The 72,089-nt window shown below is 48.2% G+C and overlaps 1 protein-coding gene and 1 long non-coding RNA gene across 2 annotated transcripts; one reads left to right on the top strand and one right to left on the bottom strand.

The window, feature by feature from the left end:
• Positions 1-43,080: 43,080 nt before the first annotated feature.
• On the bottom strand, positions 43,081-46,356 carry FZD10 (frizzled class receptor 10). Its single transcript, XM_003817850.4, has one exon. The coding sequence runs from the start codon at positions 45,875-45,877 to the stop codon at positions 44,132-44,134; it is 1,746 nt and encodes a 581-aa protein (XP_003817898.2). The 5' UTR covers positions 45,878-46,356; the 3' UTR covers positions 43,081-44,131.
• Positions 46,357-46,496: 140 nt separating this feature from the next.
• On the top strand, positions 46,497-65,978 carry LOC129393560 (uncharacterized). The gene is made up of 4 exons (XR_008620552.2): positions 46,497-46,849; positions 53,189-53,619; positions 54,302-58,106; positions 60,106-65,978. It is a non-coding gene; the product is annotated as an uncharacterized LOC129393560 (long non-coding RNA).
• The last annotated feature ends 6,111 nt before the right edge of the window (positions 65,979-72,089 follow it).

Genomic DNA, 72,089 nt, shown 5'->3' with positions numbered 1-72,089 from the left:
GATATATAACAGTAACTAGTAAACATTAGATAAACTGGTGAAACATGAAAGGCAGTGCTATCTGCTGGTACCAGGGTCTTTCAACATTGTTCTGGGCTTGCTAGTTAATTCAATCAGGTAAGGAAGAAAGTAATAGTTAAAAACAGTGAAAAGAAGAAATAAAATTCTTACCCATGTATTTGATCTCTCTCTGAATGAAATTATAAGACTATACTGAAAAAGATAAAAGAAAACTCAATAGCGTGAAGTTGTAAATTAATAAATTTAGGGTATATCCAATCAATATTTTAATGAAGCATTTATTAACATGTCATATTTATTAAAGGTTACTTGAAGAGAAAAATGCAAGAGAATAACTAAAAATATGTTCAAATAGGAAGTATTATGAGGAAGACATATTTTAGCAGATATCAAAGACACCCAAACAATAAATATATTGAGAGACACCCACACAGGTCACTCAACAGCACAAGAGAGAGTCTGCAATCAGGACAATAAACTTCTGTCTAGACCTCTTACTTTTGGAAGTGATTCTGTACCTAACCCCAGATTTACAGCTTTCTATGCCTAAGGATGTATGGGCAGAGTAGTTTGTAATAACAAAAATCAAAACAACCTTGGTGTTCACTGAATGAAATTGAAATATGGATCTATTAAAAAGAATGTAGTCGATTTGGCATATTCTGCCCTGGAAAAACAGTCACAGTATATTGTTAACTTTTCTTTTAAAGCAAGTTGCAGAAAAATATGCATATTATGTTGCCTTTTATTTAAATAAACAAAGGAAAAATTCTGCAGGGATATAAAGAAATGTGTTAGTGTGGGAAGAAATCTTTCACTTTCTACCCCATATAAATTTGTCCAAAAATGTGTAAACCTTGTTTTATTTCTCTGAACTCTGAAAATTGTTTCAAGGTAAGTTTCAGACATGAATTTTGTTTGGTTTTTTATATAGAACCTGGTTCCCTTACTGACTTGGGGGCTGTATTAGGCTGGTCTCACACTGCTCATAAAGACATACTCGAGACTGGGTAATTTATAAAGAAAAAACGTTTAATGGACTCACAGTTCCACATGGCTGGGGAGGCCTCACAATCATGGCAGAAGACGAATGAGGAGCAAAGTCACATCTTACATGGCAGCAGGGAAGACAGCTTGTGCAGGGGAACTCCCATAGAACTGTCAGATCTGAGACTTACTCACTACCACGAGAACAGTATGGGGGAAACCACCCCCATGATTCACTTATCTCCACCTGGTCCCGCCCTTGACACATGGGGATTTTTACAATTCAAAGTGAGATTTGGGTGGGGACACAGCCAAACCATATCAGGGGCCCTCTGTGATTTCTTCCTTAGTTTTCTTTTTTGAGAACAAGGAATCCCAAGGTGTCCCTTCTCCTAGCACAGGAGGTGAGAGCAAAATCAAGACAAAGATTTTGTCTCACAAGGAAGGCCCATGCAAATATTTGAACAGATGTGCTTCTTGCAAGAGACCTTTAATAGTTCCTGATGAAATGTATCAGATATGTGGGCTCCCCTCCCTGGGCCTCAGTTCCCTCTTCTGTTCAATAGAGGGGGCACTAAAAGACTTCCAAAGTAACTTCTGTATCCATCCAGCTCTTTTTGTTGCAAGTGAAAGAAGAAAGAAAGCACAACTCAAGTTGGTGTAAGGCGGCATGGGTAAGTTATCGATTACCAATGCACATAATCAATCAATCACACACTCACATGCACACCTTCTCTCTCCCTGCCTTCCTGTTTCTATTATGCCCTCCTCTCATGGTGACCAGATGGCTTCCAGAAGTTCCTAACTTGCTCTTAGCCTCAGAGGTAGGTAGGTAAATCTTTCTCCCCAGTCATTCTAAGAAAAGTTCTGGACTGAACCTCACTGGGACAAACTGGGTCCTTGCCCATCTCCATACCACTCACAGTGCATAGGGGACAGAATATGCTGATCAGCTTGGGCCTGGGACTTGGGTCTTTTTCTCTGCTACAGGTTGGGAGGACGCAATGATTTTCTGTCTTGCAGTACCATGTGTGATAACGTGAGTAACAGCATCATCCAAAACAAAACAAGGACTTCGTAAAAATGAAAACCTTTTATGCATCATCAAAGGTGCTTGCCAATACAGTGAAAAGACAACTCACAGAATGGGAGAAAATATTTGAAAGTCATATGTCTGATAAAGGATTAATATCCAGAATATATAAAGAGCTCTTACAATTAAACAACAGCAACAAACATTCCACGATCCAGGGACAGATCCATAAGGGAATATAGAGACCCACCCAACTCAACCCTACTAGGGATAGCTCTAGCTCCAGAATGCTCTGTGGGGTGGGTTGTGGCTGTCCTGGGTCCCGTGGGTGAGGCTGACTTCTCCCTCTGCCTGCTCCCTGGCCCACCTCTCCTCTCTGCAGAGGTTCACCACAGGGATTCTCCTCACAGAAGTCAGGCCACACTCTACCACCATCTCACCGTCTGCCTCCAGGGACGCCACTAGGCAGCACTTTAAGCTTTCAGATGTTTTAAGACTTTTCAGAGGCCAGATGGGGTCCTTTGAGCTTTAAAAACAAGAACTTCTTGAATCTGGCTTTACGGATGGGACTCCTCTGGGGAACACATTCAAGAGGACATCACAGAAATGTCCCTGCCCACTTTGTGTTGCTGCTGATCTCCTGGCCCACGATGCACCCTAGCCTGGCCTGACAGCACACACCTTTGCAAACAGCTTCCTGGCCTTACCCTGACTCTACAGCTGATGGCAGGCTGGGCGTGGGTGGGTCAGCTTGGGAGGAAGCATGGAGGTGACTGACAGACAGACCAATTTGTCCTTCACGCCAGCCATGTGTGGGCCTGGGTGTGGGATATCAGGAGAACCACAGCCTCTTCAAGCTCAGCAAGATCAAAGGGATCTCAGAATGTTTTCATCAGCAGCTCCTTCTGGTTTCAAGCTCATCTCCTATGGCTGTAACCCAAAGATGAGGTTTGGCCCCTGTTGTCAGGGACCTGTCCCCTTCTCAGGATGTGGCCGTTGGACTAGACATGGCTCCATGAGTGTTCTCCTGGTCACAGTAATTGATCTAGGGATGGTTGTGGGACTAGATTAGAACCAGTCAGCTGCCATGAGGCTTTTTCTGGGATGTCTGGGAAAAGGGTCCTGTCTTTCCTGCTGGGCTGGAGGCTTCAGGCTGTCAGGGCCGGAGCTTTGGGTAACTTGAGTCTTCCTGGAGCCCAAGAGAGCATCAGCGCTGGGAGCAGAGCTGGGAAATGGGGAGACCCTCATTGCGGCAGCCTTCCCAGAGTGCTGGCCCCCAGGATAGCTCTGATGCTGCCCTGCGTGCTCATGCAAACGCATCACTTCCCTCCCGCCCTCCATAAACTTAGGTGATAAAATGGCCATGGCCACTGGAAGAGGCCCTGAGGAATGCACTCCCCTCCTCGCTATTTCATGGGAGCTGAGCTGGCTGCTTCTGGTAATGGGGAGGTTTCCACACTGGGCTTTGATCTGTCCGGAATTGATTTCTTCCTCGTAAGCATCTGAATTTGTCAGTAACCCCGGTCACCACAGCCTTCACAGATGAACACCTTGCCATGGCAGGAACCCTTGTGCGTTCTCTATCACACACGCCTGTCCCATCCTCACCCTCAGTAGAAGTTCAGACGAGGTCAGTTGATGAACTTTCTCCACCTTTCATTCCACAGACAAGGAAATCCGCTCCTACCGGGTTGCCGAGCTTATTGGAGGTCAGGAATAGTTACGAAATAAATGTTGCAGCATTTCACCAGCGGCCTCTGGCTGGGTATCAGCGTCACCGGAGGCCTCACCGCCCAGAGACCCTGATTTAATTGGTCTGGGGTGGGGCTCAAGCATTACTATTGCATCAGTTTCCTACCCAGCCTGTAACAAGTCACCACAAATTTAGTCACTTAAAACAACACTGGGCTGGGCCCGGTGGCTCACGCCTGTAATCCCAGCCCTTGGGGAGGCCAAGGCGGGTGGATCACCTGAGGTCGGGAGCTGGAGACCAGCCTGGCCAACATGGTGAAACCCCATCTCTACTAAAAATACAAAAATTTGCTGGGTGTGGTGGCGTACACCTGTGATCCCAGCTACTCAGGAGGCTGAGGTAGAAGAATCGCTTGAACCCGGGAGGTGGAGGTTGCAGTGAGCTGAGATTGCGCTATTGCACTCCAGGCTGGGTGACAAGATTGAAACTCCATCTCAAAAAAAAAACAAAAAAAAACACACACACAAAAACGAAAACAACAACAAAACTCCACAGATTCATGATCTCGCAGTTCTGAGGGTTGTAAGCCCAAAACAGGTCTTGCTGGGCTAAACTCAAAGTTTCAGCAGTCTGCATTCCTTTCTGGAGGAAAATCTGTTTCTGCAGCTTGTTCAGCTTCTAGAGACTTCCATAATTCCTTGGGTTGGGGCTCCTTCCTCTGTCTCAAGCCAGCAAAGGCTGGTGGGCCCTCATGTCACATCCTTCTGACATTTCTTCCCTAACCACCCTCCACCTTGCCTTCTTTTCCACTTAAAGATCCCGTGATGACATCGGGTCCACCTGGATAATCCCAGATCCTCTTCCTACTTCAGGTCAGCCGACCTGCCGCCGTTGCCTGCGATCTAACATAGTCTTCGGTTCTGTGGATCAGGACCTGGATGCCTGCGGGGGTCATTATTTCATTATTCCCCCCACTACGTGTGTATCTTAAAGCTCTCAAGTTGTGCCAGCATGCAACAGAATAGAAGCTGCATCACAGATGAATGTTAATGTGTCTGTAATAAACTGGTTGCTTTCTCTTTCTGGTAGAATTCATTAAGCTGTTACGGTTTGCAGAAGAATTATAGATTTGGGAACTATTTCAACGATAAGGTGAGGAGTAAAAGCCATAATGCGAAAGAACACTTTTTGTAAAAGAGAAACAAGGAATCAGAAATGGCTGTGGAATGCTCCCTTGCCTGCCCGTTTTTAAACTTGGAGAGTTTGGGACATGAAGGTGCCCTCATGGTCGGTCCCCTAAGCCAGGCTCTTGGATTCATGGACGGAGAACTGTGGCCTCAGGAGATGAGGTCATTCCCCCGGCTTCCACACGGGGCCATTTGTCCCGACTCCCAGGCCAGTGACAACAGGAGTGAGCCTTTCCCTTGGCCTCCACTGCCAATTCCGGACCAGCGCTCTTCCGCCCTCGTGTGAAATTTCATACTCCTTTGATGTTTGATTTTATCTTGGGGCGGAAAGTGTGCCTGGGGCTCTGCCAAAGGGATGCTGAGCTGGAGCTGTTTCTACGTGATGATGGCCCAGGAATCAGGGAAGGTCAGAAACACCACATCCATTGGAGTGGGCAGTGGGCAAGGACTGGAGTGGACGCCAGGGCACCCAAGAGCTCCCAGGCTCTGGAGACCTAGAGGTTACTGAGGGGATGGGACAAAAGTGTTGGGAGGGTGTTGGTTGGACATTGAGGGCCAAAACCATCAAGAGGGAGACCCTGTGAGGTTGCCCCACCCTCCTGCCCTGCGGCCCACAGGGTTTGCTCCAGCCCCATCCTCCTCTCATCTTCCTGGCTGCAAACAGCCAGGAAGCTGTTTGTAAAGGTGTGTGCTGTCAGGCCAGGCTAGGGTGCATCTTGGGCCAGGAGATCAGCAGCAACACAAAGTGGGCAGGGACATTTCTGTGATGTCCTCTTGAATGTGTTCCCCAGAGAGAAGTCCCTCCTCTCCTCACCCCTGCCATTGACCAGCCTCTTGTCCACCCCTCCCTATCCATGCGTAACTCAGGGAGCTGGCTCAATCTTCTTCTCTGTACTGGGTTAAATAGTGTGCCCCCAAACTATGTCCTCCTGTAACCTCAGAATGTGATCTTATTTGGAAACAATCTTTGCAAACATGTTAAAGCAAGCTGACCTCATGCTGGATTAGGGTCTGCCCTAAATCCAAATGACTGGTGTCTTTATACGAGGCAAGGACACACAGAGACACACAGAGGAGAAGTCCACGTGGCAACGAAGGCAGAGCCTGGAGTGATGCCTGTGCGAGCCACAGAACCTCGAGGATTGCCAGGGACCCCAGAAGCCAGGCCCACTGGGAGGAGCCAACCCTGCCACAATGGTTTCAGACTTCCAGCTTCCAGAATGCTGTGAGAACAAATTCCTGTTGTTCTAAGCCACCCAGTTTGTGGTGTTTTGTTATAGCAGCCCCGGGGCACTGGTGAAGCCTCCATCCCATCTCCTGCCATAGTCCCAGGAGGTTTAAACATCCATACAGACTCCCTGCCAACAGCCACAGCTCAGAACTTGACCCTCTTTCACTCCACTGGTTGACATCTTACCTCACTCCAGTCACCCACACCTGGGACACATGCTGGGTCTTGGCACCACCTGGAATAATTCCACCTGGGAAACTTGTCAGCCCAACTCCTTCCCCTGTCCTTTGGGCCTTTCATAATGTTATTCTGGGTATAAATTATCTCCAACCTCAAGGTGAAAGATTAGAATGATGGCCCAAATTCTCTCCTATGTCATTGGTTCCAAAACAGAGCTTTTAAATACATCTTAACATTTCTGATATCAGGATGTGCCTGGCAACAGATCACATCCAGCAGCAATAGTGACATATTGGCCTTCCCTAAGACGTTGACAGAGATAAAGTATGCAGCAGCTTCAACAATGCAGAAGGGCCATCGAGACGATGGTGGGGGACTCTTCCAGAGAAGGCAGCCTTCCCTGTCGCTCATGAGCACATGTAGTTCCCAGGTAGATGGAAAACCTGAACATGGGTGATTCTAGTCTCAAAGTATTTCAGAGGAGTCAAACTCTGAATGTGAAGACGTTTGCAAAATCTGAACCAATTAATTTTGTGCCTTTCTTTTCTGCATGCACGGAGAGATGCAGGGTATGAATCTCTATGTCTAAGTGTGATAGGGCACCTTTAATATGCATGTAATATGCATAAAGGGCAAACTCTAAGTGACACAACAGTAACCCACCATAATGTAAGTCTTAACATAATTTCTTTCTTAGAAGGATACAAAATAATGACCGAATTTACAAGTGACGTCTTGGATGAAGTGAAATATGGTATTCTCCCAGCAGCATCCCTGAGCCCTTGCATAGCTTCTGCCAGCCAAACCTGCCCACAAAACGCCAAACTCTGGATGAGCGGATGCTGCAGAAGGAGGCTTCCTAGCTTCTTCATGTGCACCCATCCCTGTCTGGTCTCATCCACCCCACACCCTTCCTTGGGGTCTCCAGGGGCTGGCAGCTCCCCGCACACACTCCATGGTTACTTTGCTTTGCAACTGTTGCTTGGTCTGCCTAGAATGAATTCTCATTTTCTCACCTCCTGCTCTGACCCCCTTCACAATGAGAGGGGAGATGGCCACTCCTGCCTCAGGCTGGCTTGGCCAAAAACCCTGGAGTCATTCCTGACATCGCTCTTGCCTCAAATTCCACTTCCTATTGGCCGTTCAATCTTATCAGCTTTGTCTTCAAAATACGGTCCCCATCCAATTACTTCCCACTCACACCATTGCTTGCGCCTCAGTTTCATCCACCATGTTCCGTACCTGGTTGGGGCAGCCACCTCCTGGCTGGTGTCTCTCCTGCCACCACTTCTCCCCTTCAGTTTCATTCCCCATCATACCCAGAGAGAGGCTATGAAAACATTAGTCAAGTCACACCCGTCTTCTGCTCATAAAACCTCGGTAGTTCCCATCTCACTCAAAGGAAACTCAGAGAGCCTTCAGTGGCCAAGAAGCCTCAGCATGGCGTGTTCCCTGTCCTCATCAGGACCTCATCTCCGTCCTCTCCCTCACATTCATTCTGCTGTGGCCACACTGTGGTTGCTCACATTGAGCTTCCCAGGGAGCCCCTGCCCCAGGACCTTTGCACGTCTGGTCTTTGTCTGGAAAACCATTCCCTGATGTGCCGTGACTCATGTCATCACATCCTTTAGAGTTTTACTCCAATCCCACTTTCTCCATGATGCCTTCTCTTGCAATCCTATGTAAAATTGCAATAGCCCAACCATAGTTTTGCTATTCTCTTTCTTTATAGTTTTCACACTTATCACGAACATATCCTATGTGTTAAAAGCTCAAACTGTGCTTTTCCTGTAAGTCAGAAGCTGCCTGCTTGTCCCTGGGGCAATCTGAAATGCAGGCACATCACCTGAGAGCAGCAGCTCCCAGAGTGTGGCTCACGGACCTGCGGCACCAACATCATCTGGGCTCTTGTGACAGGTGCACATTTCTGGGTCCCTCTCAGACCTCGCGACTCGGGTGCTCGGGGCTGGGGCTGGCATCCTGTGTTCCAGCCAGCACTCCCAGGATGTTCTGATGCTCAAGCTTGGGGACAACTCTCTCAAAGCAAACCCATGTTACATCCCACCCTGTTTATTGCTACCACCTCCTCCCCCAAGAACACAAGCTCATGACAGCAGGTTGTGTTCAGTCGTTTATCCCCGGGGCTAGGCCTGTGCCTGGCAGGGAGGGACACTCAACAGCTTTCGGGATGCATGTCAGTGGGATGAATTTCCTCTTAGGCCTGCAAACTCCTTTCCGTCCTCCGCCTCTTCACTCCAGCACCGTCTCCACTCAGCAGCCCATCCCACCCTCCCCGGCCTGGGCTAGGAATTCCTCTTTGATGTCTTCATAAGACCTCATTCATATTTCCAGCGGTCACAAACCTTGTTCTTTTGTAATGATCTGCTTCCACGACGGAACATAAGGAAACCGCTCCCAGTGCAGCCTGGCCACAGCAGCCCTCGCTAGGAGGAGGTTCTTATCATTGTGACCGAGTGCCCGCCTCTCCGCTTCCCACACGGGAAGCCCCTGGGCAGCCGTGCTCAGCAGAGGGCCCTGCACACAGAGGGTCCTCTACATCCCTATGACACGATGGAAAAGTTGGTTATCTGATGTTCCTGACTCCAATCACTGACCGAGCCCCATGCACCTCGGAAGGTTTCTCTCCCACTGTGTCTGTGCTTCGTAGAGAGTTAACACACAGCAAACACCTGCTAATCTGAATTCAGTGCCCACAAGTTTTCCGGGTCTGTGGCTACTGGCGCCGTCTTCCCGAAAGTCTGTTTAATACCATTGAACAGGCGCCCTCCTAGAAGTTTTTCCCCACACCTGAGCTGGCCACAAGTTCTCCATCCTCTTGGTGGCTTTGAAAATCCCTTCAGGATTCTGAGTGAATACTTCAAGAGTGTGTTATAAATTCAGACACGTCTATGGGGCTTTAAAGTGCCGCAGCGGGAACCTCTTACTGAGGCAACCTGGGGGTAAAAGGCTTTTCACCTTCCCAGAGGGGCTCCACCCACAGCATTTTCCTAGCCTGAAGTTAAAGAGGAAGAGGAGGAGGAGGAAGAGAAACTACCTGGCTGAGCCTCTTACCACCCCTTCGCCTCTCACGAGGCAGCTGTTTGATTGCTACACTGTCACGTAAGTTAACACAGTCACCTGCCTGTGTCCTCCGTGGGATCAGCCTCAGGTCTCACTGTGACCACGACTTTGCCCAAAACACAGTGAACTACAGACTTAATTAAATGCATATAGACAGAGAGTGGAACGATGGCTTCAGGGGCGGGATGGGAGGTGGGGACGAGGGGTTGGCGCATACTGGGCACAGAGCTTTAGCCGTGCACGCAGAAAGCGTGCGGGGGCAGCACGGCGTGTTGGTTGCACAGCCACGTGCGTGCGCTGAACATGACTGAGCCGTAGACTCACAAGGGGTAAGGTGGTAAAATTTGTGTTACTGCATTTTGGGTATTTTGCCACAATTTTTTAAAAACCTTAATTTTGTAGATGTGTTGCATACAAGCAAGAGATACAAAACCCAAACTGTGATTTTCCTGAAAGCCAGAAGCTGCCTGCCTGTCCCTGGGGTGATCTGAAATCCAGGCACATCTCACGAGGCCAGCAGCTCCCAGAGTGTGGCTCACGGACCTGCGGCCCCAACATCGCCTGGGCTCTTGTGACAGGTGCACATTTCCGGGTCCCTCCCAGACCTCCTGACTGGGGCACTCCAGGCTGGGGCTGGCATCCTGTGTTCTAGCCAGCACCCCCGGGATGTTCGGATGCTCAAGCTTGGGAACCACTCTCTCAAAGCAAGCCCAAGGCACTCCCACGGCATCCCAGCAGCTCCTGCATCTCATGCTCTGCCGGGAGGAGGGGTGCAGAGAGCAGGGAACACACTTGGAAGCAAAAGAATCTGAATGGTGCATGAGACCCCCCAGCATCTTCCTCCCTGCACTGGGCCCAGGGCCCAGCTTACCTGCGTCAAGCTGTGCTGTGATTCCCCTGGCATCTGCTCGAGTTCCAGGTCTCTCCTGAAAACGAACACGCCTTTCTCCTTCCAGGCCTTTCTGCATCTGAGGTTTACCCAGCACAGGCCTAGGTGCCTCAGGTCTGAAATTACATAAGGGGTGACAGAAGTGTTTCAATGTTGGGACTGTGCTCCCTGTCGATGTATATTAAATATATATATACATATATATATGTATATATATACATATATACATATATATGTGTTTATTTAGACTTGCATCTGATTAGGTGGTGCAAACATGAGTAGCTCAAATATGGTAGGGGCCTCCATGGAAGGAAGAGTCACTTTCTGTTGAAAGAGGATATTTAAACAAGCAAAGAATGCCTTCTAAGAGACTTGAGATACGAACAATCCAACCTCAAGGTTATCTTGCGTGACTCTCCCTCGGCCTCTTGTAATGAGATCAATGGGTTCTGTTTCAAGCTCTGGACAGCCCTGAGCCCTCTGCGGCTGGGATCTCCTGCCAGGGGCGGCTGGGGAAGACCCCTCGCAGGGGCTCTTTCACATCAGAAATCACACAGATCACCTCAGGCCCAACTGCCTTCAGATATGTTAGTCTTCACCACAGACACACACACACACTCTCACATTCACATACACAAACATGCTCACACACACTTTTACACACATCCACACTCACATACACAAACCCACGCACCGTTCACAAAAACACATGCCCACACACTCTCACACTCACACACCCACACACACTCACATAGACGCAGGCATACATATTTATACTCACATACATGAAAACATGCACACATTCATATACACACACACCTGCATACACACTCATATACACACACACACACACCCACTTCCCACTCTCTCACACTCACATACACAGATGCACACACATTCATACTGGTATACAAAACACACACACACTCTCATACACACAAACACAGGCAAACACATTCATACTCATATACACACACATTCATATATGCAAATACTTACCCATACACACTCTCACTCTCACACACACAGAGGCCCATAAACACATCCACAAACAGGCACACATGTTCATATCACACAGCGGACGCAGGTGCACACATTCGTATCACACACAAACACACACACTCACACAGCTGCATTAGTTGTCAACGTTTAAACACTAGGAGGCAGAGCCGTGCAGGGAGAGGTGAGCAGGAATCCCAGGCGCCATGCGTGAGGAAGGGCGCAGTGGGATCTGCAGATGGGGGCGACCCTCACTCCCGGTTCCTCCCCACATTCTGCATCCCAGGCGCCCTCCATCTCCCCCACTCTCACCCAGTGTCTGGATGTCAAGTTAGAGAACTCGGAAGCTGCAGCCACACCTGGCTGGCCCTCCCACACGACCACGGGCTCTTCCTACTCCCCCCATAAAGAAACTATAGATCTTTGTTATTTTGTCATCTTAAAAAGTTACCTATTAAATCATTGCAAAATTAATTTTTATATATGCATAGAGTTTTTGAAAGCATAATCCTATCATTTTACTTATACATACATTAGTGTGTATTTATGACCTAAGAAGACTTTTTGAAACACACCACACTACCGTTGTCATGTTCAGAAAAGCATCAGTAATTCAGCAATGTCCTATAAGACCCAGAATGCGTTCAGTTTTCCTCAGCTGCCTCAGAAGGTTTTTTTTTTGGTAAAATATGATATCCGCTTTCCCCTCATTTATAAGCTGTTTATTTCTGTATTACAAAAGTCATAGATAAAAGAAAATACAGAGATTAAGATGCAAAGCCACGTCCGTCAGTCCCATGTCGATTGATCTTCACTGTCTGTCCTGGAAAATAACCATTCACGAGACTTCTAGGTGTGGCCTTTCATTTTGGAAAATACTCAGAATATTCTGAGTATTTGTACAAGTGAATGAGCACATGGTTTTTCTGCAGAAACACAATCGTGTTTATTTACATTCTGCTCCTTGCTCTTTGCCCCTTACTGTGTGTCCTGGAGACCTTTCCACCAGCATGCACACAGCCCCTCGCTATTCCTTTTAATGGCTTTACCCTAATACAAAACAGTGTGCAAACCACTTGTGAAAATCTGTTTTATTTCCGATTCTTTGCTATTACAAAAACCAATGCAGTCAGCCTCAGCCTGTTTATCCTCTCATCTCGGTGCAGATACGCAACCGCGTGTGCAGGACAGGACGCAGGGACCCCTGCTGTGTGGACTGTGGCTCTGAGGAAGAACTCCCGGTGTGACAAGGAGGGTGTCTGCCACAGAGCACAGGGTGACGGTCCTTCCCATGATGTGCAAATCCACCCTGGCCGTCTTCTTACCACAGCAGCACATCTGCCAAGGTCACGTTTTCAAGAGTTTCCACACCTCCAGTGCTGGCCGGAATTAATCATTTATGATATTTAATAAAACACACATCAAAAGCATCAGCCTTCTCATTGATGATGATTTTTTAATCATAACACGAGGTGGGGAGGATTCCTTAGATGTCTAAAGTAGCTCATTGATTGAAAAAGTTTGAGGCCGGGTGCAGTGGCTCATATCTGTAATCCCGACACTTTGGGAGGCCAAGGCGGGAGGATCGCTGGACTCCAGGAGTTTTAGACTGGTCAGGGCAATGTGGCAAAATCCCATCTCTACAGAAAATATAAAAATTAGCCAGGCATGCCTGTAGTCCCAGCTCCTCAGGAGGCTGAGGTGGGAGGATTGGTTGAGCCCGGGAAGTTGAAGCTGCAGTGGGCCGTGGTCATGCCACTGCATTCCAGCCTGGGCAACAGAGCAAAACCCTGTCTCAAAAAACAGAGAGAAAAAGTTTGAGAAATAACTAATAGGAAGGATCTGGATGCCTAATAACCATCTTACAGCTGGTCAAATAACATATTAGGGAAGGTCCCTTGTTACCACTGATCATGAAAATTGAAACAAGGTAATATACATTTGGAAAAACTTATCAATAACGTGGGCTCAAAACCCTGGAGCACATTGACCAAGATTAGCTATGGAGTTCTGTCTTTTGAGTATTTCTTGAAAGTGGCAGCATTTAGATGTTGGATACAGTTTTGTTCAGAGACAGCAGCACGAACTATACAACATCCTCGGGCTCCTCCTGTTTTCCGGGGTTTATACTTTCTATGGATTCCTGAACAATCAGATTTCTATCAGAATGTTAGCTTTTCCTGCATGCATAGGATTCATGCTGTATATCCACTAAGATTGGCTGTTTAGAGAAGACAGCACCACACTATTTCTTACCCACTCTTTCTTGTCTTCCTCTCCTTTTATTTTTCTTGAGATGGAGTCTCGCTTTGTCTCCCAGGCTGGAGTGCAGTGGAGTGATCTCAACTCACTGCAACTTCTACCTCCTGGGTTCAAGTGATTCTCCTGCCTCAGCCTCCCAAGTAGCTGGGATTACAGGTACCTGCCACCACGCCTGGCTCATTTGTATTTTTAGTAGAGATGGGGTTTCACCATGTGGGTCAGACTGGTCTCGAACTCCTGACCTCAAGTGATCCACCTGTCTCGGCCTCCCAAAGTGCTGGGATTACAGGCGTGAGCCACCATGCCCGGCCCTCTCCTCTTTCTTAACACCTGAACTCCTTGTCCACAGTTATTCTGTGTCTTGCTAACTGAAATGAATATTGCATTGAAGGAGTTAAGCTGACGATAACGACGTAGATGGGGAAACATGATTTGGAGGTGACAGGAGTGTGAGCCTGCAGAAGCCGACAGATGGACACGGCATTCAGGTGTGGAGAATATCTGCAACATGTCCCGAAATGCAAATGCAAAAATCCATGCAGCCTCTCCCCCCAGACAGTCGCGGGGAAGTGGGGAAGCAAGCTGGATGCTAATAGAAAATCCTTCCCAACGCTCTCTTCAGGCTGTGAGCACACTTGCGAGAAGGAAGTGGGTCAGGACAAAGCTGCTGCCTCCCGCGGATTCATTGTGACAAAAATAGCCCTAAGGATCCCGTTGCATTGTGTGCACCTCACTATTCTTCCCACAGGACCCCGGGAGCCACAGCCCCCAGAAAGCTCCTACATGTGAGATGCTGGTCAGTCCACACAATACATCAAAATGGGAGTCACCTCAGCCCCCAAGGATTTCAAATGGGACTCTCTAGGGTTTGGAGGGGGTATTTTTTGTCTTGTATTGTTCGGGGTTTTGCTTGGCTTGGCTTTCAAAATGGCATGCTGTGTTGGTTGACTGCACCAGAATCCACATTTTACCTACATCAGGTCAAAGGTCCCAGAGACCAAATAAGGAGACCAAAACGAATCCAAACAAAGCAGACCAAATAGGAATCCTTTGTCCATTGAGGAAACTTCTAGAAGATGCTTATTGAACAGCCAGATTTATCTAGCTACTCCTGATAAAGTCATCTAAAGAGGAAGACTGCCAAGGAAATTAGTTGTCTCTCCAAAGACAGAGCGCCCATATCCTGTCACCCTTGCCTGCTCCAGGGCTAGTTGCCATGGACTCAGGGTAGAAAGGATGAAGATGGGCCAGGCGCGGTGGCTCACACCTGTAATCCCAGTGCTTTGGGAGGCCGAGGTGGGTGGATCGCCTGAGGTCAGGAGCTCGAGACCAGCCTGGCCAACATGGTGAAACCCCGCCTCTACTAAAAATACAAAAATTAGCCAGGTGTGGTGGCAGGTGCCTGTAACCCCAGCTACTCGCGAGGCTGAGGCAGGAGACTCGCTTGAACCCAGGAGGCGGAGGCTGCAGTGAGCCGAAATTGCACCACTGCACTCCAGCCTGGGTGACAAAGTGAGACTTGGTCTCAAAAAAAAAAAAAAAAAAAAAAAAAAAAAAAAAACAAAAAAAAAAACAAAGCTCATGGAATAACTAAGATGCAGAGAGTCCCAAGATGAGCCAGAGACTTTCCCAGAATTGGTCATTCCCTTCTTTATGGAAACAGAGCCTCCTGGGTGTAAGAGGAACACCTGGCTAGTGCCTGCAGCCACAATCTCGCTTGCAGCCTGGTGCGGGGACACACAGGGAGGCGAGCAGCTCCCTGGAATCCTCCTTTAAGGAGGAGCTGGTCCGCCCTGCACCCTCTATTTCCCTTCCCCCTTCCTGCTGGTGTAATGCCCATGGGTGCTGGTGAACAGCTACCACAGGAGGGCGAGAGCGGCACACTAGGGAATGGAGGGGCAACAACACGGCGGGAACCTGGTTCCCTGGACAGCCTCGTAGAGCAGAAGCACCTGCCAGCCCGGGCCGATGCACCTCTGTATGTTACAGGCGGGGAAAACAATAAAGTCGGATGTTTCTGTGCTTGTCCTGTGGTGTCTCCTTCAGCAGCTTTGCCTGTATCCTCACTGAAATACAGGAAAATGCAAGAACCGCCCTGGATCCCGCTGCTCACTCCCAGGAGAGTGGAAAGAGTTGTGGGCCTGTCTGTGCTGGCTGGCTGCATGTGACTCGGGGTCTCCGCCAGATCTCGCTTCATTTCTGAGCCATCAGCATGCGTGTGACTCCCCCACCCAGGCCCAGCTGCATGTCCGCGATGCCTCAGCCCCTCATGTCTATGAAAATCTGTCAGATTGTTGGCTGCTCCTACGGCGACACCCATATTATGTCAAAATAATTCTGAAAAGAATTTAAATATAAAAAATAAAAGAGGTTCTCAAAGGGTGAGCTGGGGACCCCTGGAGGTCCCCAAGACCATTTTGTGGGATGTTAGACGTTTTTTTCACTCTCCTTCTTCCAGGAGTGCAGCAGAGTTTTCTAGAGCCCACGTGACCTGAGATAACACCACAGACACAGAGATGAAATCCAGTTGTCTTTGATGATGCCAGACATGAAGGAGGCATGCACACATCAGAAACAACGCCACTCTTCTAATACTTTTGCTTTGGAAAGTATAATTAGTTTTCATGAGAAAGATGTTATTTGTGATAACATGCAAAGGTATCATTATCGTTATTTTTAAACAAATATTTTTAAAACTGTCAGCGTTAAATTCTAACAAGGTAGGTGATATGTTCTCCATGAACTAAAGCTCTTTGGGATCTCCAATAATTTCTACAACTGTAAAAGGGTCCTAGGACCCAAAGTTTGAGAAGTGCCAGGCTACATACACCTAGGGATCCAGAAACCCTTTGATTCGATGTACTCTGCTTATAATACCACCACTACCAACCTCCATACACACATATGCACATAAACACACGCATACACACACACACGCCATATACATGCACACAAACACACACACATATACATACACACCATATACACACATGAACACAAATATAAATGCATACACATTCACACATTCACACCATATACATGCACACAAACACACATGCATATACATACACACCATATACACACATGAACACAAATATAAATGCATACACATTCACACCATATACATGCACACAAACACACATGCATATACATACACACCATATACACACATGAACACAAATATAAATGCATACACATTCACACACATATTCACACCATATACATGCACACACACACATGCATACACGTACGCACCATATACACACATGAACACATACACACATAAATATAAACGCATACACACACATTCACACACATATTTACACCTTATACATACAGACACATGCATGTATATACATATGTACCATAAACACATAAATACATATAAACACACACATACACACACATTCACACCTTATACATGTGCACATACACATATGCATGCATTACACATGCACCATATACATATACATAAACACACATATAAATACATGCAAACACATACATACACATATATACACATACATATACACAGCACTAGCACAGCACATACACCCATGCGTGTATACATCACACACATACATGTACATACACACCACCCACATAAACACACACATACACCCATGCATACATACACATATACACATACATACGCATGCACATATGTCTACACACACACACACACACACAATCGGTCATTTCTGACTCTCCTTTATCACAGGTGCAGATCTTGGTCCAGAGGATCCCCATGAGATGCCCCAGGGACAGGCACTGTCAGCCTCATCACATGGTCATCCCCTGGAAGGACAGCATGGCATGGGTGCAGGTATTTAAATGGTGGTAGCTGCTCTGATGAGAATGGTAGGTGACTATTCTAGTGCTTTCATTCATACTCCCTTGCTCCTGCCTCCCCATTTTCTCATTAAGGCACTGACGGGATGCATAGACCCATGCCATGGGCAAAGCCATTTCTGCTTCCTTCTGCTAAGCCTTTTGTTCAGAACGGTATCTGGCACAGCCCCCAGGGACTTTTCCAGACTTCCCTGTGGAGCACTAGGAGACAGGGGAAAGGAGAAAACACCCAGTGCTTAAAACTCGGCCTGACCACAGCCCATTGTCATAGCTTTGTACCCTCCAGCAAATAGATCCTTTATTAAGCCACCTGGGGACCAACTACAAAAACGATAGATTAGACACAAAGACAACCCTAATACCTTTCTTTTTTTATTATTATTATACTTTAAGTTCTAGGGTACATATGCACAACGTGCAGGTTTATTACACATGTATACATGTGCCATGTTGGTGTGCTGCACCCATTAACTCATCATTTACATTAGGTATATCTCCTAAAGCTATCCCTCCCCTCTGCCCCCGCCCCACGACAGTCCCTGGTGTGTGACGTTCCACACCCTGTGTCCAAGTGTTCTCAATGTTCAATTCTCACCTATGAGTGAGAACATGGGATGTTTGGTTTTTTGTCCTTGCCATAGTTTGCTGAGAATGCTGGTTTCCAGTTTCATCCATGTCCCTACGAAGGACATGAACTCATCCTTTTTATGGCTGCATAGTATTCCATGTTGTATATGTGCCACATTTTCTTAATCCCGTCTATCACTGATGAACATTTGGGTTGATTCCAAGTCTTTGCTATTGTGAATAGTGCCGCAATAAACATACGTCTGCATGTGTCTTTATAGCAGCATGATTTATAATCCTTTGGGTGTATACCCAGTAATGGGATGGCTGGGTCAAATGGTATTTCTAGTTCTAGATCCCTGAGGAATCACCACACTGTCTTCCACAATGGTTGTAAACTACTTAAACCCTAATACCTTTCAATAGGCTTCCGGCCGGGTCCTTGCTTTCTGACCACGGCAGAAGCACACTATGAAAGTTTAAATGAGAAACTCAGTTTTCTAACATTAAAAACTCACCTTCTAAAAGATCTCCTAAGTAAACAGGAAATAGACATTTCAATTGCGGATGTAAGAAAAACAATTACAGAATACTAAAACTTATAGGATATGCTGTTGCTCATAAACATTTGTATCACCCTAAATGAGTTCAATATTTAAAAAAAGCTCAGAGAAAAATGAAAGACATATTTAAGTCAAGAATTGACTTAATATACCAAAATCATATCATATACCAAAATCGTATACACACCTACATATCTCTAAGGAATATACTACTATAAAATGAGGTATACATGCAAATAAGAAAAATAATTGAAGTAAAAAGGAGAAAGACATTGAAATAAACAAATCAATGAGTAAAGAAACCAAAAGAATTTATAAATATATTTAAGAAATACACGATGTTCAACTTTCAAATAATGTATTAAAGCAGGAAGAGAACCAAACGCTTCTCTGCAGCACACGTGAAGCCCCCAGTAGGTTTCCACGTTCTTTAGGAAGACTGAATAAGGTTCTCAGTATTATCCAAATGAATAGAGAGAACACATTTTAGTATTCAAAAGTCCCATGAGATTATCTGACAAAAGAAGTTTTAAGTTTCACCTTAAAAATACATGCACGAGGGTAATAAAAATATGTAAGAGAAGAGTAATGAGGAGGGGTCACTTCCCTTCATTTTCCCCTAGGGTCTCGTATAGAGCTTAGCACATTGTAGGTGCCAAATAAAGGTCGTTGAATGAATAAAAGAGGGACTCGAATTACCAAAATAAGTAGCTATTATAAAATTAAAGCAATGTATTATTGATGTAGTGGTAAAAAAATATTGGAATTGAGTCAAAAATTCAGAAACTAAGTATGGAAATATATTTACATGTGTCACCATTTGAAATTGAGATAATACTTTTGAAATAATAGAACAACAATTTGGGAAAAATTCAAATTATATTTCCTATAACTACAACAACATTACACCAAAATTTTTTTTAGTATTTTAAACATAAAGAATAAAACTGTTAAAACATTAGAAAAAGATATAGTTACTAGAAGACTTTATATTCAGGACACTAGAGGCAGAAGTATTATGGGGAAAAAATGGATTGATTTAACTCCATGCAAAATAAAATATATTCTGTAACAAAAAGACCTTAAACAAAATAAAGTGACAAAGAAAACTGAGAAAATTACTTATGATGCATAGTAGCTTTGTTAAATCAGTGAGAAAAAATAAACGCTTCAGTAGAAAAATGGGCAAGAGTCAACCAAATGATTCAAAAGTAGAAAAGCCAATAATTTATAAACAAATGAAAAGACGTTCATCCTCTTTACTGAGCAAAGCCTTGCAAATTAAAAGATGCCATAAGCACTGGGAAAAATGGAAAAAATACAGTTAAGAACCAATGTTAAGAGGCTGTGAGGCAGGTGGAGTTCACATACACACGGCCAGTGAGGGTTCAGATTGATTCATCCTTCTCGAGGGCATCTGACAATTCGAACATGAAGCTTTAGTAATGCTCTAACTCTTTGACCCCAGCAATTCTGCTCGGGAATAATCCCACAAGCTCATAACAACTGCATGTACAGTAATACCCTTTATATTTAGAGAAGAAAAAAGAAAGAAAGCAACCTGAACACCTACTAGTGAGAGATTCATTTATAAACTACAGAAACTGTATTATGGAATACATTAAAGCCATCTAAAATAATGGCATATAGTTGTCTGTTAATTGGCATGGAATAAGGTTTATAATATATAATATCAAGTGGAAATATTATAAAAGAGAATGGTGACATGAACCCATGTTGGTAAAAATGATAAATCTATGTAGACATGCACAATAGAAATCTAGAAATGTTATCAGATGACAGCTGTATTCTCTATGCTGCAATTTTCCATGCAAATACATATTACCTTAGGAATGAGAAAAAAAATCACCAAAATAAACACCTTTACTTTTCATTCTTTGTCTTTTGGACATGAAGTTTGGAAGATGGCGGTTATATCTACGGGGGACTGTGACTGAAATTCTGATGGGCACGTGGTTTCCAGGCCATATATCTGAGGAAACCAGGTGCCGGGGCACACTTCCCGCATGCAGGGGAACCCAAAGAGGACGGGGAAGGACAGGTGCTGGGGAGGAAAGGGCTACACATGGTCCAGGGTGCACTGGCCCAGTTCAGGCTGCTGGGGCCTGTCCTGTGTCTGGAGATTACAAGGACAGCAGAAGGAACGTGCCTTCGGAAGAACATATTCTAAGGACCATGGGAAGATTCTTAGATAACTACGACAGTACTGAGGTGGCCTAATGAGAATTTTCATTAAAATATTTACAAGCTAGGCCAGGCGTGGTGGTTCACACCTATAATCTAGCACTTTGGTATGCCGAGGCAGGAGGATCACCTGAGGTCAGGAGTTTGAGACCAGCCTGGCCAACATGGCAAAACCCCATTGCTTCTAAAATACAAAAATTAGCCAGGCATGGTGGCAGGTGCCTGTAATCCCAGCTACTCTGGAGGCTGAGGCAGAAGAATCACTTGAACCCGGGAGGTGGAGGCTGCAGTGAGCTGAGATCGCACCAGTGCACTCCAGTCTGGGCGACATAGTGAGACTCTGTCTCAAAAACAAAAACAAAATATTTACAAGCACCAAGACTTTCATATTCTCTGCAAAAATCTCCTCTGCTATTAGTGGAAAGCGTAAAAGTAGCTCATCCATTCTGGAGGGCGTCAGGTGAGACTGTTTCTATACCAAGCATCGCCTTTATAGAAAAAACAGTCCACAGCCTTGAACCTAGGAATTCTACTTAGAGGAACTGGTCCCAAGGAAATCCACCAAGATGAGAGCACAGATTTCACTCAAAAGGATAAAAAATACATTGTCATTTTAAAAAATTATGTGCAAAGTAAACAGAAACACAGCAATGTTAATGTTATCTCTGGGTGAAGGAATTTTGAATGATTTTTACTTTCTTCTTTTGTCTTATTTATATTTAAAGTTTTTTAAATTTTATAAAGTAGTCGCTTTCTACAGAAAAACAAACCCTGTAGTGTAAGTAATTTAAAATCTTCTGTCAAATAATTCCACCTTTTAACGTGGTTTAGTTGGTTTTCCTTTCTATTATCTTTATTTCCCATTGGTTCTTTTCTCTTTTTTTTCTCCTCCAGGTAGAAAAGCAAGAGCAGGAAGTGGGTGAGAAGAGTCGCCTGGCTTTAGATTTACAGAGCGTATCCATCAATGACTAAGGCGAGGGCTTGGCTGACTCACCCTTTTCCTGCCTCGCCTGCTGGGGGGTCCACTCAGCTCCCGGGAATCCGTGGATGGTGCACCTGCGAAGGAGGCACGTCCTCCGTGGGGGACACGTCTGTCTCATCTCTTGCTTTTTTTCTAATCAAATCCATTGGTTCTCAAACTGTAACGTGCCTTGGAACCCTCCGGGAGTTTGTTAAAGCAGATCTTGGGGGCCTGCCTCCAGGGCTTCTGACTCAGCAGGTCTGAGGTGGGGCTGAGTCCGTGTTCCTAACCAGGTCCCAGGTGGCGGTGATGTGGCCAATCACACACCCCCATCCACTTTGAGTGGATCTGAAGCTCTCGCACTTTGAGAGCACAGGTGTAAATCAGTGGAAGGTATTGGCTGCAGAGAAACCAGTCATTGTTGGAAGCTCACCCAAATGAATTTTAACCTTTCAGGCCAACAACAAAAACAGTAAGGATAATTTTAAAACTTTTGCCTCAATGAGGAGAGCAAAACAGAAAAACATTGCTACAGCAGCAAGTGTGCCAGTATCAGGTCTCACTGGCATTTATCTTGGCGAGGCAGGTTGGATAGAGACTTTCAAAGAGATTTGACACAGAAAAACATACACTAGCTCCCGTCCCCGCAAATAATTCAAAACCAAAGCAATTCTAACATGTGGGGTAAGCCTAAGGAAGTCCGGCAAACCGCCAGCACCTGCCATGTTGACTTCTCTTCAATGCTCCTTTTGAAATACCAACTTCATAAAAATAAATTCTTGGCATCCCTGCTTTTCCGTCATGCATCCCAGGCGTGTTACTAGGTGGCCTATTGGGTAACACAGCCCCGGTCAGAGAGGAAATCTCCGCTGTGACTTACACAGCTCCGGAGAGAAATGCGCAAAGTGTGTTCGCCTGGCCTGAAGTCAGAGTCAGGTTTCTGGTGTCTCGCGTCCCGGAGTTGTGAAGGCTGCCTCAAGGTCAAAGCCCTCAACTTAATCTCTTGCTCAGTTGCAATCTAGGCTGGCACAGATAGCGGCCCCTCCTTGCCCCACAGCCCTCCACACAGCGAGAGGCTGCCTTCCTGAGGGGACTGGCTTGCCTGTTGTCTGGTATAAAGCCGGACAGTGTTCATGTCCCATGGAGAATCTCCTACCAGATTTGGCCAGCAGAACTCGCTCCCCACCCAAGCTCCAGCCAGCTGCCGGTTCCGGCTGCTTGAACTTGGGCTGCCCTCTGTAGAGAGCCATGAAGGCAGCCCAGGCAGGGAGGCGTGATGTCAGGGAGAGGTGCCTACAAGATGCATGGGCCATACAAAGCCTTCTGCAGGGAGGCATGGAGCCGGGGAGAGTGCCTACAAGATGCATGGACCATACAGAGGCTTCTGCAGGGAAACCTGGGATCACAAAGAGGAGGGAAACAGCACCCCGGCCGGTAGTGTGGCCAGTGTGTACTGACTTCACACCCTGCAGGGCGTTCCCGGGACCTTCAGTGTTATCATTGCATTGCCGACGCCAGCCATTTTGCAGGGAAGGAGGCTACGCATCATCTAGACCTCTCTTCCCAAGAAAGTCCGACTTTAGGGAAGACTCATACTTTTGGGAATCCATCCTCACGATTACCTTGGGAAGGAGACCCTACTTCCCGCTACAGAAGTCCGAAAGCTTCTCTCCTTTCCCACCCAGCTTAACCGAGGAATGGCAGCCGGTTTGGGCCTAGTCAGTGGGACAGTCTCAACTAGAGTTCTTGGGGATCAGGGTAGGAAACTGAGGACAGCTGGGAATTATTATGTTAACTAGCCACACAGAGCACGGGGCAAGACTATCTGCCCTACAGTTCCTGGTTCCAAATTCTGGACTTCTGGCCTGCTGTTCATGTCCGTTCCCCTCCAACCCCACACCCCCACCCCTTAGCTGAAAATGGCTGAAGAGGGAGTTTCTGTGGCTTTTGCTACCAAGAAACCTGTCTGATACAGCGGGTAAGGCAGTGTGCTCAGAGGGAAACGTGAGGAATCGAGAAGATGGAGCAATTTATACACCCATGGATGAAGAGGACTTTTAGAAACCTCTTGACAATGATTGTGCTCCCCTGGCTTTGGGATGGTCAAATGTTCACCTCGACTTTGCTCTGTGGCCAGCGTGTCAGGCATTGGCAATAAAGAGGCTGGACTGAGGGCTGAGGGGACTTTGGAGTCAGGCTGCCAAGTTCCAGAAAACAGCTGCTGAGCCTTTTGAAGTTAGTATTTCATTACAGACCCAGGTGCAGTTGTCTCTGTCTGTTTGCCCCTAAATGTCTGAGTCAGCTCAAGGGATGGGCAGGGTGGGGAGGGAGCGGAAGGGGCCGCGTTTCGTCCTGGTCCTCCACCACGAAGTTCACCTCCCAGATGGCTGCATTGGAGAAATGGCTCTGCCTTCAGGATGCTGGTGCGCATTCTCCTTGCTATCCTCATGCTCTTTAGCCTATGAGCAGCAGGTCACCTGTGCTGAGACAACAGGGCAGGGCCGAGCAGCTGGAGCCAGCTCCTCAACCACCCTTCAGCAGCCTGTGTCTCTCCTGCCTCCGACGACTGCAGACAGCTAAGATGGGAGAGTGGATGGGGAGGGTGGGGCCCCATCTCTGGAAGATGCCAATGTGTGACTGATCTGAGACAAATATAGGCCATCACATGGCAGGACATGCCCTGCGTTTCATAGCCTAAATCCCAAAGCCAAAAGGATTCTGTGCATGGTTTTGTTTTGATATCATGGGACGAGACTCTCTCCTCAGCCCCCCAGAGGACCTGCCGTGCGGGAGGCACAGGGCGAGCTGAGCGTGGCAGTTCTGGGAGTGTGTCCTCTACACCCTAATACGTCCTGCCTCTGTGCAGCCTTTATTGTGTCTCTGAAGGAAGCTACACCCGGTGGACACAGCAGAAGCCGCTTGGCCTAGAGTGACTTGCTGTCTCGGGGGGTTGAGGAAAAAACAGGGAAAGGTGACCCAGGACCATCCCAGATGCCACGGGGCACTGCAGGGAGGCTTGGGAGGCCTGTGGCTGCCCCTGATGTGTCTCTGGGCCTTGGTTTGAACGAGGCCCCAGGACCTCGCCTACCAATTCCTGAGGCTGGGGGAGGCAGCGTTCTTCATTCTTTCCCTGCCCCATGCTACTCCCCAGCTAGATCATTGTGCCCATAGATTGAACACCTCTTAAACCAGTAGAAATGTGGTCCCACCCACCAGGGGAGCACAGACCCTATGAATGTGTGAACTCCACAGCGTGTGTCAGGGCTCCGGGCAGAAGACCTGCAGACAAGCAGACCCGTTGGAGACCAGAGGCCATGGCTCGGGATCCAGATGGTGGTTGGTGGGGGGTCTCAAAATCAGCCAGAGCCCGGGAGCAGTGTGGGATAGGGAGCCGGCGAGCGTGCCATTGCAGACCACATGGGACCCCTATTCCCTGGAGACAGGAGCGAAGGAGAAGTAGGCTTACAGATGGCACCAAGGGTCTGCGCTGAGATGATGAACAGACGAGAAAATCATGGCTGGAGGAGGCAGGGGTGGAATCCCAGCTGCAGGTGGGGCTGCAGCCGTGTGCAGCAGGGGCTGCTCTGACAGTCACTTTTATGGACCTACTTGGTCCTCTCGGCCCCATGACCAAGACGCCATAGTGTCCTTCTCTTACCAATGAGCCACTCAAATGTTACATCCTTGCCCAAGGTTACACGGCTAGCAGGTGGCAGGAGGCGGGATTTAGACTCAGTCTGTCCAGCTTGAGAATCTGTGTTCTAACAGCCCCTCTCTAAGCACACTTTTGGAGACGTGTGTGAGTTTCCTGCCATAACAAACCACCACAAACTAGGTGGTTTCAAACAGCAGAAATTTATTCTTAAGCAGATCTGGAGACCAGAAGTCTGAAACCGTGGTGTCCACAGGGTCATGCCCTCTCCAAATGATCTAGGGGAGGGTCCTTGCTGCCTCTTTCAGGTTCTGGTGGCTCCAGGTGGCCCCAGCTCATGGCTGCATCACTCCAATCCCTGCCTCCATCTTCACACAGTCTTCTCCCTGCATCTCCGTGTCTCAAATCTCCTTCTCCTTTCTCCAGTTATGGATTTAGTGCCCACCCTAAACCCAGAATGATCACATCCCAAGATCCTTAACGTACTTACATCCACAAAGGCCCTATTTCCAAATAAGGAAGGTCACATTCACAGAACCAAGGATTAAGGACTTGGATGTACCTATTGGGTGGCACGATTCATTCAACTGCTTACAGGGGGTTTATTTATTAAGTTTTTTTGGGGAAAGAAAACGAGCTGTGGTAAACAGAGGAGGGACTGGGATTGAGAGAATAGGTCCAAGGGTTCGCACAGGAGATATGGGGCCACAGGTGGAAGTGAAAGGATGGTGAGAATAAGCATTAACTTGGAGCCATATGGAGTGGAGAAGGACCATCAGGTGACCCTCCAGGTCTTCAGGGAAGAATGAGGGGGGCTGGGTGGAGCTTGGCCTGGGGGAGGAGGACCCACTGGGAAATGGGATTGTCAATCAGATGGGACTGGAATGACCCACAGAAGCAGAAAATGCTCAGCTGAGGTAGAAAAGCATGATTTTCTACTATGGCCAATCTGTTCCAAAGGAAAAAAAAATCTTTCCCACTGGTCCATGACATTTTGGAAATTCTCCACACAGAACTGTCTATTCTCTACATCAAACGAACCTACTATCCAACGGAATGAAAACATCAATCTTAAAAGAGAGGAAAACACATGTCCCACACAGAAGAAGTACACAAATGCTCATAGCAGCATTATTCACAATGGCCCAAAAATTGAAATAATCCAAGTGTCCATCAGAGGATGAATGGGTAAACAAAACACGGTCAATCCCCACAATGAAATATTATGCAGCCATGAAAAGGAAAGTATGGATTTATCTGCTGCATGAATGAATGCTGACACATTCTCTTAAGTGAAAGAAGTCAGTGATGAAGGACCCCACACTGTATGATTTACATGAGATGATGTCCAGAATAGAAAAATCCATAGACAGAAATTTGATTTGTGTTTGTCTAGGACTGAGGAGGGGAGTGTGGGGGCCGACTGTGAAAGCCATGGTTTTCTTTCTAGGGTGCTATGAATGATCTAAGATTGATGGTGGTGATGATTGCATAATTCTGTAAACATACCAAAAGCCATGAAATTGCACACCTTCTATGGATGAATGTATGGTATGTGAATTATAGCTCAGGAAAGCTATTAAAAACATCAACCTAAACCTTTGTACATGGCTGGTAGGAATGTAAAAATGGTTCTGTTGCTGTGGAAAACAGTTTGGTGGTTCTTCAAAAAGTTAAAAATAGAATTATTATATAAACCAGCAATTTTATTCATAGGTATATACCCTGAAAATTGAAAACAGATGTTCAAACCAATACGTGTACACATGCCACAGTAGAACAGTTCACAACAGCTGGAAGGTGAAGACAGCCCAAATGTCCATCCACGGATGCATAAAACACAAAGTATGATCTGTCCATATGAAGGAATATTATTTGGTCATGAAAAGGAATGAAGCTCTGACTGACTCTGCAACATGGATGAACCTCAAGAAACATCATGCTGAGTGAAAGATGCCAACACAAAAGGCCACACACTGTGTGATTCCATTTCTACGGGCTGTCCAGAAGAGGCAAACCCGGAGAGACAGAAAGCAGAGTGATCGCCAGGGGCCAGGGGAGGGAAGAATGGCAAGTGACTCATTATTGGGTGGAGGGTTTACCTTGGAGTGACGATGTTTTAGAACTGCAGAGAAGTGGTAGTTGCACGCACTGTGAATGTTCTACGTGTCACCGAGTGATACACTTTAAATATTTAACTTTATGTTGTGTGAATTTCACCTCAATGAATTATTTAAAGAAAAATCAACCTGAAGATTAATAACTGTTTTGCTCCTGATTGGTGGCCTTGGCTGTGCAAGCATCCTTTCTTTTCCCTACTTTTTCTTTAACCCTCATTTCTCCTTCCTGGAAAACTGGAATAACAATATTTTTGTGGGGATGGAAGGAGATCTTATGTATTAAATGCCTGATAAGCTTTCATACACTTATAGTGGTAAAAGTTGTTTGTTTGCTTTTCCCCCATGCCTAGCAGTATTCAATAAATATCTGTGGGAATGAGTTAAATAGCTTAAGTTGATGTGAGAAGATGGTCTATTGGGTTTCCTGCAGGAGACGGGTGGCTCTCAGAGGGCAGATGGGCTGTGTCCCCCCAGAATTCATGTGTTGAAGGCCTGGCCCCCCATGTGATGGTATTAGCAGGTGAGGGCTTTGGGGGAGTGACTGGGGTGAGATGAGGCCAGGAGAGTGGGGGCCCCATGATGGGATGGGAAGAGGAAAGTGCCTGACATTTCACCCACACACGCCGAAGATAGACAGTAAGGAGGCTGCCGTGTACACTCCAGGGATGGAGCCCTGATGAGGAACTGAATTGGCACCTTGATCTTGTATGATTGATCCTGTGCTGCCTCCAGAACTGGGAGCAGGAAAGTTCTGTTGGTGAAGTCACCTAGCCCATGGTATTTTACTGGAGCAGCATGAGCTCCCTAAGACAGATGGTTTCCCTGGAAAGGCCTTAAGAGAGGGACTCTTGATCAAGGTGTGTGTGATGGTTAATACTGAGTGTCAACTTGATTGGATTGAAGGATACAAAGTATTGATCCTGGGTGTGTCTGTGAGGCTGTTGCCAAAGGAGATTCACATTTGAGTCAGTGGGCCGGGAAAGGCAGACCCGCCCTCAATCTGGGTGGGCACGATCTAATCTGCTGCCTGCTCAGCTCAAATATAAGCAGGCAGAAAAATGTGAGAAGAGAGACCGGCCTAGCCTCCCAGCCTACACCTTTCTCCTGTGCTGGATGCTTCCTGGATGATCCCTTGAACTGGACTTGGACTGGGACTGGCTCTCCTTGCTCCTCAGCCTGCAGACGGCCTATTGTGGGACCTTGTGATCGTGCGAGTTAATACTTAATAAACTCCCCTTTATCTAAAAGTCTATTCCATTAGTTCTGGCCCTCTAGAGAACCCTGTCTCATACAGTATGGGTAGAGTTAAGAGAAACATAAGTGAATGACGAGGCCCAGAGAGAACAGCCAAGTGGGTGTCGCTGCAATGGAACCAGTCTGATGGGGCCCAGGAGGAGCTGGGCAGCAGAAGCCTGCTCCGGAGAGCTGCAGCCTCGATGGAGGAGCCACAGCCAGCAGCAGCTGAAGCTGCAGGGAAGGGACGGCCCCCACCCTAGGCCTGGCCAGGAGGGACAGGGCGGAACCCGTGCCCTGGAAGCTCACTCTCTCCAAGTCCTCCAGTCTCCCTTGCTGGTACCACTCCGTTGGCCAAACTGGACCCAATCCAGAGGTCAGGGGGCCCTGAGACATGTGGTGTGTGGGGTCAGCCTTCTGGGGGCAGAGAGGAAGAGAGGGGATTGGAAGAGACAACAGGAGAAAGACCTACACTGAAGCCCCTCTCGGACCTACCCAGTGCTGAGGATGGGCCGCCGGTGGATGCACGAACCTCCTCTTCCTCTGTGCTTCCTCCACCTCCTTCTACACCCACAACACCGAACGTGGACAGAGGCATCCAGGTGATGCTAAATTGTTGCTGCCACTTGAGTGCACTCGGCTGTGCTCGGAGCTGCACCTGTGCCCTGGTCAGCAGGAACTGAAAGGTATTTCTAGGAACCGTGCACTCACCCCACACATCTTGCAGGCCTGCTCCTCGGTCAACGGTGGCCCAGAGGGACAGGTTTTTGCTGTTTTTCATGTCCTGGTGACCAGTCTTTCTTGTCTCTGCTGATCACAGGTGGAGCTACAACATAATTAGTAGGTGGAGTTGCCTCGGAAAACATTCCTGTGGTCAATTTTATTTTTTAAAGCTGGGAAATCCAGGTCTCTGGGTGGCCCCTGTGGTGTCCCTTGTGCTCTTCAGTTGGCTCAGAACTCGCCGTCTTTTTTAAGTGACTCAAGAAATTATGTGGGTCAGCTGCACAGGCGTACACAAAAACTCCAGTCTCGACAGCATCGCTGGACCCTTTTTTGTTTTTTGAGGTGGAGTTTCGCTCTTTCGCCCAGGCTGGAGTGCAGTGGTGCAATCTCGGCTCACTGCAACCTTCGTCTCCCGGGTTCAAGTGATTCTCCTGCCTCAGTGCCTCAGCCTCCCGAGTAGCTGGGATTACAAGCACCTGCCACCACGCCCGGCTAATTTTTGTATTTTTAGTAGAGACGGGGTTTCACCATGTTGGACAGGCTGGTCTTGAACTCCTGACCTCGTGATCCGCCCACCTCGGCCTCCCAAAGTGCTGGGATTACAGGCATGAGCCACCGTGCCCGGCTGCTGGACCCATTTTTAACAAGTCTTAGATTCGTGAAGGTTTCCTAAATGAAAATCTTAAAAAAAAAAAAAGTGTGTTTATATCTTTGCAGTCCTAGATCGTGAAATATTTCTCCAGAAATATCCTCTCAAGCTGAAATCCCCACGTCTCTGGTTTTACTTCTGTATACCTCCTAAGTATCGGAGCTTCAACTTCTTTGTCCATCTGCTGAAGCAGAGAATCTGCTCCATCCATGATGAAATGTAAAGCCTGCAGATGCATAAATCTCTTGAAAACAGGTGAGAGAAAGGCCAGGCAGCCATCCTCGGATAGACCACTGAACTTAACGAGCCCTGTGCTTCCTGGGCCCTTAATCTAAATAAGAAACATACTGAAAGCTATAAAAGCTACGGGCCTTTCTTTGAAATCTCAATTAAAACCAACACAAAACAAGAATGCTGAATGTCCCCATCCAGGACCATCTCTCAGGAATAAACCTTTAACATCTCAGTAACTTGAATTAGAACCACTTCCCTCCACGCGCGTCTACAATTCTTCTGACGTTTACTGAAAAATAAATAAATCTTACAAACTGGGAAGGATGGGCTGAGAGAGAACACAGTTACATCTACCATCTCAAAACCGTTTTTCAAATCTTTTCAGTCTTGGCAAAATGCCAAAACATGTTTTGACATGATTCTTCCCCCCCTAATTTATAACCTATGTGTATCTGCAAGGAAATTTAATCCTTATGTTTCTGATTCCTTTACACTTAACTCATCAAATGTTACTGTGGAAGAGCCATTTGATGTGAAGGGGCCTTAGAGCCTTTTTTATGAGGCCTTTTAAACCTGTTCCCCCTTAGAAACAGGAAGCCAGGTTTTTCCAGGAGTAAACAAACTCAGCCCACAAAAAGTGTCCCTCGTCGGCCTGGAGACCAGATCCGGAGTCCTCCAGCGGCTCCCAAACTGTCAGCACATTTGACAAAATTGCAGTACAGCAGCCTCTTTCAAGGAGAAGTTCCTCTGGTTAAAAATCAGCGTGCCGCAAAAGGCAGGGACGGGATCACTGTGGCAGGAAGGAGTTAATTATTCTACCTAGAATCAACTTCTGTTGCCATTTTATGAGAAAACAAAAGATGGGGCGTCCGGGGCAGGAGATGAAAGGAGGCCGTTTCCGCTCTTTCTCTTTGTGGATTTAGGGGCACCCTGTCCCGGGTGGTAAGAAAGGCCACAGGGTCCTATCCCCTTCTCTGATTGAGAGGCAGGGACTCACTTCCCTCTCCTTGAAGTTAGGCGGGCTACGTGACTGCTTTGTCAAAAGAGCATAGTGGTAATGCCAGCACTTTGGGAGGCCGAGGAGGGAGGATGGCTTGAGCCCAGGAGTTCAAGACCCCATCTCTACAAAAAATTTTAAAAATCAGTTGGGTACGGTGGCACATGCTTGTAGTCACAGCTACTCGGGAGGCTAAGCTGGGAGGATCCCTGAGCCTGGGAGGTTGGGGCTGCCTGGTGCAGTGGCTCATGCCTGTAATTGCACCACTTTGGGAGACTGAGGCAAGGGATCGTTTGAGTCCAGGAGTTTGAGACCAGCCTGGGCAACATAGGGAGGTCCCTTCTCTACAAAAAAAATTAAACATTAGCCAGGCATGGTGGCACACACCTATGGTCCCAGCTACTCAGGAGGATGAGTTGGCAGGATCACTTGAGCCCGGGAGTCGGTGAGCTCTGATCACACCACAGCACTGTACCCTGGACAACTGAGCAAGACCCTGTCTCATAAAGAAAGAAAGAAAGAAAAAAAAAAAAAAACCAGCATGGCAGAGGGAGTGCCCTGGCCAGCCCCATTTTCTTTCTCTTAAAGAATGCTCTCTCTGGGCAGAGCCAATTGCCATGTAAGAAGTTTAACTGCTCTTGATGAGTTAATGGGTGCAGCACACCAACATGGCATAAGTAACATACATAAGTAACAAACCTGCACATGGTGCACATGTACCCTAAAACTTAAAGTATAATAATAGTAAAATAAAATAAAACATAAGTTTAACTACTCTGAGCCAGCCATGCTGTGAGGAAGCCCAAGCCACAGCCAGGTGAGGGGGCCCAAGAGGAGGGGACACCATGTGGGGTTTGGGGGAAAAGAGAGACCAAGGGGGCAGCAAGAGGCCAAGTTCATGAGTGAAATGAAAAGCAGAAGTGTATCCTCTAGCCCCAGCCACCCCAGCCATTGCCAAGGTGGCCAGAGTCAAATGACCCAGCCAATTCCTGACAACATTCCTGACTTGCCAAATTGTGAGCTGAATATGAATAAAAGAGTCATTTTAAGAACCGAAGTTTTGAGGTGTTTCACTGTGGAATAACAAAGAACCCGAACACCCTGAGTGAATCCACTCCCCTCCCCTGGCTGGTCTCCTGCCTAGTGAGGCAGCTGCTTTTGTGACAATTATATTCCTGTCTCAGTTGGTTGCAAGTAAGAGAAAACCCCACGGAACTGTCTCTAAAAAGTAATTTATGGACTGAAAAGCACAGGAGAGATTTTATCCAGGCACTGTTTGATTCGAGGTGTGTCATGTCACCATGGCTTAGTGTCGGAGTTTCTGAAAATAGCCCCACTCCAAGTGTTGACCTTCTCCTGGGATCGGGGGCCCTTGAAATAGTAAACATGGCAGAGGCCCTTTGAACCCGACGTCCTGTGCTGCATGACACAGAGGAAGAGAGAGTGTCTGTGCCCACCCATGCCTGAGCCTCACACTGATTGGGTTGGTTTCCGTCAGTGCCCACCTTTGTGGATATCTCAAGGAAGTGAGTCAGTGGAGACGGCGTGGGGACTGCATTGCCTCAGCTGCATGGATCCCCAAAGAGAAAAGGGGTGAAATTAATATTAGGATGGCAACCTGCACATGCCCACTCATGAAACAGACACCATTTTAACACTTGCTCCGGAATAAGCACATACTGCAAAGTCTGCCAGCCTTCCTTTCTTTTTTTTTTTTTTTTGAGATGAAGTCTCACTCTGTCGCCCAGGCTGGAGTACAATGGTGTGATCTCAGCTCACTGCAACCTCTGCCTTCTGGGTTCAAGCAATTCTCTTGCCTCAGCCTCCTGAATAACTGGGATTACAGGTGCCCACCACCATGCCCAGCTAATTTTTGTATTTTTAGTGGATACGGGGTTTCACCATGTTGGTCAGGCTGGTCTCAAACTCCTGACCCCAAGTTATCTGCCCACTCAGCCTCCCAGAGTGCTGGGATTACAGGTGAAAGCCACTGCACCCGGCCTTCCTTTGCTTCCCCATCCCCTTCCCTTCCCTCCGCTCCCCACCCCTCCCCTTCCTTTCCCTCCTCTCTTCCTTTTCTTTCTTTTTATTTTTTGAGACAGGGTCTCCCTGTGTTGCCCAGGCTTGTCTTATTTAGGAATTATATAACTTGCTTTGTGTAGTAACAACAGGGCAATATTTGAAATGTTTAACAACTGATTTGGCATAGGGGTGTGGACAAATTCAAAAACACACCAGACAAAACAATCTGGAAGGGCTGCCCTGGTCCGTCCTGTCTGAAGATCAGCCTGCTTAGCAGTGCCGTGTGGCCATTTTCCCATGTTAATGACACGGTTCTACGTAATTACTTTAATGACTACATGTTACTCTATTTTAAGGATTTTCCATAATTGGCTTGAATAGTCAGCTTACCGGTATATATTTAGACTGTTCCCAATTTTCAATACAACATTTATTTGGAAGTGCAATTGCTGGGTCAAAGGACACGTATACTGCAAACGGCACTAGGTACACATTACACTTGTTCTCCAGAAAGGGTGAGCTACTTTATGGTTCCACTCTGTGATACAGGGAGTCCATTTCTCCATGCCTGAGCAAAATCCAGGTATTATCCGCTTTAAAAAAAAAAAAAGTACCAAGCTGGCCAGGCGCGGTGACTCACACCTGTAATCCTCGCACTTTGGGAGGCCGAAGCGGGCGGATCACTTGAGCTCAGGAGTTCAAAAGCAGCCTGGCCAACATGGTGAAACCCTGTCTCTACTGAAAATACAAACAAATTAGACGGGCATGATGGTGGACGCCTGTAATCCCAGCTACTTGGGAGGCTGAGGCAGGAGAATTGCTTAAACTGGGGAGGCAGAGGTTGCAGTGAGCCGAGATCATGCCACTGCACTCCAGCCTGGGCAACAGAGAGAGACTCTGTCTCAAAGAAAAAAAAAGGGCAAACCTGTTAGGCACAAATAATCATTTTTTTATACACGCACCCTTGGATTATTAGAAGTGAGCTTAAATAACTTTCCACAGGTTTATGGGTCACTAGCATTTCTTCTAATTGGAATTGCCTACTCATAGACCCAGACAAGAAACACAAGTTTTTGTCTTTTAATTTTGTTTATGGAGATTTTGCAATTTTTTTTAATTAACTGATTTCTTACATTATAGAATTTTACATTTTTATATAGTGGAATTATGATTTTTAAAAAATGGCTTTAGCTTTGATGTCATGCTAAGAAGACATTTTCCTGGTAAGTTTATAAAAAATGTTTACCTGTAATTTCTTTCTATTGAAAGAAAATTGTAGATAACATTTTCCCCTAATTACTGTATTATTTTTATGTTTAAATGTTTTATCAATCCAACATGTATTTTGGTGAAAGGCGTGAGGTGGGGATGGAATATTACTTTCCCCACATCTAAACTAAGCCTCAACAGTGTTGACTGCATAATCCATTCTTTCTTATTTATTTGAAATGCACTTGAGACTCTTTCTGGATTTCCTATTTTGTTCCATTATTTTGTTTGTTTTAACACTTGGCCCATGCTGTCTGTTTCTGCAGACTCACAGTGTACTTCACTGATAGATTATGTCCTTTCTTATCCCTGTTCCAGGGTTTTTTCGTTGACTACTGCTCAAATTTTATGGATTTAATATCATCTTGTGGAGTTCCACAGAAATACATATTTTAAAGTTGCAATTGCATTATGTTTAGGAATTAACTTGGGGATAATTGACATATTTACAGGCACATGCCATGAGCTTCCAATTATTTGAGCCAATTATTTATGCTCTTCAGTAACATCTTCACATTGTCTTCCAAAAGGCTTGCACACCCCCTACGCTAATTTCTAGATAGTTTGTGCTTGTTGTAGGCATTGCATAAGTGATCTTAAATTTTCTTCATATTTTCAACTGGTTCCTGCTGGTGCATGGGCATGCTATTGATTTTTGTAGCTATGTTTTGTCCTGGTCTCCTTATGAAAATCTCATCAATTCTATTTCCAGCTAAGTCACTTTTCAATGACAACAGCTGCAAATAATGACAGTTTCCAATGGTTTTACCTTCCTTTTTCTTTCCTCTTCTCGGACTTCAGGGTTAATCATGTTCCGGGTAGTGACCAGTAATCGTAGATAGCCTTGTTTTGTCCCTGGTTTTAGTAAAAATGCTTTTAGTGTCCCATTATCTTGTATAACATTTGCTGGGTGTCTAATGATCTCACTCCTTGTTAGATGCTTCCTGGAGATTTGTCTTTACTTGGGCACATTCTTCCTTGACAAGAATTGAGACCATGGTAAACACATTCAGGGGACAGCCAGCAAGATGAAACCAAGTTATTTGGGCAACAGTTTTAAGAATAAAAAGAAAGATCCAGGGAGCACATATTACTCACTGGATCCCCTGAGAGTTGGCAGGTTGGGTGTTCTGTGCCTCTTAGGAAAATATACCTGATATAGCAAATTAGTCCTGGGCATCTGGAACCCTACTCTGCACACAAATCACTGGGGCTCTTGCTAAAAGGCAGCTCCTGATTCAGTAGGTCTGGGTGGGACCCCAAATTCTGCATTTGTGATAAGTTCCCATACAGAAGGGGCTTTCCCATGGAAAAAGAAGTAGACTTGCTCTGTGAAGCTCTATGTGGCAAAAGTAGAGATAATAATAGGAAATAGTTACAAGGAAGCAAATTTTAACTCAACATAAGAAATTGTTTTAATTGACAGCTAGTCCACTACAGGACACCCAGGAGGTGATGCCCAAGATGTGTTCATATAATTACAGCCAGGAGTAAGTGGGGTCGTTCTGAACTTCTGGTGGGTGGCCAAATAGATTCTTCACTCAAAGGGGTCAGGAGAACCAGAAGCATCGACATCACCTGGGAACTTATTACAAATGCAGAATTTGGGGTCCCACCCAGACCTGAGGAATCAGGAGCTGCCTTTTAGCAAGAGCCCCAGTGATTTGTGTGCACAGTAGGGTTTGAGACACCTGGGACTCATTTGCTATATCAGGTGTATTTTCCTAAGAGGCACAGAACACCCAGCCTGCAACTCTCAGGGGATCCAGGCAGTGTTCGCTACTTGGCATAACAAGAATCCTGGGGGTGCAGTCGCTTAATGAGTGCTCACAAGGCTGGCTCTATCTTGCTTACCTGCCATCTCAGAATTTTGGCTTTGGTGTTGGGCGTACTGCCTCGTGATCACAAAATGGTTGCAATAGCTCCATATGTGATTCTTACACACCACGTTGTGTGCAGAAGAAAAGGACAGGTTTCCTCATCATTTTTTTTTTATCATGAAGCAAAATCTTTTTTTAGAACCTTCCTTCACTCCCACACGCACACCCTCATTTTTTTTTTGTCTCACTAGGAAAGCTCCCCTCACATCTCACTGACCAGACCGAGTGACATGCACGCCCCTGACCCAGAGGGATTATTTTACCTGATTTTTTTTTTTCTTGGCTCATCCCCTGGGACATGTGTGAAGCTTTTTGTCTTGGAAAGAATAAAGCCTTTAGAAGGTAGAGGTGAGTTAAAAATAAAAATACTACATTTCCAACTTCTTTTGATGCCTCCTTTCTATTGCATGGTTTTTTGCTCTGAGGCCCTCTGTTTACTCAAGAGATAAGATTCAGCTCAGAACATTGCTGTAGTATTGTGTTGGTTTTTTTTTAATTGAAAATGGTTACAATCATGACTGCCATGGAAGAATGTCAAATGTTACAATTGGCCTTGTTCTCTTGTTCTCATTGCTTTTGTTCTGTCTCCTTAGACCTGAGTCATCATGATAGCAAATCAGAATCACAACTTCTTCATGGCTGTCTCATGTTCTCTTTACCCTGTGCCACGTGTGGAAAAGTAAGGTGGCACTTAGATTCCTAATACTTAAAGTCTCTTGGGAAAAAAAAAAGTTTTGCTGACCTAAAATGCTTCTGAGTTTAGTTCAAATTTGAGCCTTCTGCTGTGATCCTGGAATCCAAAGAAACCGAGGTGATATTGACCCAAATTCAATAAGACTGTTTCAGATGAGCTGCAGGAAGAGAGGCAGTTCACAAATGAATGATCTTATTCAGAGCCAACAACATCCAAGTGTTTTATGAGAGGCGAAAATAGTGCAGGGAGAGCACGGGAGGTAAACAGGTGCTGCTGCCCTGGGGGCAGGGGTGGAATGGGGAGGGCTGGGGTGGGGAGAGAGCTGCACCACCCCATGAGCTTGTCAATTCTGATCAAAGTCAGCACCTGCAGCTCCCGATCACCATCGCCCCCTTGGAAAATCGGTGTTGATTCATCATGTCAAGGTCGATCACTTTGTAGTTCTGCCTAAAATACTTAAAACATTGTTAGGATAGGTTTTAGATGTTTTTTTTAAGTGCAAATATTCCCTAAAATGCCACAAATTGCATCCTTTGAGGACGTCTGTTGCAAGAGACCACCTGGGAACATCCCATCCCATCTACAGAACCCCTGAAGCCCCCAGCATCTGGGAAGGAGATGGGCGTGTGGCAAGGGTTGCTGTTATGAATCCCTTCCTATAAACCAAAGGCCCCTGGAGGGCAGCCTGGTACCAAACAATGTATATAAAAACAGAAACATTCAGAAAGTCTTAGAATAACAAAGCGACAGGCACTGACTTTGGGGAAGTCCGGATGGGCTGCGGACATTGTGTGGGATCCAACAGTGTCATTTTCCCAGGAGTGTCCCCAATTACGACAGCTCACCTCGGCAGCTGAAACTTATTCTTTCAGATTTCAAACGTCTCCTTCCCTCCTCCCTCCAGCTTGGCCTTCACACTCTTAATAAAACATTAAAAAACACCCCACACTATGCTGCCTGCGCGTGTTTCGCGAGCTTCCCTGAAGTCTGACCGTTTTTCTGCATTTCCATATTACAGCCATCTTTATCCATTTGCGTATAGAGGTGTCCGTGCATGAGGTCTGATTTCCTGGGAAGTCAGCTGTGATGTTATTGTGTTCAAAGGGAAAGACAGAGAATATTTTTCACTGCTGTAGAGGCTCTGTGCCTGCCTTTTAAACTTGAAAGATCAGTGGGTTTTCTGTGGAACCTGAACACAGTATTGGAAAAAGTGTTTCTGTAAGAAAGAACTCATTTTCTTTAAAGAGCCCTACTCATTAGCTTACAGGATTTAACTTTCTTTGGGGGGAGGGACAAAAAATATAAAAATAGATCACTTTATTGAGCATTTGCTCTGCACCAAGCAGCCTTCCAGGTACTTCACACAAATGGTTTTATTTAATCTCGTACCATCTCTCCTAGGGCTGTTGTGAGGAGTAGATGAAGTAATAAACACAGAGAACTTAAAGCAATCGAGCATGTAATACTTGTTCAATAAGCATGAGCTATTTGTGAGTGACAGTCCAGTGAGATAGGTACCATTATCATGCCCATTTTACAGATGAAGAAACAGAGGCAGGAAAGTTCTGGTATCTTGCTCAAGGTGAAGCAATGTGTAAGTGGTTGAGTCAAACTAAAAACCGGCTCATAGAGAAGGCAAGATATAGTTCAGTCCTAAACGATGTTTATATCTGCACATCCTGTAAGTGTAAGATGCCAGTTTGCCCTCCAATCTGTTATCATTTTCTGTATTTCTTTCTCCTCCTTCTGAGAAAATAATCTAGAATGTAGGATAATATCTATGGCCTCAGGAATACTTCTTGACTTTTCTCTTCTGTTTCTCTGTCTTGAAACAGCATCCCCAAAGATGCTAGTGGAGAATTTAAAACTATGAGCTCTTGGAGCTGATTTTAATTTTGCTCGGGTAGCCCAAGGGTTAAGTTAAAGATACAGAGGCTGAGTTATCACGGGCAGGAGTGGATCCTCCTAAGTCACTCCTGTAAGACCCTTGCTGCATTCCCCCTTAGCGCTATCTGGATCACGTATTTTGACGTTGGTTAAGGCCATTTGCATAATCTCCTCTGCCAATCCTCTTATAGTAAAAATGGGCACCCAGCGCCCAAGTGGTTAAGGGGCTGCTCCCAGTCACAGCTCCCCTTGCAACCTCCTCTTTGTTCACCTGGCCCTGAGGTCTGCCCTCCTCCCTCCTCTGTCCCTGGAGAGACCCACTTGCTTCCTGAGGTTAACCACAGCTCCAGCTCTCACCATTTCAAACACCCGCCTGTGACCATGACCTCATCCCAAATTCTCTACAGACACCTCGATGGCAAATAATCCACACTGCACTCATCTTGGCTTCCCATCACACTGCCTGTCCTCCGTTGGTTTTCTCCTGTCTTGATGAATGTCACTTTGCCACCAAAGTCAGAAACGGTGTGGTCCTCCCTGACCATTCCTTCTTGCTCCCTCTCTACATAAAACCTAATCCTGGTTCTACCTTCTAAGGACCTCTCCATCCACCTGCTTCCCCCTAGCCCCACTGCTAGCACCCTCGTGACTGCTGCAAAAATGCAGGTTGCCGCGGCCTCCTCCCTTGGGCTCCCCCACACTGGCCAAGTGGCTTTTGCTCTTTGCCATGCAACCTTGTTCCCCTTCTGCTTGGAATAAAGGTGCAGTGGTGCTGCTGTGAAGATGAAATGATTTAGTCAAGTCCTGAGAAACCAGAGACGTGGGAAAGCCTCGTGGTCAGAGGTGCAGGTCTGGAGTCCCACAGCCCAGGTTTGCATGCCAGACTCTCTGCTTGCTGCCTGTGTGACCTTGGGTAAGTGACACAACTTCTCTGTGCTCCAAATTCCTCGTCTGTAATATTATGAGCATGAGAGCAGTACCACCAAAGTTTGTCAGAGGATTGAATTAATGCATGTAAAGTGGTCAGCTATTGTTCATTCATTCATTCATTCAACAATTGCTTACTGAATTGGGGGTTCCAGATCTGTTATCAGACCACCCAGTTCCTGTTCTGGGTCTTTTAGTTGTCATGTGACCCTGGGAATTTACTTAACCTCTCTGTGTCAGGGTCTTCACATGTAAAGTGGGGCTGATGACAGTACCTCCCTGAATGCGTTGAGGATTCACTGAGATAGTCCCAGCAACCTGTTCAGCACACAGCAAGTGGTCTTAAGGCTGTGCTGCTACGATTACTATTATCACAGCCATTGCTCTTATTCTAGTTATTCTTACGTCCAAAGCCCTCTGCAAGGTGTGGGCTTACATAGGGGATCATGAGCCAGACCCAGTCCGGGTCCCGATGGAGTGTTTTGATGCTCTGTTGATAACTTCTCTTGCCTTCTATATGACCCTGCAGCTTCCCCTTGCTATGACCTCACATAGGCTGAATCTTCTGCCTTGTATGCATTTAGGGGCCCCGTGGAAATATATCTACTTTTGGGCCTCCTGCCCTGATGCCTCACAGAGGCGCATATAAGATGTGCCATGCAGGTCTCTCCTGTCCACTGCAAAACCACAGACCAGGTGCCAGTTCTGTTTCTCGGCCTTAGCATGTGGTGGGTGGTGATTGGCTGGAGGCTGGAGGAAGGAAGGGAGGGATGAATGGATGTAGATCTTGGACAATCTACTTCTTTGGGCTTCTTCTATGACTCCACCACTGCCATGCAGAACAGGTTGCCATTTTTCTAAAACTAAGGCCGTGGGGTACAGATGCTGAGAAATCTCCAAATTAATGCTGTCAACAATTCCTTTGGAAACCCTGTACTGAGCTAAAGAGAATCTAAGGACTAGTGATATGTGTTTGCCTTTCTTTCTTTTTTTCTTTCTTTTCTTTCTTTTTCTTTCTCTCCTTCCTTCCTTTGTTCCTTCCTTCACTAGTGATGTGTTTGCCTTTCTCCTTCCTTCCTTCCTTCGCTAGTGATGTGTTTGGCTGTCTTTCTCCTTCTTTCTTTCCTTCCTTCCTTTCTTTCCTCCCTTCCTTCCTTCTTTCCTTCCTTCACTAGTGATGTGTTTGCCTGTCTTTCTTTCTTTCCTTCTTTCTTTCCTTCCTTCCTTCACTAGTGATGTTTGCCTGTCTTTCTTTCTCCTTGCTTCTTTCCTCCCTCCCTCCCTCTCTCCCTCCCTTCTTTCTTTTCTTTTTTTCCCCAGCTTTCTGACTTAAGGCCTTGATGCTTATCCTAAAACACACTGTCTGTATGTGAGGAAGGGTCAGATTTTAGCTTAGCAGAGAGAGAGAGAGAGAAAGAGGAAGAGAGAGAGAGAGGGAGAGGAAGACCTTGGAGCATTTTGCTTGGAAGCTCTACAGCTGCTCCTTGCACTGCTCACTGTTAAACTCACCCAGCTGCGCCCAACCCAGCCACATGTCACAATCCCTTCACATTCGTAAACAAGATCAGTCATTTCTGGGATGGATCCACAGTGAGACACATTCAGGGATAACTAACAACAAAGGCTCTTAGGTATGTTGTTGAATATGACTTTCCTTGGGACCACATTTTCGAGCCTACACACCTGAGCATGGGCAGGTCTGAAGCTGCTGTAGTCCAGGAATTTTAGAACCAAATGTCTTTGTGTTATATCTAGCCTTGTGGCTCACAGCAGCATCCGGACAATGTTACCCTTCTGGACTTTTTGAAAGTTCTATTCCAAATATGTTATTTTCATTTTCCCTAAGAGTGACAAAAAGGAAACGCTATACCCATACATGCACAGAGACATCAATATTTCTATGTAGTCTTTTGGGGGACTAGGCGAAAACAATCAACAAAGAAATTTTATTTGGGGGCATTTCTGAAGCTTTTCTGCCTTCTTTTTTAATGCACTGAATGCTCTTTGGGATCTTGCATTCTTTTACTTTGCCTACCTAGCTGGTGTTTCCTCCGTTTGTCAGACTTGATCCCAAACCACCAATCTGCCTGCTCCTGTGCCCTGCAAATATTCACGGCCAAGTGCAGTAGCCCCTCAAAGCCAATGTAAGCCTGTTTCCAGCCCTAGTGTTGATGGGTGATCTTATGTTTACCAGGCTGAAGTTCTGAACACCCTCTTCAGAAAACAGACTGCACTAGCTCCAGGCTCTCCTGCTCGTTGGTAAGCGTGTCATCCATGCTCCAAGTTTTCCAGAGCTCCTTGTTTAACTTGGAGCTGGGCAAAAGCATGGCCCCAGGGGCAGCTTGGCTTGCTTTATATTAATAGAGTCCTCACCACAGTAGGACTGCACTGTGCCCTTGCTTCCTTCTGGCTGGAACTTGAGTGTAGCTGTGCCTTTGACCAGCAGACCTGGGGCAGTTCTTTACAGCTACCCAGTTCTAACAGCAAACCCAGGGGAAGAACCAAGTACCATGAAGTTCCAAAGCTGCTTAACTTCCTCTTAAGGATTCACCACCCTTAGCAGGTATTTTATCCCGTCCAGGTCTATAATCTGTTTTGTAAATGTCTTCATAGTTCAGAGTCACTGCAAAGCCAGCACACTTTGGGCTGATGTATACAGCTCTGTCTAGGTACCATTTGAGCCTAGCAGGTCAATTGAATACAGATGATTTAATTCTCCTAATCGGTTGGCTCTACTCTCTGAATATATTAAAACTGGCTAATCCAGGCTCATGAGTGGGTCCACGCTTAGTGGTGAGGCTCTCCTTGGTGATGTGTGTCTACAACTAAGCCCTCGTGTCTAGCTACCAACAGTCACAGAAACGACTTCCAACTTCACACATTGCCTGCCTGCAGTTCCTCAGAAACTCACAAGTGAATGATTCTTCCAATCTTGGAATCCTCTGATCTGCAATTTTATACAGATAACCAGTACTCTCTGGCTAGAAGCACACCCCCAGAATTTGCTTAAAAAGCAAAGGGAGAAAGTGTCCTGTAGTCTCTCCACACACAGAGAAGGGAAACCTCACCATGAACCAGGGACTAGCAGCAAACTAAAGAACATATTTTATTTTTAATAAAATAGTGGAACATGAAAAATATCATATATTACAAATATACACACGCAGAAACCACTCTTTCCTGGCACTGTGAAGAGAATACACTAGACAAAGTGTCTCTGCCAACCTAGTGCTTCCTGATCTGTTTGTGGAAATCATTTGTTTAACATAGAAAGAGTCAATAAGCCCTTTGGGTAACTTTTGAATGATCCTTCTCCCTCTTCCCCCCTCCTTTCCACAAATCAGTCCAAACGTCTATAACATTGGCTTGGTTTCCATTAAAAAGCCACAAAATGTAGCACTGAAGGGTTTCTGAGGGCTGGGCCTCTTAGTTCTTTTGTTAGGAGATTTCTTTTGTTGTCTTTATATACAGCAAAATACTTGTTTCTCTTTTTATTTTCAAGGAAAGAGAAAAAAATGTATTGCACATCATTTGAGTTCACAAATGTGAGGTTTGATGGAGGTTTCTGTCTTGTAGAGAAACTATTGGTGAAGGCCGGAGTCTATTTTAAGCGACTCCAAATCCACTGGGGTGTGAGGCGGGCCCCGGGTCGTGTCTTTCCTCTGCAGGGATGCCGCCCAGCACTGTGGCCTTCCTGGGGGTGGGCCCTGGGGATGGCTCATTTGTTAACCCAGGGGAGGCTCTTGAATTTGCAAAGCAGTTATCTGTCCTCTTATTTGTAAATGGGTAGCAAAGCCAACTCAAATACACAGATGTATATTTACGGAGGGCTCTAAACAAAAGTTTTCTTCTGAGGGCTGAATCAACTACTTTACCACAAATTAGTTACACAAGAGGCTACTTCACTGGAGGAGCTTCCCTTCGCTGGAAAAACAAAACAAAACCCTTTAAGTACATTTTTCCTTTCAGTGTATCACAGCATCCTGAATTTCAGGGTAAACACTTTTTTATGTATTTCTCTTTTGCTTTTATAAAAAAAAAAAAAAAAAGAAGAAGAAGAAAGAAAAAAAACAACCAAGAAAAGCACCGCATTTTAGCTCCGGGCGCCCCTGTGCCCTTCCCTCCAGCCCTGTTCACACGCAGGTGGGCGGCTGGGCAGGGATCTCATATTTCCCGTGGTGAGTTTTCTGGGGATGCTGGGCTTTTTTGTAAATCCCACCGCTGGTGATCACGCTGGCCGGTTTTCTCCGGCTCTTCTTCTTTAACCTACGGCTGCACACCTGCTGCCAGGACTGCAGAGTCTTGGAGGTCCAAATCCACATCCCGCTGGTGATCCCCACCACCAGCAGCATAAAGATCTTCACCATGAAGATCTCCACGGCGGGGATGGAGGCGGCCATCAGGCAGTCCAGCGTTTTAGTCTGGTTGTTCATTTTGCACTTGTGCTGCGCCGCCAGGATCTTCCAGTAATCCATGTTGAGGCGTTCGTAAAAGTAGCAGGCGATCACACAGGTGGCCGGCACGGTGTACAGCACGGAGAAGAGCCCGATACGCACCATGAGCTTCTCCAGCTTGTCCGTGTTCTCGCCGCCCGTCTTCATCACCCTCCGGATGTGGAACAGGGCCACGAAGCCCGAGAGGATGAAGGACGTGCCGATGACCAGGTAGCAGGCCAGGGGAATGAGCACGAAGCCGGTGAGCGCGTTGACGTCCATGCTGCCCACGTAGCAGACCCCAGTGAGCTCGTCCCCCGCCACCCTGCGCATGACCAGGATCAGGATGGTCTTCACCGCCGGGATGGCCCAGGCTGCCAGGTGGAAGTAGCTGCTGTTGGCTTCGATGGCCTCGTGGCCCCACTTCTTGCCGGCGGCCAGGAACCAGGTGAGCGTGAGCACCACCCACCACAGCGAGCTGGCCATGCCGAAGTAGTAGAGGACCAGGAAGACCAGCGTGCAGCCGGTGCTCTCCAGTCCCTCCTGGATGACATAGAGCTGGCCGCTGTCCCGGTCGCAGGCGATGCTCTCGGCGCCGGCGAAGAGGCGGATGAGGTAGCCCACGGAGTAGACGCAGTAGCACATGGAGAGGAAGATGATGGGGCGCTCGGGGTAGCGGAAGCGGGCCGGGTCGATGAGGAAGGTGAGCACGGTGAAGGCGCTGGAGAAGAAGCACAGCACCGCCCAGATGGCCAGCCAGACCACGGCGAAGCGCTTGTCCTCGCGGCTCCAGTACACGTCCACGCCGGGCGTGCAGAGCGGCGCGCACGACGCGCTCTTCTCCACGTGGTGGAACTTGCCCGGGTTGTCGCAGCCGCCGCGCCCGGGGCCCCCGTCCTTCAGCGGGTGCTCCTGCGCGCTGTGGGGCCGCTGCGGCCGGAACAGCGGCGGGAACAGGCCCGAGCCCCGGGTGGGCTCGTCCGAGCCGTTGTTGGGCGCCTCCATGCACAGATAGTTGGGGTCGTTCTTGTTGGGGAGTTTCCGGCAGTCCAGGGAGTCGGGCCACTTGAAGTTGAACTGCTCCATAATCGGGGAGCACTTGAGCCGGGCCTGCTCGCACATGACCCGGCAGGCGGGGATGGGGGTGGAGACCTGCTCGGTGCACATCGGCGCGTACAGCGAGCACAGGAAGAAGCGGAGGTGGCCGTGGCAGCCGTACTCCACCAGCGGCGCGAACTCGTGCAATTGGATGGCTGCCTCGCGCTGGTTCTCGTGGCCCATCAGGTTGGGCATACGAGTCATGTTGTAGCCGATGTCCTTGCACATCGGGATCTCGATGGGCTGGCATTTGCCGTCGCCCGGGCGCTCCATGTCCATGGAGCTGATGGCGGCGCACGAGCCCATCACCTGCAGGACCAGCCACAGGCGGGGGCCCGGGCGCTGCATGCTGGCGTTGGACGTGTCCTCGCGGGGAGCTCCGCGCCCCTCAGCGCCGCCGCTCCCGGGCACGGGCTGCTGCTGGCCCCGGCTCTCCACCCCTGCTCGGGCCCCCGCCCATGCCCGCCCGGCCTGGCCCGAGCGCTGCGCACAGCGCCCCCGGCTCGGCTCTCCGCGCCCGGCGTCCGCCGAGTTGGGGGCCGCGGCGGAGAGCAGCAAAGTTTGCAAACAATACCGGGAAGCGAGGGAAGCCCCCGGAGCTCCCGGCGCAGCGGCCCGGCGCGAGCTCCAACTCACGGCCGCGGCAAACTTCGGCCTCTTCTTGGAGCGCCCAGGTGGCGCGTCTGGAGCGGGCTGGCGGCGCGGGCACACCGAGGCCGGGCCAGCTCGCGGCGCCCCCACAGCCCGGGCGGCTCCTCCCTCCCTGCGCCGGCCTCGGCCGGGACCAGCCGGCAGCTGTTTCGAGGTTTGAGTCCCGGGATGAGAAGACTCGCAAAAAGGCAAAGGGGGGCAGAAAAGCCGAGCGCTGACAGGCCCCGCCCCCGGGCCGCGCGCCCCGCCCCGCCGCTGCTTTGCATGAGAAAGCGCAGCGGCCCGGGGCAGCCTCCTCCCCGCCGCCCCGCCGCGGGCTCCCGGGCCCCGCGGGGGCCGATCCCCCCCGGCCTGCAGCCCAGCCTGCGGGGGGCGCAGCGCCTAGTCCCGCCCGCGTCGCCGGCCAGCCCCGGGACAGCCCGCCTGGCGCGCGGGGCTCTGCGCGCTGCGACCCTCCCCGGCAGTCCCGCCCGCCTCTCCTCGCCCTCTCTCTGCCTGGCCTCCGACTTTGCCTCTCGCTATCCTCTCCGCCGGCGCCCCCTTTCCCGGCGGTCCCCGGGATGGTCTCCGGCACCCCGAGGTTACGGGAAGTTCGGGGACTGGCGGGAGAAGGGGTTGGGGGGTGGTCCGCGGCGAGGGGCGCGGGGTGCATCTTCTCTTCCTTTTATGGTGAGTCCCGGGCGGAGGGCGCTTTCAAAGGGAGGTGGGATTTGCGTTTTATAGCCTGGGCCATAAAGTAGGCCCTTGCTTGTAAACCTGCCCGCTTCTTCCCGAGGCTGGGGAGGTGCTACCAGCCCCGGGCTCCGGGCTCCGGGCTCCGGGCTCCGAGGAGGGATTTTCTTTGAAATTTCAAAGAGACGAGCTAAGGGGAGGGGGAGGGGCTCTGAGAATCCGGATTTTAGGGCCGCTCATCCGAGGTCTCCTCTAAGAAGGCGGGAAGGGGGAGGGGCGGGAAGCGTCCCGGGACTTTGAACACCGCCTCCCACCCCGCGGGAAGTGCGGGCTTGGTTTGTACCGCGGTGACCCCCGCCCCCTCCGAAGCCGCAGAGCCGGGGCCTCGCGCCAGCAGGGCTGGAGATGCCTTCTTGGCGGCTGAGTTTATTTATTATAGGAAGTCATTCGCTCGTGGGGGTATTTATGTGATTTGGCGAGTGATGTGCCCGGCCAGCGCCCTCCTTGGCTGCAGCCCCGCAGGAGGACCCGGAGTAGGGTGGGATGGAGTGGGTCGTGGGAGGAGCGCGTCAGCGCCTGCCCGGGGACCCCCAGCTCCCGCGAGGACACGGAGGCGCGCACGCCGCTCGGTTTTCCTGGAAAGTGGAGAAGGAGCGTCCTGGGCAGGTCCTCTGAGCTCACCCCCCCCTCGGATTGGGGCGGGTCTGTGACGGGGTCACTTAGGACACGACGTCCCCCCCCATTCCCTTCCCCCGCCCAGGGCGTTCGCGGTGGGCGCCCACCGCCAAGCCCCACTGTTCCCAAGGATGCGCCAGGTGCTTCCCGTAGCGTCCTGGGTTGATTGACCCTTAAAAAAACAGCACCCCTAGGAGGTGGCCGGCCCTCTCCTCCCAGGGTCTCTCCGGGTCACAATCTTCCAAAGTTCGGAAACTCGCAGGATCGCGTGTGCAATCTCCCGCTACCTCCCGGGGGGCCGGGGAGAGGTCAGAGGAGCGAGTCCCGCGTCCACCGGCCTCGCTTGCCCCCTGCCCGTTTGAGGATAATTCCAGGGAGCAGGGTGGAGTGTGCGGACATCATTGGAGGCAGTGCTGGAGCTTCCCGCGTTGGCGGCGCTCCACCCGGCGTGGGGGGCGGCTGCACGGGCCCCCGCGGTGGGGACGCTGCGCACGGGGTAAGGTCTCCCTAGGAAGCGCCCGGGAAGGAGATGGGGCCCGCCAGGAACCCCCCTCACTGACCAGCTTTCTGCACGCCGTGCAGGAGGGGGCCACTTCCTCGGAGAGTATTGGCTTTTAATTAAAACAAGCCCTACAATTTTTACATCGGTAAGAAACTTGGGGAAATCTCACCTATCCACTCATTCATTCATCCGTTCAACAGACATTTGAGCGCCCAGAATCCCAGAATTAATAGGCAGGTTCAGGCACCCACCCCTGGGTCGCTGTCCCTGGGTGCCCTGGGTCTCACTAGGAGGTGCTGGAGGAAGTCGGGGTGAGGGAGAAAGTGAAAAAGAAGGTAGAAACTCCGGGCAGTTAGAACACCACCTTCAACTGTGTTATTTCCCAAGTGAAAAGTTGCATGATTTTATTTTTGAAAGACTGCCATTTTTATTATGATAGTGTTTTGTTGTTGTTTTGTTGTTGTTGTTTGTCTAGTGAGTAATTTTTCAGGACCTTTAAATTAAAATTAATTCAGCGGAAATCACTTGGCTTTTCTAGAATTTTCCTGGCAAAGGTCCTTCCTGGGCCCTATTTTCCTTCTTTTCCTTTTTGTGTCTCTCCCTCAGCAACGATTAGAAATATTTAGTGCAAGAGTGAGAGCCAAACGCCGGGAGCTGGGTGTGAGCTATTTGAGAAAGTGCCTCCTAATTGATCTTTTCTGTGCTGTTTTAATTCAGCCACGTTCAGGCCCATTATTTTAGCTATAACCACTTCAGATTGCCTTTTTCTCTCGTTTTTTATAAAAATGTCTGCAGAAGTGCTTCGCCCTGTCCAGCTGAGATGGAAACCAACAAATAGACTTTATTATAGAGAAATGAGGGTTCTGAGAAATCAGCAACTGGAAGATAAGTCTGTAACTAATAAATGAAAAGGCTCTTTTGATGGCCCCAGCTGAAAAGATATTTTATTTTATTTTTTTTCCTGTGTGTGGGATTTGAGATGTGTGAGTCTAAGGAGCAGCCGGGGTCCCCCGCTGCTCAGCCCTGGCTGGCAACCGACCCCCCTCTGGCAAATGTTATGGAGAATTGGGAGGAATTTTATGGCTGTCTTTCCCTCAGCTCTTTTTTCTTTTGTCTTCTTTGAAGAATGACTTTAGACATTTTATTTACATATTTAACCATGGATGAAAGAGGGAAAAGAAAGCTTTGGAGCCGTCGTGGGAATAGTGATATGTTTAAATTAATGGAAATCTTATTAGGCTTCTAAAATTTTGAGCAAAGGTTTTTAATGAAACTTTATAATTAAACATGATTTCACATAACGTGCAGAGACAAGGAATATGTTTTTACCCCCAACCACCTAAAAATATCTGTCTATCGGAAAGCTATCAGTAAACATTATCTGCCTTCAAGTTCTTGCAAACGTTCACCAGGGAAAGTATGAGGTTTTTGAGAGAGAATATTTCAGGAGTCAGGCAGTGTTTTGAACAAGAACTAAATATTTTTTGGAGGTGGAGGGGAATTGAAAGAGAGGCCCAGTTTCATTCCATTTAAACTCACAAAGTCAAAAGTATAAAAGTACTTTGACACGGAGATTGCTAAAAATCAAAGTTGTATCTTTTCTTATTATGTAATAGTCAATGGAAATTATAAGCACTGTGCGAGGTTTTCTGAAATGGGATTAGAGAAAACCCAAATAATCTCTTTAAGATAAAAAAGTACTGAGTCTTTCAGCAATAGAAAGAAATTAAACCATAAGCTTAGCATGTTACAAGCTAATTGCAAGAGTAAACTCGTGGCATAGGAAGAAAGCTCATAAACAGAAGTAAAATCGTGCTCGTGAATGTTGAGATAAAAAGTGGTTCAGGCTGTCGCAACGCCTTTCGGTAGCTGCTGCTTGAATCATCTCTCTTGGTACATTCAAGTGTGAGGATCCACGTAAGTGATTCATGTGTTTCTTTTCTCGTCTTCTCGTGTCGTCAATGTTTGTATTTAGTCCGGGACATTTCCAATTCTACCTTCAAGTATGAGAATGAAAACTGATCTATTTACCAATAATTGCTTCACATGCAGGGAAGTCTGATGTGAATAGGCCTTGTTTTCTCTGACCTCATCTAGGATCAAGTTTCTGCAGAAACTTATCAGATATAAAACATGCACAAAAAAATTATGTTTTCTGATCAAGTAGGCATGCTCCCCGTGGCGTGCCCCCGTCTTTTTCTCCAGGGAAAATACCTTTAGTGATCTGAAGTGATACTTAGCAAAGAAAACACAGTTTGTACCACCAGAAAGGCCATGCGAGTTGCAGCGAATTCAACAGGCGCAAAAGTTTTAATTCCGCCTAAAAACACTGGCTGTGAGATGTGGAGGTTTGGGGGAAGGTGAGAAATGAACCCCGAAGCACCCCCATCCTAAAGTGGATGAGTGGGGTGTCCAGTGTGGCTCCAGCACAATTTAGGCAGCTATTTTAAGGCCACTTCCCTTGAAATGTGGTTTGAAATATTACCAAAGGTTCCACGGGGTGCATTAGTGTGAATTGCAAATCAGAGCATTGATTTAATCCTCTTTCAAGGCCGGGCTTTGGATCGCTGGCGTCGACTGGCTCCCCACTGCTCCTGGCTCAGGAGGGACCATTCAAGGGGGCAGCTTCCCGCCTCTATTCCCACACTCCAAAAAACAACACCGCAGACAGACACCCTCCAACTAAATTAGATTAAACTCCTTCTCTTCCACAGCGTATTAGCCTTTTTGCTGCCCAAGCCTCCTTACGCAGCCCCTCCTCATTTAAAGACACAGATTTCTTTTTCATCTCTGCAACTGCAACAACAAACACAATCATATATATATAGTGTGTGTGTGTATATGTGTGTGTGTATATATGTGTGTGTATATATGTGTGTGTGTATATATATGTGTGTATATATGTGTGTGTATATGTGTGTATATGTGTGTGTATATATGTGTGTGTATATATGTGTGTATATATGTGTGTGTATATGTTTGTATATGTGTGTGTATATGTGTGTATATATGTGTGTGTGTATATGTGTGTATATGTGTGTATATATGTGTGTGTATATATGTGTGTATATATGTGTATATGTGTCTATATGTGTGTCTATATATGTGTGTGTATATATGTGTGTATGTGTGTGTATATATGTGTGTGTGTATATATGTGTGTGTGTATATGTGTGTGTGTATATATGTGTGTGTGTATATGTGTGTATATATATGTGTCTGTATATATATGTGTGTGTATATATATGTGTGTGTGTGTGTGTGTGTATATATATATATTTTTTTTTTAAAGAGACAAAGCCAGCCTTCTAAGTGCTCTTACATGGCAAGGACGTTATCTGTTTAAAGTCCAGGAGGGCTTCACCTACCTGTTCTGAAACTCAACAAATTAACCCTTAACCTGGGGCAAACCTAGAGCCTATTCACAGTGCTTCAACCTGCAATTCTGTACTGGACTGTTTTTGGAGGAATTATATGAGAAAAGAAACATCACAGAATTCCAGAAACACGACACAAAAGAGTGTGTGCGTGTGTTGTTTTGGTTGGTGTTTGTATTCCAAACAGCTTGAGCGGACAGCTTCTCGGAAGCGCGTGCCCATTCTGTGAGTTCAGACTTCATACCTGGTCTTCATTGCTTTGCTCCTTGTCCCCTCCCTTAGCTGTTTGGGATGTGCTGATTTAATTACTCCCCTTCCCATCTGTTTTCTTTCGGCTTCCCTCCTGCACCCTGGGACCCTTTTGCCTGTTCTGGGAGCTGAGTGGGTCAGCTCATCACAGGCCTGTGGCCCCTGCATGGGTGACAGAGGAGGCAAAGATGACACAGAGAAACTGTCCCTTCAGGGACAAAGCGGGGACACCCACGAGCCTGGCTCTGCCTTACAAAGAAATGAGAAGGAACCCTGTTCCTGCTTTTCACCGTAGGTGAGCTCTGAATCTGCAGCCCCACACCACAGTGATGAGCTGGGGAGGAAACGACCCAGATGCGTGGGTCCGAATCCCCCTCTTCCACCTTCTAGCCCCATGACCTCAGATATGCCACTTCTAATTGCTCTGCCTCGGTTTTCTCATCTGCAAAATGGGACCAGCAGAGTTCCCGCTTCCCAAGGCACGATGAGGATGATGTCATAACACACTCGGAAGCGTTGATGGCAATACCAAGCACCAAATAAGTGCTCAGTGATGAGTAGCGGTTATTATTTTTGAAATGCAATATAAATGGAAGGAGAGAGCACAATAAGGAGAGGCACTGGAATGTGACATTTGTGGGGAGGAGTTTGGGGACATGTCAGTGTCAGGCACACAGTAATACAAGCTGATAATCAAGACAAGCAAATAATCAAAAGGCTAACAAGAGCCAAGGCTGACTAAGCATTTGACAGGTGCTGCCTTAAGCCTTGATAGGAAGCAGCTCACTGCCTCCTCATAGGTACCCCAGGAAGCTGGTCCAGAGAAGATTTCCCTTTCAGAGAGGAGCAACTGGGGCTGGGGAGTCCGAGTCACTAGACCCAGGCCACGGGGCTACTGGGGGTAGAGCCGACACCATTCCACTCCCCCAGGGGCTCAGCTGCCTACGCCTGGCCTCCTGCCTCTCCACGGAGATGCAAGCACAGTGGGTACTTGTGATGGAGCCTGACTTTCAGAATGGGACCCCGTTCTGCTGTCCTGTCTGGAGCCAGGCAAAGATCAAGTCTTGGTTTATGGCTTTGTTCAGGGACTCCTGGCCTGGGGCGAGGCTGCCACTTTCCTATCATGTTGATATTCCCCGTGATGGTGTCTGAAGGGATTCTTTAGAGCCACAAACAGGGAGGAAATGCTGGAAGAAGCAGTGTGGGAGTTATTAATGTGTGTTGGTTTACCCATGTCCTCAGCTGTGTGACCCCAGGCAAGTTACTTAACCTCTCTGAGATTCTTTCTGTTTCCTCTGCTGTAAAATGGGAACAATGACACTTACTTGATCAGGTTCGGGGTAGGGATTAAGTGAGATAACTCAGTAAGCTCTGAGAACCGAGTTGGCACATAATGCTAGCCCCGTGGGATTCACTGGTCTGTAAACTTTCTGGTTAGTTGACTTTTCTTTGTTAAATTCATTTGTCTTCACTGGCCGGAAGCCAAGATGGTTTACTAATAGCATCACTTACAAGTCTTTCTCTTTTCTATAGGGCTGCCACACTTGTGTGTCCCTTCTTCCTTGAATTTAACCAGGAGTGAGCAGTGGACAGCTTCTGCCCTATGAGAAGGAGGTGAAGCAGGACCTGAAATCCCGTGCTCAGCTCCCACATCCCCCGTGTCCAGGACAAGTCCTTTGCTGAATCAGCGGCAGACAGCACCCGGAGCCCTTTGGGAGCCTTTCCCTGTTCTTCCAGCATGGATCTGAAACTCCCTTCCCACTTTCTGCAGCCTCCCAGAGATAGTTCAGGCTCCAGCCTCATGTGATAGCATGAAGAGAAACTGGTTCCAACAGCTGTGTGCTCTGCTGCCCTCATCCCAAACAACAGTTTAAATGCACAATTACACTTTTCTCTAAGGCCCAAAATAGGATAGGAAAGATCGTTTTGCTATCCCTGAATGCCTGGCACCCTTGTTTCGTAAGGTAAGATTGGGAAGGGCTTGGCCATTGCCCTTGCAGCTGAGAAACCAACTTTAGGAATAAAGACACTCTCTCCCCTTCTGACAAATGTCCACTCTCTCCCCGTTTGACAAATGTCTGCCCATCTGCTGGCAGGTCAGTCTCTCTGAGATATAGATTATATATGTATACATATATATGTGTGTGTGTATATATAATACACATATATACATATATACACACATTCACATATATAATATATATGTGTGTATATACTATACACATATATAATCTATATAGAGAGATATATATAGGTCATATATGTGTACACGTGTGTATGTATATTATTATACAGACATACATACACACACATATATATACACACAGACATATATATACACGCACACACATATATAATCTAATTATGGAGCTGCCCTTACAGCTCACGCATATCATGCGCACACACGCAGGCACAGTCATTAGCTTTCAGAGCTGACACATTAGGAGGCTGCGTCCCCGGCCTCCTCATGGCTGAACAATGTCTGCTCCTGGGTGACGCGTCCACTACGCTGCCTCCTACTCAGGTTCCCCCTCCCCAGCCCCTTGTCCCGGAGCAGTCTTACTCTTATTTTGTTTGTGGTACTTTTTCTGCCCGTCGATGATCTTACTTATCTGCTTATGTATTTATTTTCTGTTCCTCCTCCAGCAGGAAGTCAGTCCCAGAATAGTTGTTCTGCTCCCTCCCTGCTAATAAGTACTGCGCTGAGTGTGCTTGCTTTGCCAGATGGTTAAAATAGAGCAGGGGATAGAAGGACAGATGTCTTCACCCTCATGGAGTTCACCTTCCAGTAGGAGGAGGCGATAGGCCGGGGTCTGCACATGTGCGTGCTACAGCCTGTTCCACAGTGCGTGGCGTGCGGGGCAGGTGAGCAGCTCATGCCATCCGGAGAGCTAGGAAAGGGAGGCTGCAGTTTTAGCAAGATGGGCAGGGAAGGCCTGGATGAGAAGGAGACCATTGAGCAAAGACACCAGGAGTGGGTGCAGAGAGCTGAGGGCACTTCTAGAAGTGCCTGCTGGGATAATGGGGTGTCTGCCAGTGCCACGGCCCTGAAGTGCCACTATACCTGGGGTTTTTGAGGAAGAACAGTGGGGCCAATGGCTGGAAGTCAGGGCATAGGAGCCAGCGTCAGAAGGTAGGTGACAGAAGAGGTGTGTGGAGAGGAGGTGGGAGGGAAAGAAATCGGGCCATGATGGCGTCTATGGGCCTTTTGATTTTGACTCTGAGTGAAATGGGGAGCCACAGAGGGTTCTGGAGAGACGAGAGCCATGCTCTGACTTCAGTCTTCCCAGGACCCTCCTGGCTAGTGCATCAAGGACACATAGTGGCAGGGAAAGAGTGAAGCAGAGAAACAGTTAGGAGACAGCCACAGTGGTTCAGAGGAGATAGGCTGGTGGCTTGGACCCCGGAGGCAGAAGAGGCCACGGTCAGCAGGGATTGGATTCTGCTTAGAGGGCCACCAGGCAAGCCTGGGCCGGCTGTCCATTTTGACCATGGACCAAGGCTGTCCATTTTGATGGAAAACTCCTTCTTCTTCTTCTTCTTCTTTTTGTTTTTTTTTTTTTTTTTTGAGACAGAGTCTTGCTCTGTCACCAGGCTGGAGTGCAGTGGTGCGGTCTCAGCTCACTGCAACCTCTGCCTCCCAGGTTCAAGCGATTCCCCTGCCTCAGCCTCCCGAGTAGCCTGGACTATAGATGTGTGCCATCAAGCCCAGCTAATTTTTTTTTTTTTTTTTTGTATTTTAGTAGAGACAGGATTTCACCATGTTGGCTAGGATGGTCTCGATCTCCTGACCTTGTGATCCGCACCCCCCTCAGCCTCCCAAAGTGCTGGGATTACAGGCGTGAGCCACTGCACCCTGCCAGAAAACTCATTCTTCTACTCCATCCTACAGTTTTCCCTAAGAGAGAAACAATAAAACACCACCACGACCAATGGCAAAAAGCTGGCACCCACTCCACGACTTTTCATATCTACACGTTTGTACAGCTTTATTTTTAAGCATTCTGAAATTCTATGCAGGAGAGACCCCAGCTAGGTTTAGGGAGTCCTAGGGTTTGTGGAGTAAATGAAGTTTCTCCCTAGAATTAGGGAGGGTAGAGACAGGCAGAGAACTGACAATCCTAACAGCTGCTGTCCTCAGAGCCACTGTTTCTGAGAGCTGCTCGCTGAGTGCTTCTAGCGAGTTAAATGGTGTTCGCCCAAAAGACGTGTTCACGTCCTGATCCTGGGAACCTGTGGCTGTGATCTTATTTGGAAAAAGCTCTACATTACGTCTCTGCAGAAGTAATCATGTTAAGGATCTTGAGAGGACGTGACCCTGAATTATCCGGCTGTGCTTGACATCCAATGACTGGTGATGTTGTAAGAGAAAGACAGAGGGAGATGTAAGATATGAGAGAAGGCCACGCTGAGACTGGAGTGATGTGGCCGTGAGCCAAGGAATGCCTGGAGCCACCAGAAGCTGGCAAAGGCAGAAGGAGCCTCCTCTGGACCCTGTGGTGGGTGCGCAGCCTGGCAGATGTATTCATTTTGGACTTCTGGCCTCCAGGGCTGTGAGAGAATACATTTCTGCAGTTTTAAGCCACCTAATCTGTGTCCCTGGGAAGCCCAAATAGGGCGAGACCTTTTGCCAAGTGGTCTCCAAGTGTCACGTCATCGAATCCTTCTCCCGGGCTTGTGCCATAGTCTTTCCACTTTAGAGAGGAGGAAACGGAGGCTCTGGGGCACAAAGCCAGTCAGTGGCGGGGCCTGACTTTCAACCCAGCCTGCATGGGGTCAGAGAACCCACTTTCCCCGTGGGGCCTGCGGCCTATGCTAAGGATGCTTGTTCATCTCTCCTGGGCCCGGGAGTGGTTCTTCTGGCCTAGAAGGCAAGGGAAGCCAGTCTTTCGGTTTCAAGGTTTCCCATTAGTGGAGTCAAGCAAAAATGGTGTGTTGCTCTTCTTCCTGAGCTCAGCCTGGGAGCACAGCCTTAACATGCTCAGTGGATCCCAAGACGGCAGCGTGGCGGTGCCAGCCTGGCAGCCTTAGCTCCTTGCAGCTGTGCTTGTGAAGGGAGCAGTGAGTGGCTTCCCTCTGTGACCACCTTGGGTCCTAAGTTTCACTGGGGCTGGGATCCATGCGTCTTGCAATTGGCTAGGAATTTCCCGGGCTTTCCCTCCCTTCCCTGTGCAGGGCACTGGGTGTGAGGCATTGCATCCGTTCTTCTGCCCACCTGCTTCCCCCTAAGAGTGTGAGCTGTATAAAGGCAGGAACCAAACAGGAGCCTCCACGTGTTCCCAGTTCAAGGGCAGTGTCCCTTGTGTGTTTCTTCAATAATTCAGTGGGTGACTTATTCTGCACGGACACTGCACACACTCGGCCCTGCCGTCTCCGGAGCTGGGAGGTGTGGAGCTGGCTCCTGACCTATTTACACACCGAGGAGGGATGTGGAAAACAGGAGGAGTCCCAGGGCTCCAATGCAAAGAGGAGCCTCTTCATTCCCTCTGCCGTGGCCTTGCAAGGGACAGTGCCTTGTGGGATTGTGTCCTGCACCCAATTATCCTTAGCATTAGTTTGCTAAGGATAATGGCCTCCAGCTCCACCCATGTCCCTGCAAAGGACATGATCTCATTCCTTTCTGTGTCTGCATAGTATTCCATGGTGTATATGTACCGCGTTTTCTTTATCGAGTCTATCATTGATGGGCGCTTCAGTTGATTCCATGTCTTTGCTACTGTGACTCGTGCTGCAATGAGCATTCGCGTGCATGCCTTTATGGTGGAATTATTTCTATTCCTTTGGGTGCATACCCAGTCATGGGATTGCTGGGTCAAATGGCATTTCTGCCTCTAGGTCTTTAAGGAATTGCCACGCTGTCTTCCACAATGCAAGCGAGATGTTATTGAAAGTGTAAAGGGGGCTGCTAATTACGCTGGGGCAGGCGGGGCAAACCAGGACCCTGCCAGGCGAGTCTAGGCCATGGCCCCACACCAGAAGATGAGGGCTGGAGACTCCTGGAGAGGAATCTGAGTGGCGAGACCACCTGCATTCATTATGTGTCAATTCTGCCAGGTGACAGTCCCCAGTGAGCCCATCAAACATGAACCTAGGTGCTGTTGGGAAGGTCTTTGGATGCCATTAACATCTACAATCAGTTGGTTTTCAGTAGAGGAGATTATCCTCAAGAATGTGGGCGGGTCTCGTCCAGTGAGCTGAAAGGCCTTGAGAGCAGAACTAGGATTTTGGAGGAGAATGAAGTTTTGCCTCCAGACTGCAGCGTCACCTCCTGCCTGGGAATTTCCAGCTTCCTTTTCAGACTTCGGACTTGCCTCCAAGCTCCCTGAATCACATAAGCCAATTCCTTGCAATGCATCTTTTCATATATTTATGTCCTATTGCAGATTGTGTTTCTCTGGCTGGACCGTAACTGATGAGGAGGACTGAAATTCCAGGCTTGGTTGTATAGCATGTGAGTGCGGTCATTTGGGTCTGGGGAGCCGGGGGGTCCTTCAGCTGTGTGAGTGTGACCTGCACCAAGGTGCCTGGCTACCTGGGGCGAGGGGGCTGCCATCCAGCCCACACCCCAATCCTAGGCCATGCACCCTGGCATAGGTCTGTGTCTGGCTCAAGGAAGGGTTCCCTCCTCCCTCCAATGTGCACAGAGACCTTGAGATCCCATCCACCTAATCCTGTGCCCTCAGAAGCCTCCTCTGAGAGGGGGCACCTTTTCCTAATTCTCACAAAGGCTAGTGGCTACCTTGTAGATAGCCTTGGATGTGTTAGGACACTTTTCTGAACATCAGTTCCTTATCGGTAAGATGGGAGTTGTGTCCTCAATGGGTAATTAGAGATTATTCATGGGAAATCCTATCACAGTATCTACCACGGGAAGACTCACAAGTGCTGATCTTTGCTGGTGTTGCTGCATTTGTTATTGAATGCATTCGTTAGGAGTCTTGTTAGTAAGTGACAAAAATCCAACTCAAATTGGCTTACACTAAACAAGGTTCCTGCATCTGGGAGTATAAAGGGTGACGCTTTGGCAGAGGCTGGCTCTGGAAAACGAGGACGCACATTTGTGCCCCCGCTTTCCTCTGTGCGGCATCCTTCTCTTCAAGGCTTCCCCAGTTTGGCAAACACGGCCCCAGCAATGCCAAGCTGAGAGCACCTTTTAAGAGAGACCCTTCCTTCCATGTGTTTTGGCAAAAGTCCCATGAAGCAGTATGAGTGGCGCAGTTTGGGTCATGGACTCGCCCCTAAACCAGCCGCTCTGGATGGATTAGTTCCAATTGGACAGGCCGTGGTCTTGGACTCTTTGGGTGAGTGTGGGAGGGTGTGGGAGGGAAGATTCATTGAACCTCATCTCTACTACATGGTACAGCTCCCTGGAAGAAAGAGGGGCTCCATTGGCAGAAGGAAACAAGGAATTTTATGGGAAACCACATTATCACTACCACAATCTACCATGCTATACATAAGAAATGCACCTTGGTCTTAACGCACGGTCTTGAGGGGGTGCAAGCTGAATCCAATTCCCAGCGTCTGGGTCAGTGTCCCTCATGGGGGAGCTGCCTCACTTAAGATTCCTTTGGATAGGTAGGGTAGAACACCAAGCTGCGCGGGATTATGAAAAGAAAGGGAGAAATTCACTGGCTCGCAGAATTGAAAAGCTGAGATCCAGCTGTACTTTTAAGCCTGAGCCATTCTCCAGCTCCTGGCCTTGCCTCTCGCTGTCTTGGCTTCACCCTTCACAGACCGCCCTGCAAGGACCGAGGTGGAGTCTCATTGGACTGGCTCAGGTCGTGTGCCTCGTTCTGAACCATCCACTGTTTCCAGAGGGATGGGGTATCCTGATTAGCCAGGAGGAAGTCAGACCTCTCTGAGCTAACTGTACTGACAATTGGGTAGAGAAGGTCCCCCAAAAGTAAGGTTGGGCACTGCAGTTCAGGAGAAGGGTGATCACTGGTTGCTAAGCAACCATAAAGTAGCCAGCATCTCCTGTGGGTTGGGGTTTGCACCTGTGAATGGACAAGTGGCACTCGGAAATTAAATGCAGTGCATCCAGTGCTCAAGCTCCTGGGCTTCGTCTGCTCCACACTTTTTCCTCTGCCCTTTGGGCTAAAGCCATTGGGTTTGGGACAAGAGAAGGGGAGAGCTGGTACCTCTTCCCTTTTTTGCCCAGGAAAGTTGTTTCTCCATCATTTCATGGCTCAAAGTCATTGAATCTGAGTAATTCTTACAAACCAGATCCAGAAAGAATCTAGGAGTGGGCTCTCTGTAGATTAGAATGCTTCAGGCTGCAGGTAACAGAAGACTTGACTGGAAATGCCTTCAACAGAGAAGGGATGTATCATTTTCTAGAAGGAGAAATTCTGCAGCTGGGACGGTTCCAGGGTTGGTTTCTTTGGAAACTCAGAACTTCATCAAGGCTCTGGATTCATTTCTTCTTTCTGCTGTGCCATTTCCAGCCTGTCGACTTGGCCTGGGCCAGCTGTCCTCTCACGCTCATGATTGCTGCCTCTGCTCCTGCCATCACATACACAAGCAGTGCCTGTTCAGTGGAACAAAAGGAAATCAAAAAGAGGAATCACATTGTCCTGTGTCTCTACAATTTTTTTTTTTAAATCATGAAAACTGTTCCCAGAAACCCCACAACAGACTTTCTGTTTCATCTCATTGGCCAGAACAGTATCACAGGAGACTACTGGGATTGGCATAGACTAGCTAGGATGCACCGTTAGAGCCCGTGGAGGACGGCAGACATCTGAGCAGAGCTGGGCCTCAGCGGGCAGGGGATGACAGGGACTGGCAGGCATCCTTTGGTCACTCGGAGGACTTCCTTCAATCCACCCAGGGCTGGTTGGCATCATAAACTCAGGATGGCAGCACTTGGATGGCTGTGGTTGCTTTGTCTCCAGTGAGTGCCCCAGGAAACCATCTCTTCTGGTCGCCACACGGCTATTTGGTGAGCTGCTTGCTGGGGTGAGCTGCTGCTGAATGGGTGTGGTTGAAACTGGAAGGGTGAGGTCCCAAAGCCACTGTCTGCCCCTCGGTAACTGCAACAGGTAGCCTCCCCACCAACTTCCAGGCAAATCTGTGGGAAATGGAACAAGGTATCAAGGGGAACAGGGGAGTCAGGCCACCAGGGCCCCACTGAGGAAGGCACCTGTTGCACCATATTTTGACGTCTTGAATGTGTATCCACTGGCCCAGGGAGTGGCTTAATTACCAGTGTAATAGCAGGTCCACTTACAGCTTCAGGTTTCGTAGAGGAAAAAGCATCATTGCAAAATGCTTTTGATGTGGTTAAGCGGTGAGGCCACAGTGAATTTTAAGTGCTTGGTAAAGCGCATGGAAAAAGAAAAGCACAAGTCATACTTGGTAAAGGACATTTCCCTTCCTAGATGCCAGGTGTGAAAGGATGCCAGGAATATTCTCTGCTCTTTCCTCCTGCTTCCTGAAAGACTGAGTCCACACTAACTATTATCAAACAAACTTCCAGGGGAAAAGACTGCAGAACCTATACATTCTTTATAATTGTAATCACAGCTATACATTCTTTATAATCAGAATAACAGCTCTACATTCTTTATCATCGCAGCTATACATTCTTTATAATCAGAAAGTGCTTTCTGGCCAGGCACAGTGGCTCATGCCTGTAATCCCAGAACTTTGGGAGGCCAAGCCAGGTGGATCACCAGAGTTTAGGAGTTTGAGAACCCCTGGCCAACATGGCAAAACCCCGTCTCTACTAACAATACAAAAAAAAAAAAAGCCCAGTGTGGTAGCAGGCGCCAGTAATCCCAGCTACTCAGGAGGCTGAGGCAGGAGAATCACTTGAACTCAGGAGGCGGAGGTTGCCGTGAGCCAAGATCACATCACTACATTCTAACCTGGGCAACAACAGTGAGACTCCATCTCAAAAAAAGAGAAAAGTGCTTTCTGCTGTCTTACTGAGGTCCCTGCTGCTCTGCTAACTCCTTCTCAAGCTGAGAGGTAAAGCAGGTGCTTTACTTCTGTGTGGTCATGTGTTGGGTGCCTGCTACATCAAAACGCTCTTCCATATGCAGAGGAAATCAGAAGGAAGGGAGCACTGAGTGGCTAGTGGGCAAAGAGGAGAGACAGCAAGACCAACACATGCCACAGAGCTGCCTTTTATATGAATTCAAATTCTGGGATTTCGGACTAGAGCAATATGACAAATATTCATGGACTTTCACTAGACCAAAATTGGAATAAATGCTACACACACCCCAATTTTTAAAATTAGTAAAAACATGTGACTTTAAAGCAGGCTGCCTACGTTAATAATAAACCACATTTTCCCTAACGTGAAAAGTCAGTGCCATTCGAGCTTGTCGACAGAAATACAGAACAATTCCTCAGTGATGTGTGCTTCTTTGCAAAAATCAGCCTTGAATTATGCAGGTTTGAAATAGGCAAAATCTTCCTAAACAAATACTTTGCATACAATACCTCCAACCTCTATTCCAGTATAATGTTTAAACTCTGTGCTAGATGTCCGCTTAGTTCTTTCATTGATGTGAAGCTATTTCATTAGGAGTCAGCAACTATGCCCTGTGATCTGACCCAATGCCTGTTTTTGTAAATAAAGTTTTATTGGCACACAGCCACACCCATTCATTTACAATTCGCAGATGGTCACTTTCTCACTCCAATGGAGTGGTGGCCACAGAAACCGTCTGGCCCAGATGTCTAAAACATTTATTATCTGGATCTTTATAGGAAATGTTTGCTGGCTTTAGAGCGAGGAGTTTCATCACTGGGATAAGCGACTCCATTTTCTTTTACCTATGGAGATTTCTCAGGCTTGCTGCACCTTATTGCTATAACTCTGTGACATATTGGTGGCCTCTACGCCACCTCTCAGCTGTCTGGCCTGAGAGCTCTGTCCAGACGGATTGACAGAGGCCAGTACCTGGTGAAGAAGGCAGCATCTGAGAGGAGCCAGGGATGCATTCATTCACCCTTTCATTCAGTCATTCAGCGAGGGTGCAGCATGCATCAGCTGTGTGCAGGCACTGCGTTAGGAACTGCAGATACAGCCACGGCCAGTAGAAAGGGCACCTGTTCTCCTTTTGTTTGTTTTTGTTTTTGTTTTTGAGACAGAGCCTCACTCTGTCTTCCAGGCTGGAGTGCAGTGGCACAATCTAGGCTCACTGCAACCTCCGCCTCCCAGGTTCAAGCAGTTCTCCCACCCCAACCTCCCAAAGGCTGGGATTACAGGCATGAATCATTGCGCTCAGCTGGCACCTGTTCTCACTAGGATAGATATCATAGCGGGGGAGACGTTGGATGGACAAATTGGCAAGGGGGATAAGTTCAGGCACTGCCGTGTGCTGTGGAGATAATAAAAGGAAAGTGGGACAGACAGTGGGGCGTGGGGAGGCTGCCTGCTTAGCTGAGGTGGTCAGGGCTGGCTCTGAGGAGGTGACGCATCCCTGAGAGCTGAAGGAGGAGGGCAAGGCAGCCAGACAAAGGTCTGGCCGTGAGGCTCTGACTGTGCCTTCGTGCTGTTGTTCTTTGTCGATGCACTCACCCAGGAAGCACTTGTACCCCGTCATGGCGCTAGAATATTAACAAGTCATGGTCCCTGTCACCATGCAGGAATTCAGAGTTGGCCTAACAGAATGCTTAGATTTCTTGGGTTTGAATCCTGGCTTCACTGCTCAGGAGCTGTGTGACTGTAGACAAGTTGATGAGCCTCTCTGAGTCTTGGTTTCCTTAACAGCAAAAGGGGGATAATAATTGTAGCTGCGTTATAAGGTTGTTATGAGGACTCTGTGAACAACAGCATGTAAAGGCTATAATACCCCACCACATACACAGGTTTTGCACCACAGCCCACAGGGGGCAGTTCACGTAGACCTCAGAGGTACAGTGACAGTGCAGAGCACGCGCTCAGATAACCCTGACTCAGAGGCGTAGAGGGAGTGCATGTGAGCCAAGCCCAGGACTGCACAGCAGGTGTTCCAGTGGAAGGTCTAGAACGCAAGGGGGGATTCGTTTTTCTGGGTGGGGTAGGAAAAGGTTATTTGGGAAGAACTCCCAGAAGAGGCAACATTTAACAGTCTGTAGATAGGTGGTTAGGAATTCCTCAGCCTGAGCAAAGGCGGTGGGGGTGCCAGGTGAGGGAACGGCATGCACAAAGGTGCGGTGTCTTGAAGCTTCGTGGCACCCCTAGGGAGGGAAGAGGATCTGCAGGGGTGCCATTGGTGTGAGGCAAGATCAGATGCGGGTCCCAAAGATTACCTGGTAGCTTTGGGAGGAGAGGAGGTGAAGGTGGAGAGAAGGCCGAGAAGCCACGTGGGTATCACTGAAACAGTTCTGGCCAACAAGGGTGATGGCAACGACTTTGGAAATGAAGAAAGAAAAGAATGATGAAGAAAAAAGGATGTGTCAATCCAGTTGGGCCAGCCCTGCTCAGAGCCTGCTGCAAACAGCCCTGTTTGTGTTGGCTGGTCTGTGCCTCTATCGGTCAGGGTAACTCACCTGCATTTAGCTTGAAGCAAGAACCTAAGGCCAAGTCCTTTTTTCTGACCTCTAATGCAAATGCTCCATATAGATGTAGCATTTTCTGACTTTCCTTAGAAGCTAGAATGATGCTGGGCCCAAATCTGTACCCTTGGATGTTTCGAACTCTCAGCCATGGGCCCTTCACCAAAACTGTAATGTTAATCAACTTCGCACTTCCAACATCCCTCTCCTTTAAGACCCCCACTAATCAGCGAGTTCTCCCAGCATGGCCAGAAGTCTCAGGCATTCAAGGGACATTTGAAAATGTTCTCCACCTGGTAGGTGAGATTCAGGTTTGGTGAATGGAGTTCTGGTGTGAGCCGGGTGCCCCGCGTGCTGGATCTGATGGTATCTCTGGCTGGCCTGTGTGATGGCCCCGGCAGTCGCTCAGCACCAGAAATGCGGCTGGCCCAAACGGAGATGCGAGGCGGGGAGAAACAGTAATCTTCATTAGTAACCTTCATATGGATCCTGCATTGAAATGAGCATCGTTTGGATCATCGAGTTAAATAAAATGTTATCACAATTCATTTTACATGCTTCTCTTTACTTTTGTTTTTTTTGAAACAGAGTCTCACTCTGTCGCCCAGGCTGGAGTGCAGTGGCGCCATCTCGGCTCACTGCAAGCTCTGCCTCCCGGGTTCATGCCATCCTCCTGCCTCAGACTCCCGAGTACCTGGGACTACAGGCGCCCGCCACCATGCCCGGCTAATTTTTTTGTATTTTTAGTAGAGACGGGGTTTCACTGTGTTAGCCAGGATGGTCTCGATCTCCTGACCTCATGATCCGCCCGCCTCAGCCTCCCAAAGTGCTGGGATTATAGGCGTGAGCCACCGCTTCCGGCCGCTTCTTTTTACTTTTTAAAAGTAGCTACCAGAAAATTTAAAATCACATTTGTGGTTCACATTATATTTCTAGTAGACTGTGCTGATCTAGATAAATGGTCCATATTCTTTTTTTTTTTCCTTTGAGATGGAGTCTCACTCTGTAGCCCAAGCTAGAGTGCAGTGGTGCAATCTCGGCTCACTGCAACCTCTGCCTCCCGGGCTCAAGTGATGCTCATGCCTCATCCTCCCGAGTAGCTGGTATTACAGGCGCACACCACCATGTGCACCCAATTTTTTGTATTTTAGTAGAGACGGGGTTTCACCGTGTTACCCAGAGTGGACTCGAACTCCTGAGCTCAGGCCATCACCCTCCCAAAGTGCTGGGATTACAGACGTGAGCCACTGTGCCCGGCCCCATATTCATTTCTTTAGGACTGAATCCACTCCACACCTGCTGCATTTGGACTGTGCAGTGTTTTAAAGACATTTGAATCTGTCAGTGAACTTTAAAACATCGTCATATTTCACATGAAAACCAGAGCTTTCGGCTTCTCAAAAAATCTCCTTCTGGGCACAGGTCTGGCTCAGGCGAGCAGCCACCGTGTGCCGTAGACAGGACATCTGCTGGGATCCAGTTCTTCATGAGCCCCGTTGTACTGTCCCGACCGTCCTTCTGTGGCTGGCATGGCTGCCTGGTAGAGAGCAGGTGATGTCCGATCCAGACACCAGACTTGGGAGAAAACTTCCCGGTTCATCCAGAAAAACCCCTGCTTCTGGGTTAGACAACAAGACAAGAGAGTCTGGATGCTAGCCCAATTACAGAACTGAGAAAATGAAGTCTCTTGGCCTCAGTTTCCCTGTGTGCAAGGAGCATAATTACATGTACAGTCAGGAGTTGTTCAGCCTAATGACTGCTTGCGAAGCCCCGTGAGATGACTCGATTAGCACCTCTGGAAAGGGTTCTCACCGGGACTTGGCCTTTGGTTCTCACTCCAAGCTAAATGCAGGTGAGTCACCCTGGCTGATGGAGGCACGGATCGGCCAACACAAACAGGCTTGTTTGCAGCAGGCTCCGAGCAGGGTTGGCCCCACTGGATTGACACAGGGTTGTGTGGCTTGTCTATGTCTCTAAACCATGAAAGCATTTTCCCTGCAGGTGCCCTGGCCCAGGGCAGCTGAGGGTGCTGCAGAGAAGGGCGCCGCCTCTAGCTTCTGATGTCTAACGCAAATGCTCCATATACATGTGGTGTTTTCTGACTTTCCTTAGAAGCAATGATGATGCTGGGCCCAAATCTCCACCCTTGGATGTTTAAAACTCACTCAGCCATGGGCACTTCACCAAAACAGTAGTAGTAATGATAATAAACTTCCCACTTCCAACATCCCTCTCCTTTGAAATCCCACTAAGCAGCGAGGTCTCCCAGCATGGCCAGATGACCAGACAAGGCTTATCACACCCAGAACCACTTAGCACCTTCCAGAGGGAACGGAGCCCTAGCTGGATTGAAGCTGCAGGGGAAAGGGCGGGAGATCCCAAGCTGATGTTCCCAGGCCCAGGCAGGCAGCTCCGATTTGCTGGTCTTACCCCCGGATCCTGTTCCATTTGAAAGATGACGCAGGAAGGAGACAAGATCACTCCCTTCTCCAGGGTGCTGCTTGGGTGAAGCCTGGGCTGTCCTGTGGGTGTTCTTTGTTTCTGTCTGGAGAAGACAGGACCGTGTACCACGGGTGAGGGTGCTTTCCAACTCTGCAGAGACTGGCATTCTAACACAAAGCATGCCCCTCTTACCACAGCACTGCAAGGCTGGCACCGCCTGCAGCAGACAGCGCCTTCACAGGGGACCGAGGGGCCCTTTCTTGCCATGGAGGACATTACAGTAGTCGCGGGATTTGCACGGATAGAGGGAGGGAGGTGTCTGGGTAAGCCGTGGAGGTCCTCCTTCCTCACTGCCGTGCCCCCGAGGACACACAGGAAATGGCTCTGCTGACCCCTCGGCCAATATTAAAGCTGGGAACAAGAAGGCAGGACTCTAGGGCTCAGGTGAGCTCACCCAGAACAGCTTATACAACAGGTCCCTGCTCAGGTCCTTCCAAAGCCACCTGTGGCAAAGCAGTGGATGATGGCTGTAACCAGGGGTGGAGGGTGGCGTGAGTTAGTGCCGCCACTATATGTCATGAAAAGCCTGTCCTAGGACACCAGGATAGAGGAGATTCTGCTTCCAGCCCGGTGAAGCTCCCCACTGAGCTCCCAGCCCTGCCCTCTCTCTGGAACCAGCCTTGGCTGCATCTGCCCTGACCCCCATCTTCCCTTGAACTTCTGTGATCTGCATCCTAGGGTCAGGCGGTGGAGTGTGGCCTGACTTTTCTGTTCTGTTTGACTTGGACATCGGAAGACATTGCCTCTTTAAAGACACAAAATATCTCTTTTCTTTTTTTGGTGGGGAGAGGGAGTGGTCTGCATCTCTCTGTGGAGTCTAGAGCAGGGTTGGGTAGAGATGCAGCCCAGGGATGAAAGACAGATGGCCTGGGCATGCAGGCACTGGCTGCCTCTCTTGTCATTTATGTTAGTTATGGTGACACCAATTATGACCCAGCACTTACCGGTGTTCTCATTATATAACCCTACCCGCGCTTCCCAGGGGTTGATCCTGTCATTAATGCTCCCATTTCACAGTTCGGAAAACTGAGGCCAGAGAGGTCAAGCAGCCTGCCCAGGGTCCCAGAGGCAGGGCGGAGCCGGTCAGCAGCCTGTGCCCACTGCTTCAGGGCCGGGTTCCTTGCTATGTCTCTGGCTCTTAGTGTGAAGGAAAAAACCCTTAACGAGAGCAGTTTGAAGTTTGGCTTCTGAGCTGTTGTAAGTTAAAAAAAGAACAAGGGCGGTTTGCCGTGGGGTAGCTGAGGAAGCTGATGACCTAGTCCCTTTTATAATGCTGCCTTGAGACACACACACACAAAACACAAAAACACTGACTTCCTTCTGATCACAGAATTAATACACTCATTATATAAAATGTATAACACACAAAATACGCATACATAGAGAGAGTGAAAATCTCATAGGGGCCCGCCACCCAGACTCTGTGCCCTGTGACTCCGTGTGCCTCTTCTGGTCTTTTTTCTGAAAGCCTGAGCACCCCGATTATATATAATTTCCTGAGTGTGATCTTACTGTACGTACCTTTCCATGGCCTACTTTATTTTTCACGTAAGATTTCATGAGCATCTTTGCCCAGCAGGGAACATTCTTTAAAAAGGTCATTGTGGTGGCTCGTCGACGTTCCATTGGGTCAGAATTTTTAATGAATCCCCCAATGTTACTGGACATTTAGATTTTTCCAGTTATTTCCAATTTATTTTTACTTCTCAATGTCATTTTCAATCTTTAATACAATATAACATGTTAGAAAAGCCATCTAGCTTTGATTTGGTTTTCCAAAAATGCTTGGTGATTGGAGTTCCTGGCCCTAGAGCCGGAGGTTGGATGTGGTGTCTGGTTTGTGGCACACACAAAGCAAAGCTTAATCCTCGTTTCAGTTCTGGGTTCAGAGTGCAAGCTGGCTGCTTATCCAGTTTTGGGGTTGGGCTCGGAAGGTGGAGGAGGTAGGCCGCACGCCACCCCAGTCCCCTGGCCTGATGGACAGGTTTCCAGAGTGAAGGGAGGTGCCAGAGAGGTGGAGATACTCTCCCAAGGACACACAGCAGTGATGCCCAGAAGGGAGCTGGAGCCCCACGGCCTACACCCTGGTCTGGGGCTGTGGCTGTGGGGTGCACGTCCTTGTCCCTTTGAAAGTTCGAAGTCAGGCTTGCGCCATATTTTTTGCAATCCGTGACCTGTGAGTCAGCCCTTCTCTGACTTGCATATTTGGAGAGACGTCAGCATGCCACGGCCCCCAGCACAGGCCTCAGGAGCTGTGCATATTGGTTTGCACAGTGTCTCTTTCCATCTTCAGCAAACGCTTTTCACTTTTTATCCTTGCCACAGAGGGAAAAACGTTCCTGCAGGCAGCTGCTTCATGTTTCCCATTCACCTCTACCACCGGGAAAATGCCGCTTGAAAGGCCTGGGATGAAAATTTCTCTCCTAAGACTCTTTCCATCTTTTACAACGACAGAGGCGTGTTATGGCCTGAGTTTACCATAAACACAACTGGAAACAATATGACAGCCTGTGGGGACGTGGGGGAGGCGAGGGGGGTGTCTACGGAAAATACAGGGACAGATGTGTTTCCTCTCTCATGGACTCTGAGACCACAGTGCCGCTGCGAGCCCCCTTTTTCCAGGGCCCCTTGGATTACAAGACAGTGTGCTGCTGGAAACATCTCTTCCCACAGTCATCAGTTCACCTGGGCTGGGTTAAGTGAGGCAGGAGGGCTTTGGAAAAGGGGCCGGAAGAACCTTCTGGGTGGTCTGCCATGCGAGGGGGGGCCTGGGGCACCAAGGAGGTGTCAAGAGTCCCGTTCCCATCCCTCCCACCCACGAGAAACTTCTCAGGAAGGAGGACGTCGTTCCTGGCAGGAGGGCGTGCTCGGTGGTCCTGATGGTGGAGGCCCTGCCGGGGCCACAGGGTCAGTGGAAGCCGAGGCGTTCCACACACTGCTAGTTTAGAACCACAGGCAATGAGACCCAAAGACCTGACCACTCAAGCCCTTCCATTGCTCTACAACCCTGGCAAAGGAAGTGGCCTCTCTGAGTCTCCCATCTCTCACCTGAGAACGTCAGTGTGTGGCAGTCAGTTTTATGTGGCCAAGCTTAGCGTACCTGGAGACGAACCCAAGCACTCATCTCAGGGTTGCTGGGCAGGTGTTTTGGGGATGTGGCCGATGCCTACAGCCAATAAAGGAGCTTGCCCCTGAGCATGTGGGAGCACATCACGCAGCCCACAGAAGGCCTTCCGAGGGAAAGCAGGTTTCCTGAAGGAGGAGAAATTCTGCCTCGTAGAAATCCTGCCTGAGGCTCCAGCCGCCAGCCTGCCTTATAGATTTTGGGTTTGCCAGCAGCCACAATCGTGTGAGCGAAGGCCTTCAAACAAACCCTTCTGTATCGACCAACTGGCCATACCCATATTTACACCGATATCCACAGCATCATCTATGTTTGCCTTCTGCCGGCCGCATCTCCGCACAGCCTTGATGGACGCACTGAGTTAGCCACTAGAGCTTAACGAGTCATCTACGTAACGCACCCCGCCCCATGTCCAGTCACAGAGGACACCTTGGGTCATGACAGTGACAAGGTCGACTGTGCTCAGCCAGGTTCGTTCTCAGAGTTCACGTGATCACACATGGAGCCCCCCTCCCAGATGCCAATGTAATGTTCAGACGCTGAGCATGGACCCTCGCTGCCCCCTCTGCCCGCGGGCCGCTTGCCGCCGCTCTGCCCTGCGCCTGGCCGGCTGCACACCAGCGGAATTTATTTTATCTTGATGAGCCTGAAATTAACTCTCCATTAGGAAAATTGTACATTTCTGGCAATTTAAGACAGAGAAAAAGAGAAAGAGAGAGAGTGTGTGTGCAAAAGCTTGACTTGCACTTCAGACAACTGTAAAAAAAAATCGATTCCCAGGAGCGTGTGTGGGGAGCTTGGGGAAGGAGCCCCATTGAACTAGGTCTTTGGATGAAAATTGTCCTGGTGACATGCTCCAGGTAAAATAGAAAAAGCCCGTTTATTTTCTTCTTTAACAATCACGCCGGATTCTGAAATTAAGCTCTGGGGCAAGAAGATCTCAAAAGATATCCCTTGGCCAGATGCAGTGGCTCACACCTGTAATCCCCCAGCACTTTGGGAGGCTGAGGCAGGCAGATCACTTAAACCCAGGAGTTCAAGACCAGCCTGGGCAACATGGCAAAAAAACCCGTCTCTACAAAAAATACTAAAAATAGCCAGGTATGGTGGTGCACCCCTGTAGTCCCAGCTACTCTGGAGGCTGAGATGGGTGGATCACTGGAACCCGGGAGGCTGAGGCTGCAGTAAGCCATGATTGTGCCACTGCACTCCAGCTTTGGTGACAGAGCAAGACCCTGTCTTAAAAAAAAAAAGAAAAGAAAAGCAAGCAAAGAGATCCCGTGTTCACGTGTCATTAGCTACTGTTATCGATGGGGACCTAAGCCTCTCTGTTCACCTCCCCCTCCTTTTTTACCTCCCCATCTCTGTTTTCACTTCTCATCTTTATGCTCAAACTAGGCATGATTCACAGCCAAGCTGACTCTCCACTGTCTGGCTTTCAGACAAATCTTTGGTTATATTCTCACCCTCTTCTCCAAGATCCAGGAGCCACCTCCCCCTTTCCACCTGGCTATCATCCCATTCCCGGATCTGCACCCCAGCATCCAAGCACTGGGGCTGGCCCCTGGCCTCCAAGCAGCTTCACCCCTGAAGCTGCACGCGGCCAAGTCCGAGCCCGAGCCTACTTATTCTCCATTTCATGCAACAAATTTCTGGAGACCTGGAGCCTTTGAATCACCCACAGAAAACACCTTTCTGACTCAATTCTTCTGAAATGCCCCAGGACTGGCAACCGAGCCGGTGTAAGCTGGTTTCTGTAGCGGATGTGCCCATACGCTTTCAGAAGTGGCTCGCTGTGCACCCAGGGAAGGCCAGGCTCAGAAAGTAAACACACCGTGTTTCTTTTAGGTTTAAATGCGCATTTTGAAACACGGAGACTGTCCTGTTTTGTTTAATTGTTATTCAGTCGTTTGTGCTACCAGGAGGTCAAATACAGTTCTTACCACCCGGGAAGCTTTCTGGGCGCAGCTGCTCTCTGGTTCAGGAGCTGTTTAACTGCACAATGACATGCAAGACGTGGGCATTGCATGGACCTGCCTCCAGGCGTTTTGCTGCAGGTGAGCTGCTGGCTTGTAGCTGCTTGCAGATCTCTGCCAGCGAGAGATTTAGTGCTTCCAACAACATACGAAAACTGGCACAAAGGCTTTCGCTGAAATAAAAGACGGCTGTTTACCACGGTTTGGACAGTATTTGTTTTCAGATGTCTGCGAACTGTCCCTGCAGAGCCCGCCATCATTTCAGTTCATGCAGAGAAACCTCTCTCATTTTATTTACTAGATGTATTAGTTTCCTGGGACTGTTGTAACT

Source organism: Pan paniscus, chromosome 10, assembly GCF_029289425.2.
Source record: "Pan paniscus chromosome 10, NHGRI_mPanPan1-v2.0_pri, whole genome shotgun sequence".
Lineage (NCBI taxonomy): Eukaryota > Metazoa > Chordata > Mammalia > Primates > Hominidae > Pan > Pan paniscus.
This window is presented reverse-complemented; position numbering and strand designations above follow the sequence as displayed.

Excerpts from the sequence above, each read along its gene's own strand:
- FZD10 (XM_003817850.4), bottom strand. The coding sequence starts at position 45,877 with ATGCAGCGCCCGGGCCCCCGCCTGTGGCTGGTCCTGCAGGTGATGGGC.